Below are 72,089 nucleotides of genomic sequence, written 5' to 3'. Positions count from 1 at the left end.
TGATTCGCAGTTGATCCGTTCTCGTATATCCTTAATATCAATGGAACTTGGGTGTTGATAAGGTCTAAACCATAATCCACCAAAATGGATGATTCATATTAAGGATGACTTGATCCATCCCGTGACCTTTGTATGGTGTGATTTGCTTGATCCTTGAGTGTGATTGTTGCATCCATGCATTCATGCATTCATACACATCCATATCATCAACAATGAGAAATTTTTCAAGGAACTTAAGAGGTCTATTTGCAAATTTTCAGACATGGATAAGCAAAGAAGGAATACGAAGAAGTACAGTTTCAGACAACCCGACTTGAAAGAGTTAAGGAGTTTGACATCCTATATATTAGACCCCTTGGAGTTCAAAGCTCGCCATGGGAAGCTTCTGTCTATTCTTGCTACTCAGGTGGATGAAGGTCTGATGAGTGTGTTGGTGCAGTTTTATGATCCCTTGTACCGTTGCTTCACTTTTTCGGATTTCCAGCTTTTGCCTACACTTGAGGAGTATGCCTATCTTGTGGGTATACCTATCCTAGATCAGTTGTCGTTCAGTGGCTTGGAGAGAGTTCCTTCTTCCCAGGAGATTGTTGATCTGTTGCATATAGATGAAGCGGTTATTGATGCTAATATGACTACCAAAGGTGGAATTCAAGGTCTCCCATCTGATTTCCTCATTGCTCAAGCTACTATGTTTGGGAAGGCCATGAGTGAGGACGCCTTTGAAGCCATATTTGTACTTCTCATCTATGGGCTAGTGTTATTCCCCAACATCGACAATTTTGTGGATGTGAACGCTATTAGGATTTTCTCTACTCTTAATCCCGTTCCTACTCTGTTGGGTGACACTTATTTCTCTTTGCATATGAGGAATGCAAAGGGTGGTAGTACCATTGTGTGATGTTTGCCTCTGTTGTACAAGTGGCTTATTTCGCACTTGCCACAGACGCTCGCCTTCAAGGAAAACAAAGGATGCCTACGGTGGTCCACGAGACTTATGTCTCTCACTAATGATGATATCTTTTGGTACAACCGTGTGTATGATGGTGTGCAAATTATTGACTCTTGTGGTGAATTCTCCAATGTGCCTCTTCTTGGTACATGTGGTGGGATTAACTACAACCCTATTTTGGCACGTCATCAGCTTGGGTTCCCCTTAAAGGATAAACCTAATAACATTCTGTTAGAAGGTGTGTTCTTTCAAGAGGGTAAAGATCCCCAAAATTTGAAGGGCAGGATGGTTTGCGCTTGGCGCAAGATTCATAGGAAGGGAAGGAAAGAGCTTGGTCCGAAGAATTGTATTGCTTTGGAACCCTATACCTCGTGGGTTAGGAAGAGAGCTTCTGAGTACCGCATGCCCTATGACTATCTGAGACCTACACCTATTGTTATGGTTGGGCCTTCAACCCTCCCTAACCAAGGAGTAGAGGAGTTGAGAGATGAAGACCGTTCGCGTGCTTGGGTCTGTGAGCGAGAGGAGCTACTTCAGCAACTTAGAGATAAGGATGCATTAATAGAATTTCTGGAGCATCAGGTTATCGACGAGCCTGATGATGTGGTGACTTCTCTTCTTCCTCAGTCATCCAGGTTTTGGAAGAGGAATTATGATCGACTCGCCAAGGAGAAGGTAGATATGGAGGCAGCCTATGAGAGAGAGGTGAAGAGGCTTCGTGCAGCTTATCTTCCAGTCTCGAGAGCTTTGGACGATTGCTTTTAGGGTTCCATAGGATGTTCATTTTCCTTCTCTCTTGTATTGTATTTGGTTACCAAGACTGTACTTCTTTGGTGTAAATTTTTTTCCAAATATTATTGATATGATTATTCCATATATGTCTAAATGATTAATATTTTCAAATATTTGCAAATAGAACTCTAAAAGTTCCTCTGATAAAAAAATAAATCATATGCACAAGCATTGCATGCATCATGTGCATAAGCAGGTTTTGTTCCAGGCTTCTTGATTAGTGGTCTAACTCTGTGTTCTTAATTTATTTCAAAGACAGGCTGACGCACTGATACTACACCAGAGCCAACTCATCAAAGCTAATGGATCACCTTGAGCAAGAAAACAGAGAACTCAAGGAGGAAGTGGCAAGATTGACTGCCCTGATGGAGTCATTCTTGGCCACCCAAAGTCAGTCTTCTTCAACGCCTTCAACTCCTCCCCAGAGGACGGTCATTTCAGAGGTAGCTTCCTCTACCGTGCCTGCTGCCAGTGCTCACTTTGCTCCGTCTGCTATGCCAGCCGGGTTTCCCTGGGGGATGCCCGTTAATTTTGTTCTAGAGGGTCTCGCCCTTACATTTGCTTCTCTGCCGGCATCTAGCCCGGTCCTTGCTGTGCCACCTCCAGTTGTGCATACTTTGCCGAGAGTTGATAACACCATTTATCACTCTGAGCCGCCTGAGGGCCCAGATGTGTACGAGAAGATGGATGCTATGAATGATCAATTCCTTGAGCTGCGCAAGGAACTTAAAACTCTTTGAGGGAAGAATCTCTTTGGCAAATCTGCTGTTGAGCTATGCCTCGTGCCTAATGTCAAGATTCCTATCAAAGTCAAAGTACCTGACTTTGAATTGAAAAATACAAAGGAAACACTTGCCCGCTCAGCCATCTTATGATGTACGCACGCAAGATGTCGACTCAGACCGACAACGATCAACTCCTGATCCATTACTTCTAGGACAGCCTGTCCGGCGCCGCATTGAGATGGTATATGGGCTTGGATAGTGTGAACATTCGCTCCTTCAACGACCTTGGCGAAGCCTTCGTCAAGCAGTACAAGTACAACGTTGATATGGCTCCCGATAGGGACCAACTGAGGGCCATATCCCAGAAGGAGAAAGAAACATTCAAGGAGTACGCCCAGAGGTGGCGTGAATTGGCTACACAGGTTGTGCCCTCACTCGAAGAGAAAGAAATGACGAAGATCTTTCTCAAGACTTTAAGCTCTTTCTACTACGAGCAGATGATCGCTAGCGCTCCTTCTGATTTCACCGAAATGGTGAACATGGGGATGCGACTAGAGGAAGGAGTTAGAGAAGGACGCCTGACTAGAGAAGAAGGCTCTTCTGCCAAACGTTATGGGGCGTTTACCAAGAAGAAAGATGGAGAGGCACATGTTGTGTCCTCCCACGTCAAACCAAGAAGACCCTATGTGAAGAGGAAGACTGTGCGTCCGGCTAGTAACCAGCACCAAGTGGCTCATATAACACTTGTTTTTAGGGAAAATCAACATTATCAGCATCAGAACAAGCAACAGCAACATCAACAATATCAACAACAACAACATCGTCCGCAACAGCAGGCTTACCAGCCTTGAAACAACAATTAAACCAGCACTAGCTATGATAGGAAGAGGGTCAGTTTTGATCCTATTCCAATGACCTACGCTGAATTATATCCTTCGTTGATTGAAAGAAAGCTGTTATACCAACCAACCAACCCTCAGTGGTGGTATAAGCCAGAGCTTCACTGTGTTTATCATTCTGGTGCTCCCGGATATGATGTGGAGAACTGTTACCCCCTCAAGACCAAGGTTCAAGACCTTGTTAGAAGCGGTATTTTGTTTTTTGAGGACGTAGGTCCTAATGTGAAGAAGAACCCATTGCCTGAGCATGAGAAATCTGTTGTTAACATGGTTCAGGGTTGTCCTGGAAAGTACAAGGTCAGATATGTCAGCCATATCCGACAATCTTTGGTCGAGATGCATAGACTATTATGTGGATACAGTCATTACGAGCATGACCATGACAGTTGCCGTGTGTGCACTGTCAATGAGAGGGGATGTCGTCAAGTCAAGAAAGACATCCAAGAAATGCTGGATCAGGGTGTGATCGAGATACTTCAGAATCGTGATGAGGATGAAGTTAATGTTATATCCCCTGTCTTCAGAATACCTGAGCCTATTATTGTCAGATATGATGGCAGCAAGCAAAAGGCTTCTCCTACTCTCATCATTAAGCCAGCTGGCCCTGTTCCTTACTCTTCAGACAAGGTTGTTCCCTATCGATATAATGCAGTTGCATTAGAAGATGGGAAGGAGGTGCCTCTACCCTCCACTTTTGCGACACATATTTCTTATGTTAGTGGATTGACCCGCAGTGGTCGCGTTTTTTCGGCGCCGCCGAAACCCCAGGCTGACACCAGAAGAGCTAATGTTGTTGATAATGCCGCCCATCCTGTGGGGAATTCTTCTTCTTCTCCGAATCCGGCACTTGGTGTTGATAGACATGCCGCTATTGCTAGAGCTCATGTCCATGTTGGCCAGAATGGCATGATGAAAAGAGGACTGTGATGAGATGCTAAGGCTCATCAAGAGGAGCGAGTATAATGTTGTAAATCAGCTGGTACAAACGCCTTCAAAGATATTTGTGCTGTCTTTGTTGATGAACTCTGAGCCACACCGCGAAGCTTTGCAGAGGGTGTTGGACGTGGCATACGTGGATCACGATGTCACCATAGAACAGTTTGATAGCATTGTTGCAAACATTACTGCTTGTAACAACCTGAGCTTTTGCGATGCTGATCTTCCCGAGGAGGGAAAAGACCACAATTTGGCACTACACATCTCTATGAATTGCAAGGATGATGCCTTGTCTAATGTGCTGGTAGACACAGGATCGTCGCTAAATGTGTTGCCAAAATCCAATCTGGCAAAACTTTCTTACCAGGGGCCTCCCATGAGGCATAGTGGAGTGGTCGTCAAGGCTTTTGATAGATCCAGAAAAACTGTGATTGGCGAGGTTGAGCTCCCAATCAAGATAGGACCTAGTGATTTCCAGATCACTTTTCAAGTCATGGATATCCACCTATCAAATAGATGTTTGTTAGGCAGACCATGGATTCACGAGGCAGGCGCCGTGACATCCACCCTACACCAGAAGTTAAAGTTCGTCAAGAACAAGAAGTTGGTGGTGGTAGGGGGAGAGAAGGCTCTCTTGGTAAGCCATTTGTCTTCCTTTTCTTATATTGATGCCTAGGACGAGGTTGGAACACCGTTCCAAGCCTTGTCTATTGCTGAGCCTTTTAAGAAAGGAACTTCTTCATTTGCGTCCTACAATGATGCGAAGTTGGCCATTGAGCATGGCGCAACTACTGGTTTAGGACAAATGATTAAGCTAGAAGACAATAAATCCCGGACTGGCATAAGGTACTCTTCAGGCAATTTCAACAAGCACGGTCTGTTTCAGAGTGGTGGTTTCATCCACACGGTCGAAGACCAGGAAGCAGCTGCTATAGTGGAGGATGATGCAGAGGAAGATTCTGACAACTTTGTCATCCCTGGAGGAGTCTGCAATAATTGGGTCGCTATTGATGTTCCAACAGTTGCCCATAAGTCCACGTAATGTTCATTTTTGTTTAAAAACCCTTCTTCCATGCTAAAAGGAGAAGTGATGACATTGTTGGCACATAAATACAATGATATTCATTCAAAAATTACATGTTAAATGTTTGTTTTTCCAAATTATTTTCAGTTTTTGCTTTTTTGCATGAAATTGTTGATCACCATAAAACCCTAAAAAGAGAATAAAATCAATCTTTTCATCTGCATAATGATTTGCCTTGTTTGAATTCTAAAATCTCTTTTATATCCAAAATCATTATGCAGGTTAATCAAACCCATTGAACATAATGATCCAACACCATCTCCCAACTTTGAGTTCCCTGTATTTGAGGCCGAAAAAGATGATACTGAAGAGATTCCTGACGAGATTACCCGTCGGCTTGAGCACGAAGAGAAGATCATTCAGCCGCATCTTGAGAATCTGGAAACAGTCAACTTGGGGTCAGAAGATTGTGTTTGTGAGGTGAAGATTGGGGCACTCCTGGAAGAGTCAGTCAAGAAGGGGTTGATTGAGTTGCTACAAGAATATGTCGACGTTTTTGCCTGGTCGTATGAAGACATGCCTGGTCTGGATATTGATATCATGAAACATTTCCTGCCTTTGAAGCCTGAGCGTGTGCCTGTGAAGCAGAAGCTTAGAAGAACTCATCCTGATATGGCAGTGAAGATTAAAGAAGAAGTTCAGAAGAAAATTGATGTGGGGTTTCTGGTGACTTCTACATATCCTTAATGGGTAGCCAATATTGTGCCTGTGCCTAAGAAAGATGGAATAGTCCGAATGTGTGTGGACTATAGAGACTTGAATAAAGCTAGTCCGAAAGATGATTTTCCTCTACCACATATTGATATCTTGGTAGATAATACAGCTAAATTCAATGTCTTCTCATTTATGGACGGATTTTCCGGATATAACCAGATTAAAATGGCACCCGGGGATATGGAGAAGACAACATTCATCACACCTTGGGGAATATTTTGTTATCGAGTGATGCCCTTCGGTTTGAAGAACGCCGGAGCCACGTATCAACGAGCTATGACTACCTTGTTTCACGATATGATGCACAAGGAGATCGAGGTATATGTTGATGATATGATTGCGAAGTCGAAAACGGAAGTTGAACATGTAGAGCACTTGTTGAAGCTTTTTCAGTGTTTGAGGAAGTACAAACTCCGCCTGAATCCGAACAAGTGTACATTTGGAGTCTGTTCCGGAAAGTTATTGGGCTTTATTGTCAGTGAAAGAGGTATTGAAGTTGATCCTGCCAAGGTCAAAGCAATACAAGAGATGCCTGCGCCCAAAACTGAGAAGCAAGTCCGAGGTTTTCTTGGCCGCTTGAATTATATTTCCAGATTTATATCCCACATGACTGCCACATGTGCGCCAATACTCAAGCTCCTCCGGAAAGATCAGCGTCATGATTGGACCGAGGATTGCCAGAAGGCCTTTGACAGTATCAAAGAGTATCTGTCTGAGCCTCCAATTCTGTCTCCACCTGTGGAAGGGAGACCCTTGATTATGTACTTGGTTGTTCTTGAAGACTCTATGGGTTGTGTATTAGGTCAGCAAGATGAATCAGGGAAGAAAGAGTATGCTATATACTATCTGAGTAAGAAGTTCACTGATTGTGAGTCTCGATACTTAATGCTTGAGAAAACATGATGTGCTTTGGCTTGGGCTGCTAAGCGCTTACGCCAGTATATGTTGAATCATACAACTTGGTTGATATCCAAAACGGATCCAATCAAGTATATCTTCGAGAAGCTTGCTCTAACTGGGAGGATTGCTCGTTGGCAGATGCTGTTGTCTGAGTGTGATATTGAGTATCGAGCTTAGAAAGCTATTAAAGGTAGTATTTTGGCTGACCACTTGGCACATTAACCAATTGAGGATTATCAGTCTGTTCAGTACGACTTCCCAGATGAGGAGATTCTGTATTTGAAAATGAAAGATTGCGATGAGCCTACACTCGATGAAGGGCCAGAGCCTGGTTCCCGATGGAGCATGGTGTTTGATGGTGCTGTAAATCAATATGGAAATGGTATTGGGGCAGTGATTATTACTCCTCAGGGCACACATTTTCCTTTTACAGCAAGACTAACTTTCAAATGCACGAATAATATGGTGGAGTATGAGGCCTGTATTATGGGTTTGGAAGAGTGTATTGATCTTAGGATCAAACATCTTGATGTTTATGGTGATTCGGCCCTTGTGGTTAATCAGATTAAGGGTGAATAGAAAACGAATTAGTCTGGCCTCATCCCATACAAAGATTATGCGAGGAGAATTTCAATGTTCTTTACTGAGGTTGATTTCCATCATATTCCTTGAGATGAGAATCGGATGGCAGATGCTCTTGCTACGCTTGCTTCCATGATTATGGTGAAATTATGGAATGAAGTCCCCAATATCACTGTGATGCGCTTGGATAGACCAGCTCATGTATTTGCAGTTGAAGAAGTGAAGGATGATAAGCCATGGTATTATGACATCAAATGTTTTCTTCAGAGTCAGATTTACCCGCCTGGGGCATCTGTTAAAGATAAGAAGACTTTGAGGAGATTATCTGGCACTTTATACCTCAATGTGATGTGCTTTACAAGAGGAACTTTGACATGGTTTTGCTCAGATGCGTGGATAGACACGAAGCAGACCTGTTAATGACTGAAGTCCATGAGGGTTTGTCATACCCCAAAATTTGCCCGTTAATGTTACAAGGCGTTTTTTAAGGCACTCCAACGTATTTTCCAAGGCATTGACCTTAAAGGAACAAAGACCCAGCTCACAGATGGCCAAATCCAGAAAATGGCCCAGACTGGCATGCTCGCTAGGCGAGCAACTCCTTCGCCTAGCGAACCCTTCGCTACGCCACTCGCCTAGCGAAGCTTGCGAATACCAGAATTTTTGGGCTTCATCTGAGCCCATTAGGTGACAAAAACTATTATAAATACCAAGGACCTCATTAAAAAAAAACGAAAACGGGAGATAGAGAGAAGGCACAACAAACCCTGGAGGCTAACCCAGAGATTTCAGAGCAACCCTGAAGGAAACTCATTTGCACCAAGGTTATCTCCGCCCAACTCAATCCGGCGCCAACCCTAAGAGTGACTTGCCAATTCAAGGTTGCAATTCAATTGCAAACAGGTTTGCATTACCATTACCGCTTTATGTTCTTAATTTGCATGTGGCATTATGATTGAATTTATAAAAATATCTTAAGTCTTGCATGTGAATTTAAGTATGTATGAATGTCTTGAACGTTTAACCATGTAATTTCTATGATGGATGCCATAGGGTTTGGAGCTTTCTGGAATTGTACTGTTATTAAAACCAGAACCCGCAGCCGCTCGCTAGCACATCACTAAGCGAGCATGTAGCGAGCATTCGCCAAGCCGTCGCTAGGCGAGGCAGGAGCGAACGTGACAGTCGCTGATTTTTTCGTTCTAATTTTTGCTTATCTGACATGTTTTATTGTAATCATACATTATTCACCTAACACTATTTCTGTTGTGATGCCTTTTGTTGGGTGCAACTCTTGACCGCACCTTGATTTGGTATTCTGACCTGTTTGCTGAATTTTGTAAGGGTTCGCATACTCCCGAGTAGGTAGCTTGCTAGGTATTCCACTTTATTTGTGGGATACCCTTGTGGAGATTCACCCTAATTACCTAATTGATTATAACGTGGACCTAATTCCCTAATTGATTACAATTAACTAATTGATTATAAAATATTGCCTTTGAATATGTGATCTCGGACCTCTCTTTGTTGCCTTACGGTATTCCAGTATTATGGTCATGTCCCGCGAATGTGGGGATACATTTAGCAAAGATCCTTCAATTAACTCATCATGTCCCTATAAAATAAATCATTGTCCCTCGGATGTTGCCTGCGAATATATGATTTTGTCCCTCGATGACCCGTCGTTGTAGCCTACGGTTAAATGATGATTGTCCCTTCGAATGCTAAGGTATCCTTACAAATGTTACCTTCAATGACCAATCGATGACCCTACGATGACCCCTTTACATCCAAAGGGATAAGACTACTTACTTCTCAATAGTAAGGACAGTTTTACCCTCATAAGGATAGGAAATGCCCATAAAGACCTTGGGTAGGTATAACTCTTAATCGCTGGCTCACAACCTAAAACATTTTTCATACCTCACACTTTGCAGCTACTAGAAAATCACCACTTGGCATACATTCGTACTAGAATCATTGCCAAGTTATATTTTTCTAAACCACTTTCAAAATTAAACGAGATAAATACTTTGTATACATTCGTACAAGAATCATTACAAAGTTAAACTCTCTTTTCAAAACATTTTTTTAGCAATTCACAAACACTTTTTTCAGACAAACATAAGTGATCAAGCAATTAAGAGCCCATGGATAACCATGGATACAAAGGGTGCTAATACCTTCCCTTTGTATAATGTACCTCCCGAACCCAAAATCTAATTAAGGTCTTTCCTATTCTTTTCCACCTTTCCTATGGGATAAAAGAAAAGTCGGTGACGACTCTTGCTATCCGCGACGTTTGTTTTCCAAAGCAAAACACCAAAGTCAGTTCACCGTATGACAGAACTGGCGACTCTGCTGGGGACTTAAAAAGAGAGGTGGCCTTAAAAAAAACAAGATCACTTATTTGAATTGTCTGATTTACTTTTAAGGGATTGCTTGGGTATCCTATGCTTGAGTGAAAGATCCTACACCCGGATCTAGTGTACCTTAGGTAAGTAGCAAGAGATCATCGCGACTATCCAGCGTATACTAGAATGGTTAAGATGATGGCTACGGTTAATGTGACACTTTGGATGTCCTGATGTTCCTCATGTTTACTTAAGGAAAATTTTGGCGTCTGCGTGGTGTCATTAAAGCATTAACCAGACCTTTAGAACCCTAATTGACTCATCCTAGCCATTAGAAAGTAGTGAGATAACTGACTTCGGTTCCGACTGGGGTTGGTTGAGACTCGATACTACACTCCTCGAGATTGGACTTTAGGGAAGCTTTGGTCAACCACTTGGTGTTGCACTGAAGTGGACTTAAAAGAAGGTCAATGATTGGAGATCCTTCTAGAACCCGGTTACTATTCTAGGACAGGTTGAACCAACCAAACTTCAGTGGGAAGGGTACTTACCTTTGGAACTCATGCAAGCCTTAAAACTTAGGAATGATGATTGTGTGACTTGCTTGTGCTTGTTATTTACATAACATCATAACATCATAACATCATAACATCATGGCATTGTACTAACCATTTCAAGGACTCTAAACATTGAAAACATTTCATACATTGCATAGCATAACATACATTGCATAACAGGTACTCTAAAGGGATCAATGTTCTCACGATCTTCCTATTGCAAACAGAAAAATGGACCTCGAACAAACTGTCAAAGATCTCCAGGCTCAGAATGCTCAATTCCAGGAGATGATCTTGAACTTATCCAAGGGGCAGGAGGAACTGAAGGCTCTATTGCTCGAGAAGAAGAAAGACAAGAAAGTTGTGAGTTACATTAACCCGGGAAGAAGGCTTAAAGGACAGGCTGCAGGAGTCAAGATTAGAATTCCGAAGGATCAAGGAGAGGAGACAGAAAATGATTCGGAAGATGAGAATGCTGATCCTTTCGACCATGAGGACGACGATGAAGATTATGAAAATGAACAGTACTCTCCAAAAGATGATAAGTATAAGTTGCTGGAAGAACGTATGCTAGCTATGGAGGGTCAGAAGGCGCCCAGTCTGGATTTCGAAAGCTTGGGTCTGGTCTCTGATGTGATCATTCCCCGCAAATTCAAGGTCCCCGTTTTCACTAAGTATGATGGGGCATCTTGTCCTCAGATGCATCTGAGAACTTATGTGAGAAAGATTCAGCCGTATACCACTGATAGGAAACTATGGATCCATTTCTTCCAAGAGAGTCTGTCTGGCACACAGTTAGAATGGTACTATCAGCTCGAGAGCTCTGACATCCGCACCTGGACTGATTTAGCAATAGCTTTTTACAAGCAGTACCAGTATAATTCTGAATTAGCGCCTACTCGGCTACAGTTGCAGAATATGACTATGGGATCTAAAGAAAGCTTCAAAGAATATGCTAAAAAATGGAGAGATTTGGCTGGCAGAGTCAAACCCCCCATGACTGATCGAGAATTAGTGGACATGTTCATGAGCACACTGACTGGCCCATTCTACAGCCATCTATTGAGAAGTTCCTCATCGGGTTTCACTGAACTTATATTAATAGGTGAGCATGTTGAACGCGGCATTCGAAGTGGAAAGATACAGGCGGCTACCTCTGATCCTCCGGAGACTCCTAATGACATCACTCCCCCTCTGCCTAACCATGACGAGACTGTCAATGCTGTGGAAGATGCTGATAACGATTGTGATTTGGATAGTTGGATTTTCCTAACAATTGGTGACGGACTCAATAATTGGAAGGCTGAAGACACTATCCTGATTTCCTTTAGTCAGGAGTAATTGTTATTGCTTATTTTAATGTATTAAATTTTGTTAAAGGTTTTGTCATTTTTATAAGCATATTCACATTCAATAAATCAATGGACCTTTTTGCATTCAAATATTGCGCTCTTTATCTTTCCTGTCATCTTCCAAATAAGCTATGTTTTCTTGCACACACTCACGTAACAATTTGCCAATCCATATCCACTCTGGATCCTGTTGGTAATAACTCTGCTACTGTTCATTATGACTTTGAAAATCCGATCTACCAAGCCGAGGATGGAAGTGAGGAAGATTGTGAAGTACCTGAGAACTTGCCAGACTGTTACTGCAAGAAGAAAAGACCATACAGCCGCAGGAATAATCAATTGAAACTGTGAATCTGGGTACTGAAGTAGACAAGAAAGAAGTCAAAATAGGAGCAGGCTTAGAAAACAGTGTCAAAGAAAGATTGAGTCGGATGTTACGTGACTATGTAGAGGTTTTCGCTGGAAAAATCAAGAAGTATCTCCAAGAACCTATAAATCTGATGCCACCAGTTGAAGGAAGACCTCTAATCATGTATTTGACCGTGTTAGAAAATTCAATAGGGTGTGTGTTGGGGCAACATGACGAGTCTGGTCGAAAAGAGCATGCAATATACTACCTTAGCAAAAGGTACCGACTGTGAAACAAGATACTCACAGCTCGAGAAAGCTTGATGTGCTTTGGCTTGGGCTGCTCGCCGACTAAGACAGTATATGTTGAATCATACCACTTTATTGATTTCTAAGATGGATCTTATCAAATATACATTTGGAAAACCTGCTCTCTCCAATTTGAACAACAAGATGATTGCTGAACTCTGCACGCAGTTCAAAATAAAACACCATAACTCTTCTCCGTACCGGCCGAAGATGAGCGGCGTCGTGGAGGCTTCTAATAAGAATATCAAGAAGATCATACAAAAGATGACAGTAACATACAAAGACTGGCATGAGATGTTACCCTTTTCTCTTCATGGTTATCGCACTTCAGTGCGCACTTCGACAGGGGCAATGCCTTTCTCTTTAGTCTACGGAATGGAAGCCGTTTTACCGGTGGAAGTTCAGATTCCCTCTCTAAGAATTACGAAAGATGCAGGCTTAGAGGAAGACGAATGGATTCAGACTCAACTCGATCAGATAAATTTGATTGATGAAAAGAGACTTGCGGCTGTTTGTCATGGGCAGATATATCAGAAGCGCATGACCCAGGCATTTAACAAAAAGGACAAGAGACAGGTGTATCGAATTGGCGACTTGGTGATAAAGCGTATCATTCTACCACAAGGTGATCCCAGAGGCAAATGGACTCCCACATACGAAGGGCCATTTGTAGTTAAGAAGGTATTCTCTGGTGGAGCCATGATGCTTGCTACAATGGATGACGAAGATTTCCCGCATCCTGTGAACGCGGACATAGTTAAAAAATACTACGCATAAAAGAGACCCGCTAGGTCGACGTATCTAGGCAAAAGTAAGGGCATCCCGGCGAACCAAAAGGGTTCAGGCAAAAATTAGGGATAAACATATAAAAATGTACACCCGGCAAGTCGAAAACCTGAAAAGGTGGCTTGGGCAAAAAAGGGTATCCTGGTGGACTGAAAACCTGAAAAGGCGGTCCAGGCAAAAATTAGGGATTAAAGCGTATGACTATGTCCCGTTCTCGGTCAGCTTCTCCCAAGTCAAAGGGACAGAACAAGCCAATCACTTCTATCCGACAGCAGGAGATGAAAGGCTTGAAGACATAATGACAGTAGTGGAATTAAAATCAATAGGACTTTTTCTGCATAGCTTTCTCTTTATTTTCTTGACAATGTCCTCTTACTAGGATTTCTGTCTCCTTGTTCACAAATTGCCTGTTTATAGGCCTGCTGTCAAAATCAATACAATTTTATTTCCAAAAAAAATGCTTTTGTTTTACTTTCTCTGTTTTGTTTGCGTAAACGTCCATTGATTTAGATTGAATTGGTATATGCATTTGAATATGATTGATGTTTATCAAAAATACATGCATAAAACGGAAATAGCAATTACAAAAGACTTCAGGATCGAGGAGAAGGTCTAACCATGCGTTCCAATGAATCCGGTTGCTAATTCTATTCCCCAACAAAAACCAACTATTTCCCAGAAGAGGTTGGCATCACCAGACAGAATGGTCATCTCTTCCGTCCCCAGCCAGGCTCTGTTGAGTGTTTCCACCATCAGACAGAAATCAAGTATCCCCAGCTAAGAAAGGGTCATCAATACAAGTATCTCCAACCAGAAGATGGGGATTTATTTTCCCCAGGGAGTCTCCAGGAAAAACTTTTCAGACGCATAATTCATTCATTACATCATTTCACAGCATACGCATGCATACATTGTTCACATTTATAAAATATCTCATGCATCATGACATGGCATAAAGCTAACTTTATTGTTCAGGTTAATTATCCTCCGGATACAGTCAAAATAAAGATCCATTCAGACGGACATCTTTATCGATTACATTTACACCTTTCAGATATAATCCACATGAACATCCGTTTGGACAAGCACTCTGATATTCTCCTAATGGTGGCATCTTTAAGCCCATCCCAGACATTTATTGCAAATCCAACATGTACAAATATTGTCAGATATAGCCTAACGTACGGTTCATTCTGATTCAGCCTAACGTATGGTTCCTCCAACTGCTCCAATACGGTCTAGCGTACGACCCATTTGGATGTTCACCCCTCAGATACGATCTAGCGTATGGTCCATTCTGATCTTTATTCCTCCGATGCTACCCAGCGTACGGTACATTCTGAAACGTGGTCTAGCGTACGACTACCCTTTCATCCTTAGATACAGCCTGATGGACAACTCATTCTGCAACTCGGATACGATCTAGCGTACGATCCATTCTGATCTTTCATCCTCAGTGAAGTCACCGCCTAAGGGACAACTCACTCTGCTATTCAGATACGGTCTAGCGTATGATCCATTCTGATCCCTTATCCCCAGCAGCGTATAACACACTCTGACTCCCCAGCGAAGTCGACAGCCTAATGGATGACTCACTATACGGTCTAGCGCATGACCCGGTATGACACCCATGTCTTCAGATATCGTCTAATGTACGACGCACTCTGAAGCTCTCATCATCAAACTTCCTGGATGGCATCTTTAAGCCCATCTTCATCAAGACTAACTGTTGATTAACAAGTGAAAATTTTGGGGCATTCTAAGTGTTCAATAATCTTCCACCTCCAGACCACGAATGGCGTGCACACCATTCTAACTCTCTCGGTTCAAGAATATTGAACAGGGGCAACTGTCATACCCCAAAATTTGCCCGTTAATGTTACAAGGCGTTTTTTAAGGCACTCCAACGTATTTTCCAAGGCATTGACCTTAAAGGAACAAAGACCCAACTCACAGATGGCCAAATCCAGAAAATGGCCCAGACTGGCATGCTCGCTAGGCGAGCAACTCCTTCGCCTAGCGAACCCTTCGCTACGCCACTCGCCTAGCGAAGCTTGCGAATACCAGAATTTTTGGGCTTCATTCTGAGCCCATTAGGTCACAAAAACTATTATAAATACCAAGGACCTCATTCAAAAAAAAAACGAAAACGGGAGATAGAGAGAAGGCACAGCAAACCCTGGAGGCTAACCCAGAGATTTCAGAGCAACCCTGAAGGAAACTCATCTGCACCAAGGTTATCTCCGCCCAACTCAATCCGGCGCCAACCCTAAGAGTGACTTGCCAATTCAAGGTTGCAATTCAATTGCAAACAGGTTTGCATTACCATTACCGCTTTATGTTCTTAATTTGCATGTGGCATTATGATTGAATTTATAAAAATATCTTAAGTCTTGCATGTGAATTTAAGTATGTATGAATGTCTTAAACGTTTAACCATGTAATTTCTATGATGGATGCCATAGGGTTTGGAGCTTTCTGGAATTGTACTGTTATTAAAACCAGAACCCGCAGCCGCTCGCTAGCACATCGCTAAGCGAGCATGTAGCGAGCATTCGCCAAGCCGTCGCTAGGCGAGGCAGGAGCGAACGTGACAGTCGCTGATTTTTTCGTTCTGATTTTTGCTTATCTGACATGTTTTATTGTAATCATACATTATTCACCTAACACTATTTCTGTTGTGATGCCTTTTGTTGGGTGCAACTCTTGACCGCACCTTGATTTGGTATTCTGACCTGTTTGCTGAATTTTGTAAGGGTTCGCATACTCCCGAGAAGGTAGCTTGCTAGGTATTCCACTTTATTTGTGGGATACCCTTGTGGAGATTCACCCTAATTACCTAATTGATTATAACGTGGACCTAATTCCCTAATTGATTACAATTAACTAATTGATTATAAAATATTGCCTTTGAATATGTGATCTCGGACCTCTCTTTGTTGCCTTACGGTATTCCAGTATTATGGTCATGTCCCACGAATGTGGGGATACATTTAGCAAAGATCCTTCGATTAACTCATCATGTCCCTATAAAATAAATCATTGTCCCTCGGATGTTGCCTGCGAATATATGATTTTGTCCCTCGATGACCCGTCGTTGTAGCCTACGGTTAAATGATGATTGTCCCTTCGAATGCTAAGGTATCCTTACAAATGTTGCCTTCAATGACCAATCGATGACCCTACGATGACCCCTTTACATCCAAAGGGATAAGACTACTTACTTCTCAATAGTAAGGACAGTTTTACCCTCATAAGGATAGGAAATGCCCATAAAGACCTTGGGTAGGTATAACTCTTAATCGCTGGCTCACAACCTAAAACATTTTTCATACCTCACACTTTGCAGCTACTAGAAAATCACCACTTGGCATACATTCGTACTAGAATCATTGCCAAGTTATATTTTTCTAAACCGCTTTCAAAATTAAACGAGATAAATACTTTGTATACATTCGTACAAGAATCATTACAAAGTTAAACTCTCTTTTCAAAACATTTTTTTAGCAATTCACAAACACTTTTTTCAGACAAACATAAGTGATCAAGCAATTAAGAGCCCATGGATAACCATGGATACAAAGGGTGCTAATACCTTCCCTTTGTATAATGTACCTCCCGAACCCAAAATCTAATTAAGGTCTTTCCTGTTCTTTTCCACCTTTCCTATGGGATAAAAGAAAAGTCGGTGGCGACTCTTGCTATCCGCGACATTTGCTTTCCAAAGCAAAACACCAAAGTCACTTCACCGTATGACAGGGTTCATTTGGTACTCATTCCGATGGACATGCCATGGCTAAGAAGATGTTGAGAGCAGGCTACTATTTGCTGACAATGGAGTCTGACTGCTGCAAATATGTGAAGAAATGCCATAAGTGTCAGATTTATGCGGATAAGATTCATATTCCCCCGACACTTCTGAATGTTATTTCCTCACCATGGCCTTTCTCCATGTGGGGAATTGACATGATTGACATGATAAAGCCAAAGGCGTCCAACGGTCACAGGTTTATTCTCGTAGCAATTGATTACTTCACCAAGTGGGTTGAAGCGGCATCGTATGAAAATGTGACCAGGCAGGTGGTTGTGAAGTTTATCAAGAATCAACTCATATGTCGTTATGGTGTGTCAGACAAGATCATTACTGATAATGGATCTAACTTGAACAACAAGATAATAAAAGAGCTGTGTAGCAAGTTCAAGATTGCACATCATAATTCTTCTCCTTATAGACCCAAGATGAATGGGGATGTTGAAGCTGCTAATAAGAATATCAAGAAGATTATCTAGAAGATGGTTGTTACGTACAAAGATTGGCATGAGATGTTGCCTTTTTCCTTGCATGGCTATCGTACAGCTGTCCGCACTTCAACAGGGGCAACCCCTTTCTCTCTTGTATATGGCATGGAGGTTGTGCTGCTCGTGGAGGTTGAGATCCCATCAATGAGAGTCTTGATGGAAGCCAAGTTGACTGAGGCTGAATGGGTTCAGAGTCGTTATGACCAGCTAAACTTAATTGAAGAGAAGAGATTGACTGCCATGTGTCATGGTCAGTTATATCAACAAAGGATGAAGTAAGCCTTTGATAAGAAGGTCAAGCCTCATGTGTTCCGAGAAGGGGACCTTGTGCTTAAGAAAGTCTTATCTTTCACGCCCGATTCCAGGGGCAAGTGGACTCCAAACTATGAAGGTCCATATGTGGTTAAAAGAGCCTTTTCAGGCGGTGCTTTGATGATTACAACTATGGATGGGGAGGATTTCACTCGTCCTGTGAATTCAGATGCAGTCAAGAAATACTTCGCCTAAAATAAAAACAGAATAGCTCGCTAAGTTAAAAACCCGAAAGGGCGGCTTAGGCAAAAAATGAGCGTCTCGGTGGATTGAAAACCCGAAAGGGCGATCCAGGCAAAAGTTAGAGACATAAAAAATGAATATATATCCCGCTAGATTGAGTACCTCACCTTGGGGCAATCTAGGCAAAATTTAGGGATTTGGCAAGTAACTGCATCCTGACAAGACTTTGTTTTTCAGCTGTTGTCTGTCAAAGATTCTCGCTCAGTCGTTGTCAACTGAAGCTTCAAATACATTGGATTCAGAGTTGGTGGAGAAATGGTCATTATGTTCAATGTAGACTTTTCCAATATATATCACCAATTTCAAATTTTGTAAAGATCCATGGAGTCTTGCCATTTGCAGACTACCATTCCATCAAATAAATTTGAGCCTTTATCCAGTTCTTTGCACTCTTATTTATTTCTATTTAGCAAATATTTGCATGTTTTAATTGATAAATATCATTGTTTTAAACAAATAAAGTTTTTATAAACTGTTTTTAAACAAAGTGAACATTCACAAAAGACTGAGAGGATAATTGGGACATCTTCGGTGCTCTCCCAAGGATAATATGATCTCCAAAAGGGTAAGACATTTGTTCATATTCCTAGCATATTCGTTATCATCTTTCAAGTTTGTCTCCTCCGTGAGTGCTGAAGAAGGTAATACACCACCAAAGTCCCCAGAGAGTCTGGAGTTTGGTCTCAGTCTTCTAGCTCCCTAGTGAGCCTAGATCCAGCATCTGTGTTTTATCAATTATATGGTTGTCATCCCTTGTGCGAATTGACCTAAAATCCCTTATAGATTAATAAATTGACATGCTATCTTCGAGGAAGTTGGTCTTCCCTCATTCAGATTGGAAATCTCCCGCAGAGTGAGCAGGAAATCCCAACATGAGGGGATTATTTTTAACAAGTTGGTTTGTAGCTTATCCCCAGTGGATTCATATACAGTGATCTCCAGCAGGTTTGCTTCCCATTCATCCTCAGCAGGGTTGCTCATATTAGACTCCCTCAGTTTGGTCACCAGTAGGATACCTCCAACTGATCGCCTACAGGTTATCCCTGTTTCAGTCATCAACAATTGTTCCCCAGTAGAGTTGCCTAATCGGGGCCTGATGGTTGTTACTTCCTCCTTCTCGGATAGTTTTCTCCTAGCAGAGCGGGTGATGAAAATGTTTATCTTCTATCCCCAGCGGAGCGGTGTTTCTCTTCTCCTCGGTAAGAGATTGTTTCTCCACCAGTATGAGGAAATTTGTGTTGATTTTTGGAATTTCTGTTTGGTGGTTGTTCCCCACAGAGTTTCATATCTTGCCTTGGTTTTCCCCAGTAGAGTTACTTCTACGGTGGATCTTATCCGTGTTTAGCTTCCCCAGCTAAGGTTCCGCTTGATCCTAGTTCAGGTTTGGAACTTCGAGGAAGATGTGTTGATTCCTTCCCCAGTGGAGTGACTGGTTCTCCTTCTCCGCATCAGAGATACTCCTTCAGTGGATAGAAATGATTGTTGTTTGATGTGCCTCTATTTGGTGGTTGTTCCCCACAGAATTCCACATCACTCCCTGATAAGATCTCCAGTAGATTTCTTCTCTGAATGATCTTATCTGTACCTCTGCGTACTGTTGGAAGATCCCCAACTTTGGTATTTGTGACCCTTTGCTTATTCCCAACAGCGGTCTCTGATCCCCGGTGATCCTGCTTGTTCCCCCTAACAGTGGTCTTTGTCCCTGGCAGCCCTCTGCTCAATCCTTAGCGGTGATTGGTGTTTCCTTGTATTTGTTGCCCCCACCAGATTGGATTTTCCCCTGTGGGCTTGGCTTTCTCTTTTGAGATGTTGTACCGGATGTATGTCCATTGATTCCTGGACCTGTTTGTGTTAGATATGTCTGTTTGTCAGCATTTATCATACATAAACCACGCATATACATGCATAATTATAACATTTAGATATTCATGTTGCATTCTTTGCCATATATCTTTGCTTGTTATATCCTGCTAGTTGGTGAAATATTCTTCCCCAAGCAGATGTTTGTGTCTGATCTCTCAATATAGAGTCAGCCATGTAGGCAGAAAGTGTCTATCCTTTCTTCCATATTCCCCACTGAGTTATGTCCTCGTGGATGATTTTTGTTTCAGTTTCCTCCCCAAAACATGTATTGGGATGGAATTACTCCCCTGAGTTATATCCTCATTGGGTTGAGTTTTGTTTCATTGCGTCTCTCTAGTTTGTTCCTAGACTGACTTCTTTCTTGTTATTTCCCCTGCACTTCCCTGTGGTTCGGGTGATCAATTATTCAGTAAACAGTAATTGTTCATTCTCTCCCCAGCAGATGTTGTGGCCTTCTACCCAGTAACCGGTAGTTGTAAGTCCTATTTCTATGGTTTTCTACCCAGTAACCGGTAGTTGTAAACCCCATTTTGTTCTCCTTGCAGAGTTAATCCCTGATTTTGCTCATCCTAACCGACGACGGGTATTCTCTTCTGTGGTTGTAATCCCCTCCTTGTTGGTTATCTTTATCCAATATTCGGTATTGATATTCCTTCATTTTTTTAGTATACCACCCAGTAACCGGTGATATATCTCTTGGACAATTGCTCTAATTAAACAATTTATTCCCCAATGAGTCATCTTTCATTTACCCTTATTTGGTAATGTTTGGTTCTCCCTTTGATTGGTCATCATTTTATACCCAGTAGTCAGCATCCCGATGTCCTTTCTTTTCGGTCGATTTATCCTTTATTAATCCAGTAACCGGTTGTGGATAATCTTCCATGCGAGCATTTATCTATGTTCTGACGGTAATAGATAATATATCTCATGCGCTCTTCAGTCGAAGTCTTTTTCTTTCCCAATTGAGTAAGATTCGTATTTCCTTGTGGAATCAAATGTCCATCCTGTAATCGAGTTCGCTTTTTCATCCCTCCTTTCGGATGATGAGTGTCTTGGAAATTTTCCTCAATTAACGTTTGGTTGGTCACCTATTATATGCCCAGTAACCGGTATCCCTGGTATTCCTTCCTTCTGCTCCCTATTATGACTTTTTGTCCCCTGTGGAGTCAGATTTCCCTGAGTTGAAATATACCTTTTAGGTTTTCCTCAGATGTTTGGTTGATTGATATCTCTCACCCTTATACCGATCTTAGATATTCTTTCTCCCTGAGCGTGTTGTTTCTTCCACCCTTATACCGGTGTTTTGAGCCCACGTCTCTTTGAGCTTATTACCCAGTAATCGGTAATACCTCATTTGTTGTTTCCTCAACTGAGTCCTTTGTGGACATTCCCAGCCTGAGTCCGGATTTTTATCCGAAGTATCCTTTGTGGATAATTTGTTGTATTGGCATATTCCCCAATACATGCATCTTTGTGTCAGCTCGAGTCTTTCCATTGATTTATCCCTTCGTGTCTCCCAGCAAGTTTCAAGTCGTGACCTGCTCACGCATTTTTACCCTTTACTCCCCCAGAGTCTCTGTCTCCCTAGTGAGTGTGTGTCATACCCCGATTTTAGATCCATCTGCATTCATCCACTATGAATCATGCATTCATTTTAATATAAACCCTAATTCACGTCTGAGGTCAATCATTGACTTTCTGGTCAATTAGTTGACCAAAGTCAACCGTCCATTCCCAAATCCATATTGTCTCGATTTTGATAAACATTGATCATTATCCAGGCCTTTTCGATCATGGTGCTTTTAATTACAAAATGGATTTTAATTTAAGTTATTTGACTTTTTAATTTTCAATTTGATTTTAATTTTAAATTAAGTCTAATTTCAAATTTCAATTTAATCTTAATTGTTTTTTTTACTAATGATTCAAACTCTAATTGATTTTAATTTTTAAATAAATGTTAGAATTGATATCAAATTAATTTTAACAAATTATAGATTAATTTGATTTTAATTGGTTTTATTGGTTTTTGATTTTAAATTGACATTTAGATTAGTCTTGGATTATTTCTAAAATCCATATCCATTTTTATAACCAAATATCCATTTATCCATTAACCCTTTTAACAACCATGTCCATCAAAACCCACTACACCATTTCTAGACTTTAAGTCAATGTATGACACTCAAAATCTTAACTTTTCATCAATCCACATTCATGTTTAAATTCATATTTAACAATAATGTCCAATAATTTTTCAATCACAGTTAGTTCCCAATTTTGGTTCAAACCAGTAATTCCAATCATAATGCAAATCTCAATAGAAATTTTCCATAACTATTCAATTTCAATTTCATTCAAATTCCAAATCTTAATATTCAAACATTCATAAATAAACTTTCCATAATAATTTCAAATTATATCATTCATCACATTCAACCATTCAATACAATTCACTGACTTTATAATACGATTCCATCCAAATCACAAAAATTAAAAGTTAGAAACCAATTCCAACCATAGGTTACATGCTCAAAACATTGTCATAATTTCTAATTCCTCTTTCCAAGCATGCCAATACCAAGCTTCAACCTACCATGGACCTGCAAAGACCATTTCAAATAAACATTTCAAAACCGATTTCCAACTAACAATTCAAATTCCAATTAATCCTCATGCTAATTTTCATACTAATTAACTCTCCAGTACTGACAAATTCCAATTAATCCTCATACTAATTTTCAACATGTGACTTTTTTCTTTCAATTCAAACCAGCATACTAACAAAATTCAGCACTAACATAGCTAACTCCTTAACTAAACTCCCTTGTATCATAACAGAACCAAATAGGTTCCATTTGTATATTCCCTGAAGCAATTCAAATCCTATAATTCACCTACGTTTTTTCCAACCCGTCAATTTACATAACAAGTAACAAAATCATTTTAACATAAATTCACTTCACTATAAAAGAAAAAAACAAAAAAAGCAACTCCATAACATATATAAATCTCATCCGTCGCATACAAGCTACAAACCTAATAGCAAATTTATAACAGCCACACTCAAGGCAATTCATTGAACCCCACTTATACTCTCCATTTTTTCATTAAGACTAGTTGATTAACTAATTGACATTCTAATTTAAATCGTGCACAACTTACTGTTAACAAACCTAACCTACATCATGAGCAACCAACCATCCTGCATTGGACCATCATCAATGCCACAACAGACCTTGCAACATGCAACATCAATAATCTTGCTGCAATAAACCAGTACAACCTACAATCAACATGCTTGCAACCTTGTCAACAACCTGCATCAAACGACCATGGACATATCAAATGCAACACACACGTGAAGAGATTACCATGATCATGCCCCTACTATAAGACCAACAACATAACAAGTCATATCGACAACAAATTCCCAAACATTACAAAATCGTAGTAGACACAACCAATTCAATGAAGAGACCTGCATCAAAACCTACCATCAACCATGTCATGGACTTGAATCTGCAACAAACAATAAAAGGCAAGGCACAACTTGCAACAAACAAGCCTAAACAATGGCATGCTCAATCCTGTAGCACCAATGCACAATTCAGCCAATCATTAGTATCAACAATAATCAATTCCAGCCAAAATGAACATGCACACAACACAAACCAATGCGTCATCATCATCAATATCATACCTGGTGCAAATTAATTTCAGCAGGAAATGAAAAATGAAGAGTTAATTCTAATTATTACAAATATCGCCCTTGGTTTCGCAAACGCAATATTGGAAAGGAATATGGGTACCAAAATATCCTCTAAGACTCATGTAGCAGAGGCTGGGAAACCTGAACCCGGAGATACCTGAGATAGCCATGTATTCAGTATAAATCCTGAAAATAATAAAGAAAACGTATCAATTATACAAGTGGATAACAATCAACAGAATCTTCAAAGGGGCAAAGATAAATGTTTCAATCAATAATGAGAAAGGAAAAAACTTTTAAGTTATCACCTTCTTCCACAGAACTACACAGTCCAATCAAGTCTGGTGGTGTCATTGGGTTATCCCTTTCATCTGCCGACGATGCATTAGAAGGCAACAAGCTCCCAAACCTATACATCACCCTAACACCGCCAATTGAATCACCATTTTCTGTACGTAAGTTCAGTTAACCGCCAACTCAACCTGCACTTTATTGCCCAATATGCATTCTGCTTTCTAGATATAGCTAACCGGTTTCACTAACTAGCTTCCATTGATTTAACCATTAACCTGAGCAAAATCATCAGCAACTGCAGTTGGAATGCTTCTAGAAAGCCGTTGGAGGCTCTTTCCAATATCCACCTAACCTCCAACAGCATGATTCAAAGCCACAACCTGAATCCGCCCTTACTAATTGGTTGGGCAAGCTTCTACTGACAGAATGACACCAGTTATCACAACAACACTCACACAGGGGCCACGACAGGAAAAGAGGAAATTGAAGAAGAAAAGAAAAGAATCAAAAACAGGAAGAAGAGGAAATCGAAAGCGTATTGAAAAAGGGATAAGAACGGAGACTCACGGCATTTCAGAGTAGAGGGCTTCACTCTTCGTCATTCATCATCACGAATCCTTCAACGAGTAGTTTATGTCGAAATTGATTCACCGCTTCAACCGCGAATCTCATCATGCTTCCAGTGCTTTACTCTTCATCTTCAACAAAATCCTACAAAGCGTCAAACCGCTCATGAATTTTCACCAAGTTTTTTCACTGCAGTAAAACACAAGTAATTAGCAAGGCTGTAAAAATTCAAAAAATATCCCAAAAGAGAATTAAGACAAAATAGAGCGAGAAAGTGTAGATTTGCATTACCGTTCCAGACCAGACATCAAATAGGGCAATCAAAATCTGAGCACCCTAAAGAGATTTCGGAGAGACACTCTTCTGAATCTCCATAAGCCACCTGAAACCCTAGCAAGCTGGGTATAAAAGGAGCAAGGCGGAAAGGTGAGGGAGGAGGAAAAACCCTAATTCGAAAACGACGAAAAAAAACCTAGAGCTTGAAAGATTGAGCGGCGAAAGAGAAGAACCTCAAAAAGAAAACTTTGAGGTAAAGAAGGCAGATCCAAGCCTCACCGTCGCCACCGAACCACCGCCGAAGGTGAGCTTTATTTGTTTGAATATCTTTAAAGCCATGGATTTTTGCATGTATAGTGAGAGTAGAGAGTGTGAGCGTTGGAGAGATGACGGTTGAGAGATGATGAGAGATTGGGAGTTTGAGAGGCGCGAGTTTGAGAGAGATCGAATGATTATGGGTGAGGTTGAGGGAGCGAGAGTGAGTCTTTCGTGAAGAAGACGAACGATTTGTGTTGTTTTCACGTGTCTCTGTCTCAGTTTTCTTTTATTTATTTTTAAGAAACAACATTTAAAACTTAATTAAAGACCACTTACCCTTTGGTTTCCCTTGGCATTTCCTTTAATTTTTGGTATGCTGGTATTAGTGTTCATTAATGCATGGTTATCCCCACCCATTAATCTCTCTTTTGCAAATCCAACAGTCAGGCGGCTAGGGTTACTTTTTGGATTCCTCCATCGTTAATTAGTTGTCCATTAACAGACCACCTCATTTTAGTTTTTTATTTTAATTTTCTATTTTAATCTATTCTGGTTTATATATTCAAATTATTATTAAGGTAACAAATGACCATAAGTGGCCTAGTGGGAAGAGAGCAGTTTCACTTTCTATAGTAGGGATGGGTTCAATACTTGGGAGTAGTATATATCTCTATATTTTTATTTTTATGCTTACTATTTCATGTAAATTTTTTATAACTTCTACTATTTATTTTACTTTTATATTAATTTAATCGTTATTTAGTTGTTTATATTTTTAAATGTTTACCTTTTAGATTTAATTAATGGTTGAATTTTCGATATTGTTTTTTATTCGATTAGTCGATTTTTGTGTGTTAGTTAATATAATTAAGTTATTGGTATCCATGTTCATACCTTTACACATGTAGATAATCACATTCAAATTCGCTAAATCTTCGATTTAAATTTCACTAACTTTCCATAGTTTCGACATTTAATTCCATTTCCTCCCATTAGAATCTAGCATTCTGGTGGGAACTCGATTATATATATATAATTAATTCGATATACATATAAAATTGTAAAATTAATTTTATCCCTATAACAATTTTATTTTTTTTAAACTATCTTTACAACTCGATTAAATTCTTTTTTTAAAACACGAAAGAAGAGGACCATTCGAATCTTGCATTCCGGTGGGAACCCTCGAATAATCCGTCCTGAGCCTCACGTTTCGGATTAACCGTCCATTCTTTTCCTTCATTCTTAAAACACTTAATGATCAACTTGGACAAGATAAAGGCCGTTGGGATCAAGCATTCTGGCGTAACCCTTTTGAACATTTGATTCTCATCAAGTGTCCGTTGTCCATTAAATAATTGTCTTAATCAATTCGAATGAAAAAGGACCATTGGAATCTAGCATTCCGGTGGAACCCTGAATTTTTGATCTTAGGGCTTATGCCTCATTCTCAAATATCCGTCTTTCAAACTCAAAAAAAATACTTGATTCCTACCTTAACACTTTTTTCCAATAAAGATGGAAATGGAACATGGTGTATATCGTGCACTCCTGAGATTAAGATTCAAGGTGGATACCTTGCCTATCTTAGCTCTCGCCATCGTCTAAAATTGTCAATGCGGTTTCTTCAAACCCTTTCTCAATCAAATTCAAAACACCTAATTCTTAAAAAAATACTTTTGCAAATAAGATAGAAATGGAACATGGTGTATACCGTGCGCTCCTGAGACTAGGATTCGAGATGATTATCTCGCTCATCCAAGTTCTCGCCATCACTCAAAATACATCCAACCAATCAAACTCTTTCTCGCCGCCGTGCGATTAATCAAAAAACATTTTTCATAAATGAAAGATATATTGTCTTAAGGTGATGTAAAACAATGTTTCGGCCACGATTGTTGAGTCGAGATAAGTGACGCTTTTCCGAATGTAGATTTATAAATCCGTTCGATGTGTGGTATGCGTCCACTCCTCATCTGTTTTGGGTAAAACAATGTTTTTCATCGATTAATACAGTATAGCTTTCGCTAAAATCGATCAACAAACAAACATTTTTCTACCCAAAACTACGTAAGCCTTGATTTCTCTGTTGAGATACGTAGGAGCAGGATTTGTAAATCTTGTCAGGCTCACTAATAAAAAAACTTAGGTTTAGTCCTTCGTTAAAATCCAAAAACATTCTTCTCTCTTCTATTCTTTCTCTCCCTCATTATAACTTGAGAAGACTAACATAAACTAACATTCAAAACAAAACTAACTAAACGGTTCCCGTTGAATACAACGGACGTGAGGGGTGCTAATACCTTCCCCTTGTGTAACCGACTCCCGAACCCTGATATTGGTTGCGACGACCATAATCATTGTCGTTTTGTCTTGGGTTTTATCGATATTTCCCCTTTCCTTTTTAGGAATAAATAAAGTTCGGTGGCGATTTTGTTCAGTCCATCAATGCGAGCGTGCGATCGCGCTTCGCTTAAAGTCGTATCCCCATTTTTCGAGGTGCGACAGTGTGCTACTCCTATGGATTTTCAGTTTCTCCTGATTTCTTTTTTTCTTTGTGGACACATATCCCCACAGAGTATTAACTTTTGCATACATACATTTGCATCATGAGGTCTCTTAGGGACCAAAATTCGTCTCTTTGTTATTATTTAAGCCCATTCTACCTCGTCGAGACGAAGATTTTAACCTTCATATCTCCGGCTAGAATGACCTTAAATAGGGGGCATCTGTAAGACCCTAATTTTGACCCTAAGATCCCTCATGATATCATAACATTGCTCTTTTGCATTTACCTCAAGGATCATAGCATCTTAGCTCCTTTACCCTAGGGTTGGGACTTGTGTGAGTTGGTTTGAGACCACCAAGCATGTTTGAATTGTATATTATTTCTTTTCTTATTTTTTTTACTAACCAAAATCACAAAAATATGTCACTAAATTTATTTGTTTGGAAGCTCAAGCAGTCATGTGATCCAAGGCTCCTAGGAGGCCCTTATGCCCATTGAAGTGGCCAAATGAAAGTGAAAGCAAGCATGACAATGGTTCTCAAAGCTCTCAATCATAATATATGCCTCCCAAGTATCTCAATTTTTCAATTTGATCAAGATAAACCAAAGGGCTTGGGGATTGTTTCCCAAGGAAACCCTAATTCAACTATGCATTGATTGAGCCTTGCTCATGAAGCAACCTCAACCCATGATCAAATAAAATCAAGGGAAGTTCTTTCATTCATCATTTTATGCATATATGAGCCCATTTGGGTGTCCTAAATCATTAATTCATCAAGATTTTAAGTTTGGCTTTGAGAAGTTGAGCAGTCAATTCATCTAACTATTTTGAAATCCACTGAGACCTAACTTTTGATGTGTTTGTCAAATGAAGATGACCCCAAGAGGAAAAATGTTCTTAAGAACCATATGAACCACTTTCATGTTCATCAAAAATTCATTTGAAACTTGGAAGGTCATCATTCATTTCAAAACATTATATGTCATTTTGACTGAAACCCTAATTATGGGTCAACTTCCCAAGGACCTAACTCACTCATGTTTCATGATTTTGAGGTGGGAACAAATTCATTGTAAATTTTAAGATGTCTACTTCAATTGTTATGTTGGACAAAATTTCATAATCATAAAAGAAATACATGTGATAATACAAAACATTATAGGTCACTTTGGACCAAAGTCATTGAAATATGAAAAAGTCCAACTTCAAGTGCCCATAACTTTCTCATCAAAAATCCAAATTATGCAAAATTTAAGTCCAAATTGATTGTCTTGAAAATATATACAACTTTGATGTTGGAGATTTTTTCATTTGAGGCTTACATCACTGAAACAGAAGGGCTTGAAGTTGGTCCATTTTGGCAAATTTTTCATATACATGTTTTATACATTGAACTTCATGACCAATTTTCAATATTTTCCCAACTCCAAATGGATTTTTGTTCAACATAGCATTTGTTCCTTATGTCAAGACCTTTCCAACCATTACCCACATGCCTATGTTTCAATTTTGCAAATGGCATTTTCGAAAAGGTGAAGTTTTAGGTTCAATTATGCATAACATGTGAAATCTTCTTGCACACTCCATTGCATGGCTATCTGCACGTCCAAACTTGATTCATGTGACTTCAGCATGCAAAACCAATTGCTTTTGGGCCTCCCATGCGTCTGTACAGGCCCATGCATGGAGGACCCAACTTCACATGCACACGAGTTTCCCACCATTTTGCATCACCCTTGGCTATAAATAGAATGCCTTGCACACTTCAAACTTCAACCTAAAGACGCCTGAAGCTCTGCACATTTGAATCCCTAACCCTCACTCAAAGGAATTCTAATTTTTCTCTCAATTTTTCAAGTTCAATTTTCAACTTCATTGGTTGATCTTTGACTTACAATTCCTTAGCCTAGCTTCCTTGTTACCTCAAGAGCAAGCTGCATTGAAGAATTGGATCAGATTGTGCCATTGAAAGCTGCACTTCAAAGGTTTATATTCAAACTGTTTTCATTCGAATCTCTTTGGATATTGAGCATTTCTTGTATTGGTTGGTACCTCTGAAGTCCTCATGTGAGAGACAATTGGTTTGTGCTTTTAATTTTGTGAATTGAGTAAGTTCAGATTGAACACCTCATTTTTCCATCTTAGATTTCTCTGTCTATATGGATCTTGAGTGGAAACTAAGGTTACAGGGGTGATGTACATCACCCCAGCTTTCTAATGATGTATGGATTGTGAGTTTTAGTAGAGGTTGAGAAACCTGCAACTCTGGCCGGAAACAGTGAGGTTCACCGGAGAAGACGGTGGTTTCCACCACCGTCCCCACGTGGATGAGTTCCTGGCCCTTGGATCCATTGCTTCAGATCTAATCTTGGCTCTTGGTTTGATTGACCATTTTAAATGCAATATGCTTCGCTGTTGACTCAAGTGTTCCATGAGCGCGCGCTTCTCAGCCACCAGATGCGCCACGTCAATTAATGAACCAAGATCCAAGCGCTGTGAAGTTTTGCTATTTTCTGAATTTCCATTTTATTTTAAAAATTCATAACTTCTTTATTTGGAATCACAAAAATATGGGACCAATTGCAAAAAATTTCTCTTAAATTCTAGTTTCTAAAAATGATTTTTAATTATTTTTGTGATTCCATTTAATATTTTTTGTGAATTATTTCATTTCTGATTGTATTTAATTCATTTAAAATGCTTTTCAATATTCAAAAATGTCAAAAATATTTTCTTAACATCTTTGGATGATGATAAATTTATGAAAAATATTCTCATCAATTTCTTAATTGATTTGAGATTTATTTGAGATTTTAGTTCAATTATGTTATTTTTCTTCATTTTTAATTGTTTAAAATTGGTTTCTGTTTTCCAAAAATGATGAAAAATTTTGTCAAACCTTGTTTGACCATGTTAGAGTTATGATAATCCAATTGGCCTTTTCCAAGTTGATTTGAATTGGATTTGAAGTTTGACCTTTATTTGTTTATTTTAATTCAAGTATTATTTTAATTTCAAAATTACCAAAAATATTTTTATTGTTTCTTGACTTCTAAGCTTCATCTCACTTCTGTTTACCATTAATTGATGTTGATTCCATTCATGTTTGATCAATGTATTTTGCTTATGTCATTTGAATTTCAATTATGTACTTTCCATTTCCATCTTCTTCTTCTTTTTCTTTTTGACCAATGAGTTAATGATTGGTGGTTAGCCTTGACATATGAGGGGCTTAACCTTCTTTGATTCAAATCAAATTTATCTTGATCAAAGATCAAGTGAATTGCTTTGCATTAGAGATAGGTTGCTTCTTGGTCAAGCAAAAAACCTAAATCCATACAAGGTCATTCTTCTTTTCTTTTGGCATGGCAAGTTGTAGGAGCTTGGCTTACCAGTCATGGTCTCTAACTTGTGTTTATTTGTCTATAGTTTTATTGACCGGCCTCAAATAGGTGTGACTACTATATTAGTCAAGTTACAATTGCTTAACATAGCGCTAAATTGCCTTATGGCACACTAACACTAACTACTAATGACTAACTTTTAATTCAAGCATTTAATTTTTGCAATTTACTTTAACGCAATTTAATTTCTTGCTCATTAATTCATTTGTCTTTGCCCTTTGCTCACTTGAGCTCATGTTTATGCTTATGCAATTTGCCTTTTGCTCACTTGAGCACATTATTGTGTATATACTATTGCCTTGTGCTTGTTTTATTTTTGTTTGTGTGAACCCAATGCAAATGGATAAAGGACTTAGATTTAGGACCTTACCTATGCTAAATGGAGTTTCAAGAGCAACTATGCCCCATGCCTTTAGAATTCTAAATATGTTGAAGAGCAACTAGGCGTCATGCCTTTAGAATGCTTAATCTTGAAGATGAATTGAAAGGACCCTAATTCTAAACTCACTCTTGCCCATTCTTTTTATTGCATTGTAGAACTTTTTGATTTGTGTGTTCTTGTGTGATAGGAACCCTAAACTTGAGCCAATTAGAAGAACCATTGTCATGGACATTCAAGATAAGAGAGACAAAAGCCAATTGGAAGATTCCTAGGAGCTTGATTGAATATTTGCTTGATTGCTTGAGTTATTTGCTTATTGCTTGCTAATTCCAAAGGAAAGGAGCAAATTGGATCATCTTTATGATCTCAAGAAGGGAACTCCAAGTGGTTTTATTTCTCTTCCCTCATCTTTGCATGTTTAGGATCTAGCCCTTCTCTTCTTCTCTCCACTCTAACTCAAGTCAAACTTTTTGTGCAAACATTAACATTGTTTTTAAAATTAGAAACCTAGGCACTATGCCTTTGATTTTTCACCTCTTTTCATAATACTTATTTTGAATTGAATCTTAAATCAACTTTGACTTTATTTTGTGAATACTTTTCATTTGTAAATACAACTCACTCAATTGTTTTTGTGGTTCCAATGACTATTTGTGTTAAAGCTTTTCATAAACATTAGCTATTAGGTTTGAGTTATCATAGAGGTTGTATAATATTCAGCTGTATCCTTAGTGATTAGACTATAAGTCTTCCATGCTTATTATAGTTTTAACCCCTCACTAGCATGTTGAAGCTCTCCTCACATGGTGGATTTGTGGTTTTTTAGGTTGAGTTTTCTCCCTTTGATAACAGAAGACCTTAAGGCTTTTGACCAATCAATTCACCAACTCCTTTTGAGATTTTTACCCCGAACTACGAGGTTTTGATCCTACCTTTTTAAGATGGTACATAGGCAATGGGTTTATCCATTCAAACACAAAATTATAAATAATTTGTATATTCTTTTCTCATCTCCCCAATCATGTTTGTACAAATATTTTTTTTTCACAAATACCAACCTACCATACAACATTGGTAAAAAGGGCTCCCTTAGAGTACTAAGGATGTTTTGGGTGCTTAAACTCTCCTCATTGCATAACCAACCCCAATACCCAGATCTCTGACATTTTTATTAGTTTTTGATTTGATAAAACTTCTCGGTTATTGTTCGCTTTCCTTTGGATAAATAGAAGTGCGGTGGCGACTCGAATTGTATGATTTACTTTTGATTTAGTCAATAAATCTAAAGGTAACGAATACCCCGCTACAACCACTACTAACCATATCCGGGTACGGTTCATGGACAACATCAATAAAACTGCACACAAAAAAAGGGAGCGGATCGTTAGCCTAATCGCAACCAAAAGAGCGTCACATAATTACTACCATTAATCATTTAAGTCACATCCATATGCTTTAAACAATAACCAAAGTTGGACACGCTAACACTAGTCTAACACTCCCTCTAACCGCCCAAACGATTTAACAACTAACCAACTTTCTAACAAAAGTAACATACTAACCAAATATTTCCCATAACAGAATTCAGCATAAGGTGAGTTTAACAACTAACAGATAGTCATTTCAGTTAACAACTAACTCACTAACAGATTTTCACACATTTAACAACCCCTAACTGTCTAACAGAAAAACATAATTTTCCAACTGTAAAAACATTCCTAACAGAATCCTAACTAACTTTTAGTGTGCAATTGGTATAAATACCTGTCTGCTTCCTCAATTCAAGGACCTTCAATCACTTCTTCAAATTCTTCAACCTTCATTCTTCAATCTTCTTCTTCATCCTCCATCTTTCTCTTCAAAATCATCAATTTTCATTCTTCAAACAAAACCTTCAAGCTCCAGCCTCCATTTTCTTCAAGCTTCAACCATCATCTTGGAGTTGAATTCACCATAACTTGCTTCCGGCATAGAACCTGGGAATCACTCTTTTCTTTGGGTTTAACCGTAAAACATCAATTCTGCAGTTTTTGGTTTACCCTGCAACAAATTGGATGAGACTTCAAGAACTACTCTGTGCAAACGGCAGCAAGGTTCCTCAAGAACCTGCAACCTCCTTAAATACCCCACAGAACCTGCATAACAACCCGAAAACAAACTTCAATCAATTCAATCGAAACCCAACAATGAATAAGAGGAAATACGCAAGATAACAAGGAATGCAGAAGTAGTTCATGACATACACGTGTTCATCACGGTTGCTCACCATCATCAGGATGAACGCAAATTTTTGGTCGGTTGCGCGACTCTGATAATTTCCATTCATTAAAGAACAATCAACCATCTTCATGTTGCTTTCGTCATCACCAACAGAAGGCACGCTTTGACAGTTTGCCGTTTGTTGCGAGACAGGTCGAAACCGAACTCCAAACCATTGGGTCGAGAGGGCCATGAAGAACGCTTTGCGCCTGAAATTTGGTTCGGGCGCTATGATCTACACGCGGATCCGATCAAGATAAGTGGTTCTTTGTTTAGAATTCCAGGTTTGAATTCCACACGGGTCGCAACGCTTACATGTTGGTTACACGAGATCGATTGGAGTTATGGAATTCTAATTCTTGAGCGAACTTCCTGTACGAATCTCAACGTTAGGATGAAGAGGTGAAGAATTCCGTAAGCTTGATTCACCTTCATCGTTCATCTTTGTCTGTCGATGCATCGAAATTAGTCGCCATTGACGAACTCAGTTTGGAACTCCCGATATGAGCTCACGTTGCTCCTTGTTCACCGTTGGACCGGTGGAAATCAGTGGAGGAAGAGGAGCTCGCGGGGGATCGAAGATTTGCACTGTGAAAGGAAGGGGCTCGCGTGTTCCTGCTGCTTTGGCTTGGGTTTTTCCAGTTACGGTTCAGACCCGACTTCTACTTGGAACCACAAAGCTTGGGCCTTTGTCCAAGGGGTTCCGGGCCCAAGTCGTGCTCTTTATCCACATACTAAAGAAGATTATGGGCCTAAGGCCCATTGGCTGAACCATTGAATTTCTTTGGTTGTGCACACCCCAAATCCAGGCATGCACCCCTCTTTCTTTGCTATTTTTAATTCGTGACCTTTATTTGGTTAATCGTGTTTAGAGGTTAATTAGGATAATCCAATGAGATTAATTAGGCCTTAATTCTTGGTTAGTGTTTGGTGGATTAGAACGTTAGCTTAATTAGATGTAATTAGGATTAATTCACATTGTTAGAATTTTAGGATTAATCTAGATTTTAGAATTTTAGTTAGAATTTTAATTAGGATTAATTCATATTTTAGAACTTTAATTAGGATTTGATTAGCATACTAGAATTTCCCTTAGAATTCAATTAGGACTTTTAATTAGGATTTTAGTTAGGAATTGGATTAAACTCTAATTAGACTCTTGGTTGAATTTAGAACTACATCCTTTTTCAACATTAGGTTAGGACCAACTTTAGACCATCAACTTTGATATATTTTACAATTGACTATTTTGCTCTTATGGACTTATTTTTGGTATAACATGCTCCCTTAGCATTTTGACATAGACTTTTAATTCGTACTTTGACATGCTCCCTTAGGATATTCAACCAATTTCTAATGCATGATCCCGTAGGTTAGTTCTAACAATTACTAACTTCAATTAGATCCAAAAATTAGTTCCCCTCAAAACTAAACAAAACCCCCGATTAAATTGATCAAAAGCAATTTTGATTAATTAAATCCTTTGAACTTATATAATCCCACACTCTAATTGAGTGACCACCTTGGTCACTTAGTAGGACTTTTCTTTCACGCTGTGGAGCTCAAGGCCTCAACTCAAGATCTTCAATCAAGGCATCCTCAGTCATCCCAAGCAACGGATTATACAAGATAAATCAAAGGTCAACACTTGGTAAATACGATTCCAATTGTACGAAACAAACCTTAAGTAATAAGGAATGATGAGAGGGAGTCTCTCCTACCCTTATCTAGAGTGACTTTGCGTATGGGGCGTATGCTCCAAATATTCAAAGCGTTCTCCCTTATTCATAGACTTTAGTACAATACGAACCGATTAAACTACCAAGTCTTCTTCATGCAAGTTCAATATCAACACAAGGGTCAACGATAAAGGTTTTTCACCAGTAACTTGTCAGTCAAGAGAAGTATCATGTGTTTCAAGTCTTAAGTAATAAGGAATGATGAGAGGGAGTCTCTCCTACCCTTGTCTAGAGCGACTTTGCGTATGGGGCGTATGCCCCAAATATTCAAAGCGTTCGCCCTTATTCATAGACTTTAGTATGATTCCTATAAATCGACTGTCAAGTCTCTTATCACTTCACTCTCTTACTTCATTCCATTCAAATCACTTCAATCTAAATCATTCATTTCTTTTGCCTCCATCACTTTCTTTTCAGCCCAGTGGGCTGAACTACGAAAGCTTTGATTTCCTCATTTCGCAATGAGGGTATGTAGGCAGGAGAACCCAGTTTCTTCACAAGCTACCTTATTTATTAACCAATCATTCTTCATTCATTCAATCAATTCCATCTTTTTGAGATCAATCATACTTCTCCTTGGATTCCATTCACATCCTTTTAGGACGCCTAATGAACAGTCCGTCTTGTGAATCAAGAGTTGTTTGTACTATGTAACAAACACTTAATTCCTTTGTTTTTGGTTATTCCACTACAGTGATACCATGCCTTGGGCCCCTCACTTGTAGGTTTACCTTTACTCTTCGGTTCAGAGTTTATTCCTTCATGGATTCGAGATAATTCTTCTCTTTGATCTCAAATTGTTTGTACCCCAGCAAGTGATACATTCTCCTTTGCACCCAACAATACTTTCTTGTGGGTCTTATTCTCATCCTTTTAGGACGCTTAATGAAAAGTCCGTCTTGTGAACCAAGAGTTGTTCGCGCTATGCATTCGAACACTTAATTCATTCTTTTTTCGGTTATTCCAACACGATGTTGTAAGCCCTCACGTGTTGGTTCATACCAGTTTTGCTCTTGAGTTTGAAGCCAGTTATATTTGTGAGCTCCCTCGATACCATTCTGTTGGTGCAAGTCATAATCTTCATCACTGTATATATCCCTTTCTTTCTTTTCGTAGTTCTGAACTACGATTGCCCTGATTTTCTCATTACAGAATGAGAATACGTAGGTACGAGGATGCGAATCCTTGGCGAGCATACTTCTAATTATTTCTCCTTCGCCTTAAGGAATCATTCATATCTTTCATAATCCATTATCTACCTTCGATCATAAACCGTCCACCTAGTGACATATTATACCTTTGACATTGAGATAACTTTCTTTGGGAATTCCATATATACCCTTTTAGGACGCCTAATGAATAGTCCGCTTTTGCACCTAGAGTTGTTCGCGCTATGCAGTCGAACACTTAATTCCTTCTTTTTTGGCCAACCATATAGTGATATGATGTCTTATACCCCTCACTTGTGGTTCATGCCACCTTTCCCTCTATGGTACAAATTCTATGTCTCCTATGGATTCCAATACACTTTCATCTTTCGATTTCAAACAATACCTCTTCAATCACTTGTCACCAATTATTCAAATTCTGTGACTTTGGTCACTTCACTTTATCCATCTCCATGATACATTCATATTCTACCTTCATTCACTCCATGTGATATACCTATTCTTTGAGCCAAATACACTATACCTTTGTGCTCCATCTTGTACCTTTTTGTGAACCAAGAGACGATTTGTTTGTCTTGTCAGACCTTGTAGCTTAGACAAACATCTCCTTACTTATTTTGCAGCCGCATTTAGGCAACCCTTTCTTTTCGGTTATTCCAACACGGTGTTGTAAGCCCTCACGTGTTGGTTCATACCAATTTTACTCTTGGGTTCATATTTTCATCCCTTGATTGGAGTTCAAACAACATTATTCTTTGGTTCAGACCATACCTTTGCTCACACTCCTTTCCACCTCCTACCATTAGTTCTCTAAACTACGGAGCTCTGAATTCCTCATTGCACTATGAGGATACGTAGGCATGAGGGCCCTAATCCTCACCGAGCACTTTATCAATTTCTCTTCCTTTTCCCATTCTTTGCGAGTAATTTTAGATATAACACCTATTCGAGCGAGAACAATCCCAACGGTTCCCATGGAGTACCATGGATGTTTGGGGTGATAATAACTTCCCCTTGCATAACTGACTTCCTTACCCAGTATATCTCTTTCCCCCGGGTTTTATCGATGTTTTCCCTTCCCTCTAGGGATAAATAAAGTTCGATGGTGACTTTGTTGTATGTTCGAGCGTGCGATACATTCGGGTGTATTTCCGCTAGCTTCAATATCATCATACCATGATAGGAAATGAGATTTGGAGCATTGTAGGATGATTTTAGGTCAAATTCATGAGCGGATCAAGTGCCTTGAAAGTTGAAAAATCATGACCAAACCAAGTACTTGTAACATTGATTGAATGGATGTTTAAATGATGGATTTTGATTGTGATGGACTTGACATGATGTTGATTGAGTGGTGGGGTGATCGGATGATCAAAATGAAGCAAGGTCAATGATCAATGGATTCCTAAATTAGGGTTTCTTGAGCCATAAGTTTCCTCAATAACCAAGGTTAGATGAATTAGGGTTTGATGATGCAAGGGTCATATCGAGATGTTTAAAATGTATGGGGAATGAACAAACTTTGGATTTGAGGGGTCCTCAATGGCATGGTCAAGATCCATGATGAATCATGACTTGTACAAGCCAAATGAGGTCAAGAGGTGGGGTTTAGGTCCTTGGGTGACCAGATGAATCTTGAAGCTTCTTCAAAGGGGAATCACCACCCAAATTGGGTTTAGGGAGTAAGTGAGATGCCTTGAGTGATCCTCCAAGCTTTGTTGGATGCTTGAGGATGAGATTAAGGTTAAAGTGTCTTGGGCACACCTCAACATGGCCAAAGGATCTTAAAGCTTCACAGGTGAATCACATGCCTTGGGTTTGTGGATTCTTGTGAATTATTAAGTATAGATACATATGAGATGGCATGTATGGGATGTATGCTCATGGGTTAGGGTTTAAGAAGGTGATATTGGGTAGGGTAAATTTGAGGGTATGACAGTTGCCCCTATTTAATCATCTCGTACCTGAAGGTATGGATAACAACGACTTCCAATACGTTTATGGTAGAAGGGGATTAAATACTAATAGGAGTAATTGGAAATTTTCCCTACTGGGGATGATATTGATATGAGTTGATTTGCTGGGGATTATGTATGATGATTATGCATGCAATACAATGTATGCAACACAATGTATGTAAGATAAGTATCTTTTCAAGGAGGAAAGTTCGATGTCAAAACTCCAAGAAAACGGAGGGAAGAAAACTCCGTTGGGGAATGAGAATCTTGGTGAAAGAAAAAGGACTGCCCCTAGCAAAGGCTGGGGGGAAAACAAAGGTAATTTCTAACATCGACTGGAACACCTAACTCTGATGGGGAAATATAGATTCAAAGACAATTCTTAGCAACAGATGGGATACCTGACATCTACTGAGGATCAACCACGTGAATTCAGCGACGATTCTTAGCAACGACTAGAATACCTGACTCAGTGGGAAATATCAAATGAGTTAAAATGATGACTCCTAGCAACAACTGGAACATCTGACTCAGCTGGAGAGAAATGACAAGGTGCGGTGACGATTTGGAGCAACGACTATAATACTCGACTTTGTGGGGAAAAAAGTCGTTCAGTGACGATTCTCAGTGAAGGATGGAATACTTGACTTGACTGGGGATGAACTTCCCAAGAAGGTACAGTGACGATTCTTAGCAACAACTAGAATACCTGACTCTGCTGAGGAAAATACAAAAGTTCAGTGATGATTCCTAGAAACAACTAGAATAGCTGACATCTACTGGGGGTAATTAAATAGTTCGAAGACAATTCCTAGCACCGGATAGAAATACATGACTCGGTCTGAGGAGGACTTGAGAATCCAGTGATGATTCTCAGCAACAGCTGAAATACCTGACTTTAGCTGGGGAAGAGAGCATATCAGTGACGGTTCCTTGTAAAGATTAGAATACCTGACTTATGCTGGGGAAAGAATTTCAAATATGATTCTCAGCAAAGGCTATGAATATATGACTCGGCTTGGGGAATGTGCCCAAAATTCCTCTTGTCTGAAAAAGGAAAGTTCAATGACAAATCTCAACAACGGCTAAGAATAACTGACTTTGGTCGGGGACAGATGAAAATATGGTGATGACTCTCAAGGGATAAAAGAAGTACAATGATAATTTTTAGAGACAACTAGAATACATGACTCTTTTGGGGAAACTTGAAAGGAAACAAAATAGTTCAGTGACGATTCATAATGACTGGAATGCCTGATTCTGCTTTGGGAAATATCTTGAGAATGAGTGTTGACTCTACTGGGGAAAATCCCCAACAACAGTTGGGAAATTATGGGTTTCGATAAATCAATTTGAGTATAAGTTGAGGAGTGAATTTCAAAAATACTTATGATACAATGTTATGTATGCAAGATGTCGATGCATCTTCGGGTTTATGTATGGGATTGTGCGAATGCAAGTTTTGCAAGTTGTGCCAAGTATGGTTGGGCTTTGCGGGGGAACATGTTTTGAGGAATGCCAACGGTGATTAGGCTTAAAATTTGTTTGGGGAAAGTGTACTAAATTCTCGTCATCGGAAAACTGGAATTTCTGACATCCAAGAAGGCACTAGGTGAAATGACTGAGGATTTTTACCGGGGAATTTTTGATTGGGCCAAGTCCAAGGGACTGCACGGTGTTTATGTGTTGAGGATACCAAGTGCATTTTTGGTTACCTTCAGATACTTTTGAAACAGAAGTAATTCGATGTTTTCCCTTAAAAGTTTTTTTAGTAAAAGTTGTTTTTACGGAAAAAATTCCAATGTGATATCAATTTAAGAAAAAGCCACATTTCTCAAACAAAGCAGAAAAAGTAAAATATTGAGCAATATGAGTGAACTGATTTTATTGATAAATGGTTCCAAAAATGAGTGATTTGTACAAGGAAAGCAATTCCTATAAGAGATGATTGCAAAAAGAAATTGAAAAACTATAATGGCAATGAAATATCTCAGATTTCCACCAAATTCTAGCTCTGTTATAGCCCTTATATCTTCGACTGTCCTTTGATTTAACTTCAGAAGGAGAGTGGCTGGATTGACCTGTTGGGGAGCAACTAGATTGACTCGCTGAGGAGGGAAGAAAGATTCTTTGTGGGATGCATGCTCTCGCTTTTATGAATTCCTAGTTTTTGCCTAGACCACCCTTTCGATTTTTCAATCTATCGGGATACCCATTTTTGCATAAGTCGCCCTTTCGGGTTTTCAACTTATCGGGATTCTTCTCCTTTTTTTAAGCATGGTATTTTGTGATTGCATCTGTGTTCACTTGGGATGGAAGATCTTCACCATTCATAGTTGAAAGGATTAAGGGTCCTCCAAAGAAGACCTTTCTTGCAATATATGGGCATTCATAGTTTGGCGTCCGTTTTCCCCTTGGATCAGTGCGAATTGGCATAATCTTCTTCAACACGAGGTCTTTGGCCTTGAGGATGCGAGGAAAAATCTTCTTGTATGGGCCTTTTTGATGCATTTTTGGTAAAGCTGGTTGTGGCAAATGGCTGTCAAGCACTCCTCATCAATGAGGTTCACTTGGTCAAACCGGGCTTGCACCCACTCAACTTCGTCAAGCTTGACGTCGGTCAAAATCCTTTAAGAAGGAATCTCTACTTCAATAAGAAGGACTGCATCCATTCCATACACTATAGACAAAGGAGTTTCCCCAATGGAGGTTCATATTGAGGTGAGATAGCCATGTAATGCAAATGGGAGCATTTTGTGCCAATCTTTGTAGGTTTCCACCATTTTCTGCATGACCTTCTTGATGTTTTTGTTAGCCGCCTCAACATCGTCATTCATCCTAGGCCTATAAGGGGATGAGTTATGGTGTTAGATTTTGAAGCTTTGGCAAAGCTCTTTCATCATTTTGTTATTGAGGTTAGATCCATTATCAGTAATGATCTTGTTGGGAACCCCATAACGACAGATGATTTCTTTTCTTAAGAATCGAGCCACTAATTGTCTTGTGACGTCGGCATAGGAGACAACTTCCACCCATTTTGTGAAATAGTCAATGGCTACAAGGATGAAGTGGTGTCCATTCGAGGCAATTGACTCTGTACGTCCGTTCACATCAATGCCCCACATGGAAAAAGGCCAAGGTGATGTTAGTACATTGAGTGGCATTGGTGGCACATGGATCTTGTCGGCGTAGATTTGGCACTTATGGCATGTTTGGATGTGGCGATAACAGTTGACCTCCATAGTCATCCAATGATAACCGACTCTCAAGATTTTCTTTACCATGGTGTGTGCACTGGTGTGTGTCCCAAAGATCCCTCATGGATTTCCATTATGATTTGGTTTTTTTCTTGCTTGTTCACACATCTTGGTAAAACTGAATCATAATTTCTCTTATATAATAAGGTACATGATTAGAGGTCTTCCCGGTACAAGAGGAATCAAAATGGGAGGTTCTTGCAAATACTCCTTTATCTTCTCAAAAGCGTTTTGGCAATCGTCGTTCCAAATGACAGCTTGATCCTTTAGAAGTAGTTTGAATATCGGCTCATAAGTGGCCGTGAGGTGAGATATGAATCTATCTATGTATTTCAATCTACCTAGGAATCCTCATACTTCCTTCTCGGTTTTGGGTGCAGACATATCTTGTATGGCCTTCACTTTCTCGGGATCTACCTTAAAGCCATGTTGGCTAACGATAAAACCTAGCAGTTTGTCAGATCTTACCCCAAACATGCACTTGTTGGGATTAAGCCTCAATTTTAATTTCCTTAGGCATTCGAATCGCTTTTCAAGATTGATAAGATGCTCCTTTTTGGTTTGGTATTTAGCAATCATGTCATCAACATAGATCTCGATCTCTCTATGAATCATATCATGAAAGAGTGTGACCATGGCTCGTTGGTAAGTTGTGCCAACACTCTTTAGTCCGAAGGGCATAACCTTATAACAGAAGCTGACCCATGGGGTTATGAAAATGGTTTTCTCCATATCTTCTTGAAGCATTATGATCTGGTTGTTACCGGAGAAACCATTCATAAAGGAGAAAACATAGAATTGAGCGGTGTTGTCCACTAGCACATCAATGTGAGGTAGTGGGAAATCGTCTTTGGGACTTGCTCTATTCAGGTCTCTGTAATCTAGAGACATTCTTGCTTTGTCGTCCTTCTTTGGCATGGACATAATATTGGAAATCCATTGGGGGTAGTTGGAGACTTCTACAAAGCATGCGATGGACCACGATATCAGTATCGAGGCCTGACATGTCTTGGTACGACCATGCAAACACATCCCTGTAATCTTTTAAGAGATTGACCAACTTCGCCTTGACTTCTTCTTGTAGAGTCGAGCCTACTTTGACTTTTTTAGCTTCCTCGTTTGTTCCAAGGAAATTACTTCTCGAACATGGTTACTTCAGGTATTTCCAAAACGGTCCATTTGGTGGCTCCTCTTCCTTCAGCCTTTGGGCAGATCAAACCTTCTTCTTCTTCAACATCCTCTTCTAGGGCACATATATGGCCATCTACAAGGTGTCTGATGCTTGATAAGTAATTTGATAGAGGGAGCACTTGTCCCTTCACAACTATTGCATTGGCTTCTTCAAGTCTTGGGAGTTAAATCCCAATCTAGACCAATCCTTGTTGTTCGGAAGCTCAAGCATTCTTCCCCATTCTACAGGGTGTCCACTCCTTATGACAGTCAAAGCATCTTTGAGGGGGGCCATTAGAAATTCAGCATTCTTCAATTCATCCCTTATAAGGCAAAAAAATTCAATATTGACAATTTCAAATGACTGAAATGGGATTTTCTTCATTTCTCCCTCTCATTCGATGTATCAGAATGACGCTAGGTGACTTACCTTGATATCTTCTTCACCTTCGAAGATTACTAGTTTGTTTCTAACAAAAAATTTCAGCCTTTGGTGGAGCGTTGAAGTAACGGCTCCGACCGAATGAATCCATGGTTGCCTAAGTAAGCAACTATAAGCTGGGTGTATGTCCATCACAAAGAAGGTAATGGAGAAAGTTTGGGGGCCAAATTTGATAGGAAGATCTACTTCACCAATCACTGTCCTTCTCGACCCATCAAATGCCCTTACTATAAGCTCACTCAATTTGATCATGAGTCCTTCAATGTTCAATTTTGCAAGAGAGCTCTTGGGCATCATGTTGAGAGAGAACTAGTATCCACCAAAACTCTTGATAGCACTGTGTCCACACACTCAATGGAGATGTGAAAATCTTTGTTATGATTTTTTCCCTTGGCGGGGAGCTCCTCATCACTGAATCCCAAGCTCAAACTGGTAGTTATGCTATTAACCACACCCTCGAATTAGCACACAGAGATCTCTTGCGGCACATAGGCAGCTTTTAGAAATTTGACCAAGGAATCACGGTGTGCTCCGGAACACATAAGTAGAGACAACATAAAGATCTTTGATGGAGTTTGTTTGAGTTGTTCAACCACTCGATAATCACTTCTCTTTGTGATGCGCAAGAACTCGTCTACCTCATTGGTTGGTAGAGATTCTTGCCTCTGCTGGGCATTATCAATTTGCTTGCCTTTGTCTTGGGCCGAAGGACCGCTATTACCAACTGGAGGAGATGTGGGTGCAAAGATTATGTCGCTTCTGGTGACCCCACCGATACCTGTTATGCTCACTATTGGGTCATCGAACTTTATAGGCTTTTCTTGCATCTTTTGGCCATGAATATAGACTGAGGAGTCGTACACCTGTGTAACTTCCTTTGTGTGATTATAGGGGAATGATGTCGGGACCGTTATCAACATTAGAGCAAAATGAGTTACTGAGAGAGTGATCTGGGAGAGGTTGTATGGAACTTATAAAGGTGGAACTTCATCGTATGGTATTTCGAGAGTCGATACTTCTCCAATTGTAGAGGGACGGTCTATCAAAAGAATCCATTGGTCTATCATATTCTGAATGGTGGTCTTCAAACTTTCACACTGTTGTGGGTTAATTAAACAATATTCACAAGTTGTTGTACAAACTGGAACTGTGTCACTTCTTATTAACACATTCTTGATTTCGATAATGGAGTTTTCAGTTCATCGAAAGAGGTTATCAGTCTTCTAACGCTGTCCATTTTTACCATATTCACACTTGTCTTGTTGTGCGGAGACATGGGATTTTTGTTTACATTTGGGCCGTTGGGTGTGAAGGGAATTACCTTATAGTCGATTAAGTCTTGCACCTTGTATTTCAAAGCTTTACAGTTTTCTATGTAATGTTCGGGAGCACCAGAGTGGAACTCGCAATGGGCATTCACATCATAGCCGGGGGGAAGAACCGTTGGGGATGGGCCCAACTCCCTCAGTTGTACAAGTGATCCCCTCAATAGGTATGGTAGAATGTGACTATATCGCATCGGAACTAGATCAAACCTTCTCTCAGGTTTCCTTTGTCCTTTTTGTTGTTGTTGTTGCTGATATTTATGGTAATTGATGTTATTGTTGAGGTTGATAACATTATTGTTGTTGGTGAGGTTGTTGATAGTGTTGTTGTTGTTACAATTGTTGCTGTTGAATTGGTATTGTAAAAGGTTGTTGTTGAGATTGTTAGACTGGGGCCACGAAGTCCACTTGTTGATATGGAACTCGGTATGTCACAGGTCTTGCTCGAATTACTACAGTATCATTAGTCTCCCCTTCCCTCTTCTTGCCATATGCGACGAAAGGTTTCTTTGCCACGCTAGAAGTACTTGCCGAATTCTGAATTTTACCCATTCTTATCATGTTCTCAATTCTCTTTTAAGCCAAGACCAAGTCAGAAAAGCATGAGGATGTTCTCCCTACCATCCTATCAATATATAAGCCTTGCAAGTTGCCCGTGAACATATCTATCAACTCTAGTTTAAGCAATAAAGATTGTACTCTGGCTGCGAGCTCTCTCCACCTCTGAGCATACTCCTTGAACGTTTCTTCAAACTTTTGTGTCAAATTCTACAATTGTGTGTGATTTGGCACCATATAAGTGTTGTACTGATAATGTTTAAGAAATGCTTCGATCATTTCTCTCCAGGTGTGGATATGGGTACCCTTAAGCTGCATGTACCACTCCAATGATGATCCACTTAGTGAATCTTGGAAACGTGCATCAAAAGTCGGTCGTCATCAGAGTAGGCGGCCATTTTCCGTCAATAGGCCCGAATGTGTGTTCTTGGATCGCTGGCACCTTTATATTTTTTAAAGTCGGGGGACCTTGAATTTTGCTGGAGTGACTACGCCAGGCACCAAACACATTTCGTCCACATCAAGACCTAATACGTTAGTACTTTCCGTCGCTCTTAGCTTCTCCTTGATGGCCTTTACTTTCTTCTCCACTTCGTTGGTCGTGGGACCAAAAACTTCGTACAGGGATGCAACCCTATGGCTGAAGAAAGCATCTTGGTGGTCGTCCACTTCGATGACAGGGGGATTAAGAGTAGCAGAAGGGACACTGTCGAATGTGCCTATATTAACTGGAGGGATTCCTTGGGGAGGAAGCACTGGATTCTCTACGATTGGAGGAATAGGAGGAGGATTGAAATCTAGAACGGGATTGGCAGCGTGAGCACGCTGATTTATCTCCTCTTGTATTTTGGCCATGATTTCCTAACCTCTAGCAACTGCTTGTATTGTCTCCATCATCTGCCCCATTTAGGAACTCACTTGAGACACCTCTTTTCGGAGCGCTACTTGGTTTTGTTCTAGTTGATCCATACGACTTGCTGATGTCGACACGTGTTATATCGGAAAGTCAATTTGGAGGTTCCGTTTCTGATCAAGGAAAATGGTGGACGAATGAGTTTTTTTTTATGTTTTTTGAAAGATGCAAATGATGCATGGATGTTTTTTTCGTTAATGCAAAGCTATTTAGTTATTCATGTTGTTTTATTACAAGAAATACTAATCAATTTACATTTGCAATCAAGAATAAAGGAAAGCACACAAAATGAATCACAAAAGCTTCATTCATCCTTTAAAGGGAAATCATATGAATTGCAAATACATGGGAATTGCAAAATAGAAGTGATTGAGACAAATAAGAAAACTAGATGTCGACCCTAAAAGTGACCCATTGAGACTTGCGGAGAGCCTCAATATCGGTGACGAGTTCGGCCATCGTCTTCTTGCAGACTTTGACGAAATGGTAGACCTCTTCAAGGGTGTTATTTGGGCACATGATTAAATCATCTTCCTTCAACTTATCAGGAAAGTCTTGGAGATCATAATTAGTTAGCACCATTATGTTGGCATATTTGTCCCTCCATTCGTTGTAGAGGGTTTAGAGGTTATGGATGGTTCCATCCCTTTGAGCAATAAAAGCTTCGGCTCCATGGCATCACTCTTCCCAATATCTGCACTGGTTTTGAAACTCCATGTATGCTTGATCGTAGATTCCCATCTTCAGATTTTTGATTTGATCGCAAACTCATCCTAAGTTGAACTGCTCGCGCAAGAGCCTTCAGTAAACCTTCTCCCTCTCTAGTTGTTCCTTAGCCAAGAGATCCTTACACTCCTTTAGAGTGGTCCTAAGCTCGAGGAGTTGGGCTTCGTAATCCTCCCTGGCTTCCCTCTTCATAACATTAGACCTCTGAACGGTCTTCTCAAGGTCCCTAATGGCTTGATACGCTTGATCAAACTTAGCATTATGAAAGTCTAGCTCAAAATTAGCTCCTTATAGAGCTCTACCAAGCCAAACTCTCTAGCCTTCGACTTCTCGGAGTCTCTTCTTTCTATCCGCGAACTTCTTACAGACTTGCTTACCCTTGTCTTCCAAGACATGGTTACGTTCCTTGGCACTGTTGAGTTGGACTCATAATTGAGTGTTTTCCAACACAAGCTCTTGTATCTTATCGATAAGCTAGTCCATGTCCTCTTGTAGTATAGGCTCGGGCTTGAGCATCAATGTGAATGAAGAATGGTAAAAAAGTAAAGGAATCTTGACAATCCTATCCCTCTTTTTTACCCACACAAAGTAGGGTTCCTTGGCTAGGATATTCTTCTTATCCCATTCTTGGTCAATCCGGACTATATTTGTCCAAGCTCTTCGCATTCTCTTCACGTCTGAATCGAGCAGATCTACGATATTGACGATGAAAGGTATAAAGTCTCCCTCCTCGGGAGGACTCAACATGGCGTATCCCAATTGTCTCTTGAGTAAAGCGGGGTTATAGTTTATACAAACTTACGTTCCTATTAAGGGTACGTTTGGGAACCCTCCACATCTTGAAATGACATCCTTTATTTCCCACTCTCTCTTTTACCAAAGGAATGAACTGGCAAAGAGAGATGCAAATTTTTTAGGCCACAACAGGTTGCTTTGAGAAAAGGCTCCACATTGAGGCATACGAGCCCTCATCCACAGGTGTAACAGTGGAGAACAACAAAGGAAAGTCCCTCATTTCTTCTCATGCCTTGTATGGAAGGTATGGTAGAAGTCAGCAAGAAGAAATGGCACCAGGTTCTTAGTTAGAAAGACTTTGACCGCCAAATGATCCACGAATTTGTCTACGTTTGGGAATATAACAACTCCATGAATCAAAAGTGCTAATGTTGCACTACAGAAGTCCGACATTTCTTCCTTAATCATCTCCCAAGCATGGGATTCAAGGAATCATTGAGTCAAACCCTTGGCGAAACCTTTAGAACCCCAATTATCCACTAGTTTGTTGGTGTTGATACCTAAGACGGTTGAGAGTTCGGTCAAGCAGAAAACTTCTTCCAATTTGGGGAAGGGATTGTATTCCTTTATAGATCAGTTGAGAAGTATCTCAATGTCTTCCAAGGTTGGAGAAATTTGGAAATTTGGGAAGGTGTAGCATCTCAGAGGGATGTCATAATATTGGGCCATTGTAGTGATTGCACGATAGTCAACTTTCTCGGTTAGAAGATCTACAATGTTACCAAAGTTGGCTCTGAATTTGTTGTCCTTGAGGGATAATATTCTTGAGCAAAGGACCTTCAAAGTGTTGATGTCTAGGCTCTTGAATTTGAAAGTGGAAGTTTTTTCCTTGTTGAGAGATCCATGACTGTGTTGGTAAAAAGTCTTATAATTCTATGTTGGAACAAACAAAATCCTTAAGAGCTTTGCTTGTTAGTTTAATGATGTGCGAATGAATGTATGAATAGATGATTGGCTTTTATTAATTTCTACGGAACTTAGGCACGGGTTTAAAGTCTGGGACCATCGTGACAAAGTGTGAGGTTTAATAATGACTGATTTTCAAACCAGGGTTCTCGCTTTACATGATCTAGGGCATTTGAGAAATTGGGTGTAAGACACTTCCCCTAGAGTCATGGACTCCCTTGACTGTCATCCACTTATGTCAATTTACTTACCAAGAAACTACTCCATCAAGGTAATCCACTCTAAGTGAGATATTTGTATTGACTGTTACGAGGAAGACACCTCGGGGACCTATACTATGCGACCACCGGTCTAGGCTGGCCATGGTTAAATGTTCTAAAAAGGGGTCTTAGGGTCACAGACTTTAATAAAGGAAAGAATGCTTACGCCGAAAGCACAATAATCATCAATCCCCTTAAAAGAGTCTACCACTAAGTGAGGTTCTCGTACGACCCTACAAGGGGAAGGCTCCCCGAGGACCCATACTACTCAACCTCTCATATCTCAAGAAAGCTCTCAGACTCGGGTGGAGAGTCTTTCATACAAGTTTTTTCAATGCAATCATTATTGTTACCAATCTTTCTTCGTCATAGAGCCATGGTTTCAGACCAACAGGCAAATAAAATATGTACATAAGTTAGTAATAAAACCAATATATACATAGAAAAAATAAATAAAGGATAAATCCCCACATACGCAAAAGAAAAACAACCCAAACTAGGCTAGAATTTCTTAGGGAAACCGGGTCCCCAATAGGGTCGCTAGTTGTCGCTACCGGGATTTCACGCAATAACGAAACCGGGACTGAACTAAAGGATGCCTCCTCAATCGAAGGAGAAGAGATAAAGCAAAACATAAGAGTCGCCACCAAAATTTATTTGGATTCCTTCTATGGGAGAGGAGACGGGAAATAGTCTATAAAACCCTGGAAAAAAAGAGATGCACACGGGTAGCGCAAAAAAGAGAACAAGGAATCGGTCTCACAATCAAGACTTGGGTTTGGACGTTGGTTACACAAGGGGAAGGTATTATCACTCCTCACGTCCATGGTACTCCATAGGAACCATTTGGGTTGTTTACATATGCGGGTATTTATCATGATTATTGTTTTATTTTCAAAAGAATGTGTAAAAGGTGTGTATAAAGAGTGATGGGACTCTGAGATTTTTATTATTTTGCTCGCCAAGGATTGTGGCCCTTGTGCCTACGTATCACTCATTGGGGATGAGGAATTAGAGCTCTGTAGTTCCAAGTAGAAAATGTTTGTGTGTTGGTTGATTTTACCTTCGAGAAAAGGGTTTTTGGGGTGGTTCCCTAACGCACAAAAATAAGGTTTATGGGTTGTGTCGTTTTTACCTTGAATAAGGGTTTATGAAAATAATTTGTGATTAGATTGCACTAAAGTCTATGGGCGGAGGTGAAAATTCTAGACAACAAGCCAAGCGTCTTGCGTCAGAAATAATCATAGTAAGGGTAGGAATGCTCCATTCTTACTCATTCTCCGCCACTTAAGGCTCATCACGCACAATACTAATCGTAGTTTTATTATGAAAATCCCGCTTGACGTTGAATCAAGGGTTTGTTTATTTGATTATGAAATTGGGTAATGCAACATGAATGCAAAGTAACCAACAAGAAAATAAAGGGTCTCATTGTAAGGTAGCCCAAGACAAAGCTTTGTGTGTGCATAAGTGACCTAAGCTAAACAAAGGATAACGGTCTTACAAACATGCCCCTCTAAGGTGGCGCCATGATGCCATTCTTACAACCGGTATGTAAGTACATATGAAATTCAAAATTCACAGAGTATCACAAAGATAATGGAAAAGGCCTCCAAGAAAAGGTCCTAGGATGAGATCCTCTAAGTCCAAATTGATTAAGTGGAAATAAATGTTTTTGGTCTTATTATTTTATCATGTTTTTGTTTTTTTAAATGTAATGATAACAATAAAGTAAAGACAAATAATAAACATGCATGATGAAGTTTATACAATGATGATGATGAGTACTTGAATGTAACTAACATTCAAGTAAAGGACAAAGTAACAATGATAATAACAATAACAAAAGGTTAGTGATAATCAAAGTTATTAAAGTTAAGTTAAGTGTGGTATTATGAACAATGGACTAACACTTGAGGATTATCTATCCTTAGGTAAATAGATTCAAAATATGGTGCATCGGGGGATAACTTATCACTGATACAAACTATGGAAGATGATCAATAGATCAACTTGCCATATATTTGTACCAATTAAAGTTATACAACCCCAAGCCCATATATGAATAGATTGATAGAAGGAAGACCATGCAAAACTCAATGTTGGAATATTAATGATTGATTAAGTTATTAAGTTAGCAAGTTATAAGATCAAGGTATAATATTAACAAAGAAATAATAGTTAGTGTATGATATAAACAAGTAAGTATAAGAGGTTAGTGGGTTAGTACAATCAAAAGAAATGACAATGTATCAGATGAAATCATAAGTTAGCAAATGTAAGCAAGGCTTCACCTACAACTCAAATGACCCAAGTTGGTTAAAATAGGGGCAACCTATCCATGCTTCAATCAACCCTAAACCAACCAACATCGTGACCAAAGTAGATACCATTAGCCAATGGATTCAAGACTTCACAAGTCCATAAAAAATATTCAAATGAGTTGAAACAAGAAAAAATTAAATACTAGAGACCGAAATAATAGGGGTTTATGTTGAACATTTTTTCAGAATAATAAAAATAATAAGGGTAAAAAATAAAATGGAAATGGAAATAAATGGTAAAATAGATAAATAAAATAAGTGAAGTGAAAAATAAAACTAATGGGATGCACACGCTGGGGGTTGAACCCCTGACCTTGGGGTCATGGGGGGATTAACCCCCTCTCCCACTGGGCCAAGCGCTCGGTAGTGTTAGCAAACACACCGAAACAAATAAATATTGAAATCAAAATCAAAATTGGATTCTCATGCAGAAGGGCCAATAAGAACATGATAACAATCAAAATTGAATGTGTGTGCCAACGGTCGTCTTCTTCCTCGAGATAACTCAAATTCAAACTCCAAAAAAATGTGTTTTCAATCAGATTCAAGCATGGAGATAACTTGTATGATAAAAAAAATCATCCTCCACATTCATGATCCATTGATTGGCTCTTAGTGTGGAGTATTTCACCATGATTCAGATGAACACAATTGACCTAGTTTAAAAATTAAACTCTGAATATTGACTAATCAAAGCTACAAGTTTAGGGTTAATGATCAGAAGGAAGTTTCGAAGTGAATGGAAACTTGTTTCAGAGTTGGGGGTGAAGGGAACTACCTAATCTGAATTGATCTCAGAGTGAAGTTCTGATAGTATAGCTCAACTCAGGTGAGGATTAGGGAGGATGAGTTAGGGCTTTGGAAAGTTTGAATGGAGGTTAGTGAAAGTTTCTGGATGGTTATTTGGGATTGCAATGGTTTGAAACTCAGAAATGCAAACTCTATTTTTGAAGTTTCAGCTCGAATGTTCAGCAAGGGTTTTGTGGATTTTCAAGCTTGGAGAATGAAGGGGACACATTCTTGTATTTATAGGGAAGGTGTCTGGATGGATTGGAGGAAAAGAAATAAGGTTTTGCTTCAGAATAGGGAGTGGATCGAAGCATGCTTTGGGTGGACTTGGGGAAACATGAAATGGTTGTGTTCTAACCTTGCTTACACCTCAGACCACTTTGTCTTGGTCCCTTGCATTGATTTGGAATAGACAAAGGACTTGGTTTGGCCTGCTATGGATTTCACTTTTTGCCAATTTCGGAAAATTGTGCTTTTGCACATGGGGTTGGGTTTTGCTTTGTGAGGAGTTTTTGCTACCAAGTTGACTTCCTACTACACCATAATACCATATGCAACATGTTTGGGGACCATTAGAATCGGATTGGATTGAATTGAGGACTTGGTGAATGGAAATGCAAAATCTACTTTGGCCTGGTCTGGTTTGTCCATCAGGATGAAACTCCACGTTTGTACCATGGCCAAATGGAATTGGCTCGTGCATTTTGTCTCAAACTTGTGCCATTTGTTCCATGCCATGTCCTTGATTGAATTCAAAAAGAACCGAATCAAAAGGGGTTGTGGTTACTAAATGGCAATGTGCTAAAGTAGTGGTCTTGGTTAGGTTTTAGGGCATGGTAGGCATTTTGGACCAGCTTGGCCAATAGCAAAATTGAAGTATTTCATCAATGAATTAGGTCTTGGACCTTGAAACAAAGTTGGATAGGGACTTAATTAGGATATTTTTCTCAAAGTGGAATTCAAAAATCTTTTGAAATGATAAAGTTATGGTCTTTGGAACTCTTCATAGGTCATTCTTGCAAAAATGCAACCAACCAACATGACCTAAAAATGTGATTTTGTGATTTCTTGATTTCCAAGGCACAATTGTAAGACCCCATCTTTGACCCTAAGATCCCTCATGCTATCTCATCATATGCATTGGCTTTGGGATCACACCTTGGCATCCTCCTTACCCCTCATTCATTGGGTTTGCATTGGGAGAGATCACCAAGCACATTTGAATGTATCATACTTTGTTTTCCTTGTTTACTATTATATGCATCATGAGGTCTCTTAGGGACCAAAATTTGTTTCTAGATGTTGTTATTTAAGTCCATTCTACTGAGTTGATACGAAGATTTTAACCTTCACATCCCCAGCTAGAATATCCTTAAATAGGGGCAGCTGTAAGACCCCAAATTTGACCCTAAGATCCCTCATGTTATCTCATCATATGCATTGGCTTTGGGATCACACCTTGGCATCCTCCTTACCCCTTATTCATTGGGTTTGAATTGGGAGAGATCACCAAGCACATTTGATTGTATCATACTTTGTTTTCCTTGTTTACTAACCAGAATACCAAAAATATGTCAATGTATAGCTTTGTTCCTTTTGTAGGTAGTGTGTGTGTCCATCTATGCCTCATCAAGCTCACAACTAGAGTTTGAGACCCTCAGTACAAGGAGATCAATCAGAAGATGGTTCACAATAGTTATAGACATCGTATATGGATCCCCGTGATCTTCATTTATCATTTTGATTAAGAATTCATCAAGAGTTTAAAGCTTGTTTGCCTTAGAAGCCCTAATTCATCTGGGTATCTTGTGTGACTTCCTCATCAAGTTTCTTCAACATTTGATTAAATATACCAAGGGATGCTTCATCATACATCATCTTATACATATATGATACTCCATGAGTCCCAAAGATCTAGAGAACTTCAAGTTTGCAAGTTGGTTCATAAAGGTTGACCAAAGAAAGTCAACTAGTCAAAACTGGGGTTCCCTAGACCTTATCTCCTACAATATTTGTCATATGAAAATGATTCCAAGAGAAACGTTACTCCTTATGACATCACAAACAACTTTCATGTTTACATAAAGAGCTAGGTTTGCTTGGAAAGTCATTTTTTATGGTGAAATATTATAGGTCATTTTGTTTGTGCCCTAGTTAAGAGGTCAACTTCCAAGGACTATAACTTTCTCAATTTTTATGAAATGAAGGCCATCCAAGTTTCATGATCAATTTCAATACGTCCTATCCAACTTTTATTATTTGAGAAATTTCAAATTCAACTTGCAAGGGCATGTGCCAAGAGGAAACATTATAGGTCATTTTGGTCCATTACCATTGAACAAGCAATTTTCCTCAACTTATAAAATGTATAACTCCCTCATGCCAAATCCAAATTAGGTCCAATTTGTGACCAAATTGAATATGTATGAAATAGATACAACTTTGATGAAGGAACCATTTTCATTTGAAGCTAATAACAAAAGTTATTTAAGGTGGAAAAAGTGGTCATTTGAGTTGGTACTTCGAAAATTTTCAAATATGTTTGATTTCTCAAACTTCCACCTCAAAATTCATCATGATCCAAGCTCCAAATAGAAAAGTGTTCAACATGAAAGTTGTTCCCCTTGATGACACCTTTCCAAAACGTCCAAGGTCACTTCATTTGGACAAGATTTATGGGACTTGCGCATGAGTTCTTTACAAGGCTTCATTTGGTAAGATCTATGTTCAAAATTCATTTCCATAATGCATGACCATGTGATATCATTTCAGGTTGATTAGCACATTGGATAATTTGGCATCATGGATTAGGCCTTGTACACACCCATGCATCCATTCAAGCAAACTTGCTAATTTTGGAAAAAATTGAAAGTGTGTGAAAAGAAACTTGATACCCTATATATACATGACCTTGGTGATCAGAATGAGGATCCCTACTTGCCCAAGCTTTGAACCATTGCCTCCCTAACCTCCATTAAAGGATAAACTTGAATATTTCACTTGAAATTGAGTTTCAAATCTCCTTCTGTTTTGAGATTGAAAGTCCAAGAATCTAAGCCTCTCTTTGATCCATTTCACTTCCTGTAAGCTTCTAGAGTCAAGCCAAGCCAAATAGGAAGCAAGATCAAGCTGAATTGAAGCTACTTGAAGGTTCTCTTCTTCAATTCTCCCTCATTTCTCAACTATTTTGATTCATTTTTGGTTTGTTGAAGTCCTACCAATGTAGGCAACAAGATTGAGTTGGTTTGAGGTTAAATCGAAGCAACTCATATCATGAACCTCAAATTTCAAATCCATGTATCTTTCAATATACTTGGAATTGAAAGAAGTGGAGGTCGGATTCGAGATCATGAGCATTTTTACTTTAAAACCATGTCCTTACTTTTCATTTTTGTGGTGGTTTATGGTGGACCAGTCCGGTGAGGTCCACCGGAGAAGATGACCAGAGTTAGGGATTCGGTGGTGCGTTGGCATCTTCCAAACCATCAGATCCCTTTGAAATGTTTTAATCTTGGCATTTCATTTTGATTACCACACGTGTGGTGCTTTGACTGAGGTGTATCATAGATAGCGTGCGCCTGGCCATCAGATTTGCCACCTCAATTAATGAGGGAGATCTGATGGCCCTTGATTTTTGGTATTTTCTGATTTTTCATTTAATTGCCTTATTTTGTTTAATTCATAATAAATCCATTTTTATTCCAAAAAATATGGGACTTTCACAAAAAATCTTTAAATATTTTTCTCTTCCATAATCTGAATTAAAATTATTTTTTGGATTAATGTTGGTATTTTTCATGAATTAAATGTTTTTGTGCATATTTTTAATTGTTTAAAGTTACTTCTGACTTTCTAAAAATTATGATTTTTTTTGTCTAAGGTCCTTTGACCTAGGATATATCCCTTGACCATTTATTTGGTGTTTTGAAGGGATTTGAGGTTTTTTCCAAATTAAAATGTATTTTAATTTATTTTTAATTGATTAAATATTTAAAAATTAATTTGAGCCACTTTTATGGTCTTGTGATGTTTGACTTTCTGTTTGGGCCTTGATCATGGTTGATTTGAATTTTGTTGGATCAAAACCATTGGATTTAGGGGATTGATGAAATGTACATTTCATCTTCCAAAATGATTGGATGATTTTGATCAGATGAAATTCCTCTCATGATCAATTTGTGTTTCTATTTCCCATTCCCTCTTCATCTTCATACCCATTCTTTCCCATTCCCTCATTTGACCAATGAAATCTCTAATGTCTAAAAATGCTAATTGATTCATAAATGACCTTGTGTCAGATGAATCAATACAAGTATGACTCAGATATGTCCCTTCCATTTTCTTTTAGTGTGGGAAATGTTTTAAGAGTTTGGTTCTTTGTACCAAATCTCTAACATACATTAACACCTATATTTTTATTTCCCGGTCTCAGATAGTTGTGACTTCTACATAAGTCCAATTATGATTGCTTAACATAGAGCTAAATTTGACCTTCAAGGCATAACATTCTAGTAAGTGAGATTGTAAGGCTCCAATTCTTCATGGAATTGTGTGGAGAATTGACCTTTTTTCCTTTCATGGGAGCTAGTGGCATACTTGTTGAATTATCCAAGTTGGAGCCCTTCTCATGGAAGATGTCTTGGTTCAAGGATTCATACTTGTGAATGCATGGTTGAGTCTTCTCCAAAGAATGACTTAATCAATTAAAACTCAATACTAACATTTGACTAACCTTTGACTAACTCTTATTAATATTGTTTTACTTTCAACTCATTTACTTTATGCAATTTAAATTTCAGTATTTTATCATTCATTGTCATTTACATTTCATATAACTTGTTTATGTTTCAAGCCATTTTCACTTTGCTCATTTGAGCCATATCTTGTGACTGTATATATTGTTTGCTTGCTTTTGCTTTGTTTATGGTCTTAGGACCTTAAAACATTTAATAACAAGAAAAAACCCTAAAAAACATTTGGTGGACTGTTGGAACTTGATATGAGCTTTGGACTTAGAATTAGGAAACATTCCTTATGCTAAAGGACTTGGACAATGCCAACATTTGAGACTAAGCTATCTTTGACTATGCCTCCATCTGATGCAAGACTTGAAAACTTCTTAGATTCATTTGCTACTTTGTCTTTGTGTGTAATTGTTATTTTGTTAAGATTTATGTCTGATGTTTTGTTCTGAGTTGATCCTGGAATATTTCATCTGATACATTGGAAGACAATGAAGATTGCTAGCTATTGGAGTGCTTGCTTGGATGTGGCTATCTTTATTTGGTGCCTTGATCTTCATAATGTCTGGATATTGCTCATTGCTTGTTTCTTGTTGTTTGATTAAAGTCCAAAGGAAAATGGGTTTCTATATGACATTCTTGCCTGTTGGATTGCATCCCATTGGTCAGATCTTTTCAACTCTTAACTTTTAATTTTGGCCTAGGGTAGTCTCTTCATCTCCTCCCATTTCTTTAAATTCAAAATCTCTCCATCTTTTCAAAAACTTTCTTTTCTTGTGATTTCAAACTTAGACATGTTTTAATAATTAGAAACTTTGGTCTTATGTCGTTGAATTTGAACTTCCGTTCTTTAATCAAACTTGTAAATAAACTTAACCATATTGACTTAAATTTCAAAATACAAAAAGAACTAACAACACTAATTAGATTAAAATCAATCCTCTAACTTCTTTGAAATTTTTACCACGAACTATGGGGTTTTGATCCCTCATTTTTATGTTGGTACGTAGGCACAAGACCAAAGGTCTTGTCAAACACAAAAATATAATCAATGAATTCTTTTCTCCTCCTCACACTATATTTTATCAAACATCTTTTATACCAAAAACACATGTACACACCTAGGAGTACCTATGACACTTTGGGTGCTAACACCTTCCCTCTGTGTAACCAATCCCCTTACCTATAATCTCTGACATTTTATTAGTTTTGATTCGAAAACTTCTTATCTTTGGGTTTCGTTCGTACCTTTCCTTTTTCCTTTGGAAATAACAAAAGCGTAGTGGCGACTATGGCTTTATTGACGTCAAGTTTATCCATAGCTTGATGGTCATGAATTTACCACTACAGAAATTAAGTGGCGACTCTGTTGGGGAGTAGTCCTCAGTGGATTTAACCTACTTTCTTATGTGTATATATTTGTATATTTGATGTTTGTATATTGTTTGTGTGATATAATTTGTCTGTTGTGCTTGGTGATCTCTGTGTCGTGAGATAAGTTCTAACCCGAACTTAAGTGCAATTAAGATAGGAGGATGGTATAGTCATGTTCAACTTGTGTGGAGTAGTCCTTAACAAGTTGGCTTGAGACCCATCTACTCAGTGGAGACCTCTTTGGAGTTACTGATTTCACACAAGTTATTTGTGGATATGCATTACTTTCTCTGATTTGGGGTCCAAGAAGCTGAGGATTGTAGAATACTTAACCTAACTTGGCCTATTTAGGACGTAGTGCGGAGATTGTTCAAGTGTAGACTTGATAACACTTCTTACACGATACTACACTAAGACGAGTTTCTCTTGAGAATATTATGGGTTGATGAGTCAGTCATCCTAACCTATAATATATGATAAATGGGATTAAGACCCCGGTGTAAGACCCTAATTTTGACCCTAAGATCCCTCATGGCACCATGTTATTGCACAAGTGCATTGCCTCAAGGGTCATAGCATGTTTGGCTCCTTAACCCTAAGGTTGGGACTTGTTTGAGTGTTTTGAGACTACCAAGCATGCTTGTATTGTATATTATTGCTTTTCTTATTTTTATTACTAACCAAAAGCACAAAAATATGTCACTAACTCTTTTTGTTTTGAAGCTCAAGTGATCATGTGCTCCAATGCTCCTAGGAGGCTCCTAAGTTCATTGAAATGGCTAGATGAAGATGAGAAAAAAGCATGACAATGGTCCACAAAGTTCCTAATCATCATATATGTCTCCCAAGTATCTCAATTTTCCAATTTGATCAAGATAACCCAAAGGGATTGAGGATTGTTTCCCAAGGAAACCCTAATTCAACTGTGCTTTGGCTGTGCCTTGCCCATTAAGCAACCTCAACCTATGATCAAATTTAATCAAGGGAAGTTCTTTCATTCATAATTTTATGCATATATGAGCCTATTTGATAATCCTAAATCATTTATTCATCAAGATTGGAAGTTTGGCCTTGAAAAGTTGACCAGTCAAGTCATCTGACTAAGCTGAGCACCATTGAGATATAACTTTTGATGTGTTTGTCAAATGAAGATGACCCCAAGAGAAACAATGTTCTTAATAACCATATGAGCAACTTTTCATGTTCATAAAAAATCCATTTTAAACTTGGAAGGTCATCATTCATTTCAAAACATTATAGGTCATTTTAACTGAAACCCTAATTTTGGGTCAATTTACCAAGGGCACAACTTCCTTAATTTTTATGATTTTGAGGTTAGACCAAATTCATTGGAAATATTAAGATGCCTACTTCAAATGTTATTTTGGAGAAAATTTCATAATCTTAAAAGAAATACATGTGATAATACAAAACATTATAGGTCACATTTGACCTAAGTCATTGAATTTTAAAAAGTACCCAACTTCAAATGCCCATAAATTTGTCATATAAAATCCAAATGATGCACAATTTGATTCTAAATTGATCATCTTGAAAAAGATATATAACTTTGATGTTCCATTTGAAGCTTGCATAATGAAATAAAAAGGGTTTGAATAGGCTTGCTTTTGGTGAAATTTTTCAAAGGTGACTTAAACATGTTTTGTACCTAAATTTTCACAACCAGTTTTCATTAATTTGCACATGCAAAATGAATTTTTGCCCAACATGACTTTTGTTCCTTATTTCAAGGGCTTTCCAGCCATTACTCACAATGCTATTTTGGATTTACCATGTGTGAGTTTCGAAGACCTCTTCATTTATGTACAATTTGGCATTTTTATGATGAAACTTAATATGCAAACTAGTTCCCTCCAAAATGCACGTCCAATTACTCTTCAAATGAACTCAGCATGATTTTGCAACCATCATTGGGCCTTACATGCGCCTGTACAGGCCCATGCATATCCAATCTCAAATGCCATGCACATGAAAGAAACGTGGGATTCAGCTACCTTGAGCTATAAATAAAGGTTCCCTCTCATTCATTTGGAAACCTTTTGAAGATCTGAAACGCTGCAGCATTGAAACTATAGCCATACCAAAGGAATTTTTCAGAATTTTTTCTCACTTTCGAGCTTGAAATTCAACATCATTAGTTGATCTTCAAAGCTTAATTCCTTAACCTTTCATCTCAACTGCATCCCTAGAGTAAAGAGGAGTCAAGATCCTGAAGAAATTGTGGCCTGAAGTGACCCAATTCAGAGGTATACCTTCAAACTTTTTGGATCTAGAACTTGCAATTCAATGTAGTATTCTCTTGTTTGTGTGGTTTTCTGAAGTCCTCACACTTGAGGCAAGCCAATGGTGGTTTCAATTTTCCATTTCGTGCATTTATAGTTGGTACACCATGATCTTCCACTTCACATTTCTCTCAATATAGGAAGAGTGAGGAAGATCCATGGATATAGTGTTGATCTCCATCACACGAGCTACAATTTCATGTCCTTACTTTCCATTTTTGTTATGTTTTTTTCTCTGGAATTGGTGGCCGGATTCTGTTAGATCGCCGGAGAAGACGGTGGTTTCCACAACCACTACAACATGTCATGCTTCCTGCCCCTTGGATCTGGCTTCCACGTTTTAATCTCATTCATCCATTGTGTTTACTTATTTTAATTCAAGATGTTGCACGTTTGACTTGGATGCACGCTGCGCCCTCACATCTGAGCCATTAAACCATGCCACATCAATTAATTTATTGTATCACGCGGCTGTGGTTTTTTCTATTATTTCTATTTTCTTTTATTTTCAGTTAATTCAATTGATTTTCAAAAATTCATAAAAAATTTATTTGAAATCATAAAAATATGAGACCAACTCCAAAAAATTTCTTGAAAAATCTAGTTTCATATTTTGATTTTTAATCATTTTTGTGACTTCATTTAATATTTTTTGTGAATTATTTGATTTTTAATAGTTTTAATTCATTATAAAATACTTTCTGATATTTGAAAAATCCAAAAATATTTTCCTAGCATTTATGGATCATGATAAATCAATGAAAAATAGTCTCATCAATTTCTTATTTGATTTGAGATTTATTTAAGATTTTAATCCATTTTGTGCTATTTTTAGTTGTTTTTAATTGTTTTTAAATACTTTCTGATTTCAAAAATTGGTGAGAAAATTAGTCAAAGCTTGTTTGACCATGTTGAACCTATGAGAATTTAATTGGACTTGTTGAAGTTGATTTGAATTGAATTTGAGGTTTGACCTTATTTGTTTATTTTTTTATTTGTATTTTATTTTAATTCAAATAATACCAAAAAAATATTGTTGACTTGTTGACTTGTTATCTTCATTTCTTTTCTATTTGGTGTTGATTGATGATGATTTAATTCACATTTGATCAATTGGATTTGATACTTGTCTTCTTTTCCATTCCCTTTCATCTTCATCCCATTTCTTTCCATCAATGGCCAATGAGTTAAGTTCTTATGGTTGGTCTTGACAATGAGAGGTTTAACCTTCTTTGATCCAAACCAAACTCAACTTGATCCATGATCAAGTGAGTTGTTTTGTGTCCAACATAGGTTGCTTCTTGGTCAAGCAAATAACCTAAAGACAATACAAGGCCCTTCCCCTTTTGTTTTAGCATGGCAAGTTTATGGAGTTTGACTTACTAGTCATGATCTCTAACTTGTGGTATTTGCCTATAGTTTTATTGACCGGCCTCAGATAGGTGTGACTACTACATTAGTCCACTTACGATTGCTTAACATAGCGCTACATTGTCTTATGACAAGCTAACATAACCTCCACTAATTACTAACTTTAATTTGGGCATTTAATTTTCTTGTCATTTACTTTTAATGTCATTTATTTCTTGCTCATTATTCATATTGATTTTCCCTTTGCTCACTTGAGCACATATTTTATGTTTATGTCATTTTTCTTTTGCTCATTTGAGCCCATTATTGTATATAAATATATTGTTATCTTGTGTTTGCTTTGTGTTTGTTTTGTGTGAACCAAATGCAAAAGGAGAAAGAACTTAGAATTAGGACTTACCTATGCTTAAAGGAGTTCAAGAGCAACTAGGCTTCATGCCTTTAGAATGCTAAATTTGTTGAAGAGAAACTAGGCCTCATGCCTTTAGAATGCTAAAATTCCAAGTTGATCTTAAAGGACTTCTCATCCCAAACTTATTCTTTGTCCATTCCCCTTATTGTGTTGTGAACTTTTTGATGTTTGCTCTTATGTTATAGGGATTCCATCTTGAGATTGTGAAAAGAGGACCATTGTCATGAGTAGCCAAGTTAAGAGACAAGCCAAATGGAGATCCTAGGAGCTTGAATTCAAATTGTGTGATTGCTTGTTTGTGCGTGCTAAGTCCAAAGGAAAGGAGCATCTTGAGTCATCTTTATGACTTCAAGAAAAGGAACTCCAAGGGTTTTATTTTTTCTTCTCTTATCTTTGTATGCTTTAGGACTAACCCTTCTCTTCTTCTTCCCACTCTAACCAAGCCCAAAATCTTTTCTAAACTTTGACTTTGTTTCAAATTAGAAACCTAGGCCTTAAGCCTTTGACTTTTTCAAACTCTTTTCATAAATACTCATTGTGAATAAATGTTAATCCAAACTTTGACTTCATTTTGTAAATAAGTCTAACTTGTAAATATAACTCACTTCAAGTTGTTTTTGTGGTTCCAATGGCCACTTGTTAAAACTTTTCATAAACATTAGTCATAGGTTTGAGTTATCATAGTGGTTGATGTAAATCTCACATCATCCTTAGTGATTGGATTATAAGACTTCCATGCTTATTATAGGGTTAACCCCTCACTAGCATGTTGAAGCCTTCCTCACATGGTGGATTGTTGGTTTAGGTTGAGTTTTCTCCCTTTGATAACAAAATACCTTAAGGCTTTTGATCAAATCAATTCACCAATCTTTTTAGACTTTTACCCCGAACTACGAGGTTTTGATCCTCCTTTGTGATGGTACGTAGGCAATGGGTTCATCCATTCAAACAACAAAATTGTAAATATAATCTATTCTCTTCTCATCCCTCCAATCCCTTGTAAAAAATCTTTTCACAAATACCAACCTACAACACATATTTGCAAAAAGGGTTCCCTTAGAGTACTAAGGATGTTTTTGGTGCGTAAAACCTTCCCATTTCATAACCAACCCCCTTACCTAGATCTCTGACATTTTTATTAGTTTTTTATTTGAAAAACTTCTTACTTGGCTTTTGTTCTCTTTTTAGCCTTTCCTTTGGACAAATAAAAGTGCGGTGGCGACTCGAATTATATGTTGACTTTTGGTTTAGTCAATAAACCTAAAGGTAACGAAAACCCCGCTACAGAAAAGTGGCGACTCTGCTGGGGATATCATCTCTCTAGTGGGCTTAGCCTACTTTTTGCTTATGTGTGTTGTATGCTTATGACATATTTTTGTGCAAATTTGGGATGAATGTATTGTTTATAATGTATGAATTTCTTGATATATTAATTGCTTGTATGCTTGGTGGTTTCTTGTGAAATGAGTTCTATACCTGAACTCGAGTGCACTTATGATAGGAGAATGGCATGGTCTTGTTGACTTGTGTGGAGTTATTCCTTAACAAGTTAATTTGCAAGCCCATTCACTTGGTGGAGGTCTTGTTGGGATCAATAATGTCACACGAGTAGTCGTGGTTAGGCATTACTCTTTCCATTATAAACCTTAGAAGCCAAGGAACTTAGATACCTAGCTCATATTGGCCTATTTTAGGACGTAGTGCGAAGGTCGTTCAAGTGTAAGACTTGAGGCAATTGTTACGCGATACTACACTCATAAGAGTCTCTCTTGAGAATATTTTTGGAAGACGAGTAGTCGTTTTATCCGATAATATCCTAAAGATGGGATGATGACTATGGGAACCTTTTTAGAACATGATTGTCAAGTTTAACCATAGTACACTCGCGTTGGGTGGTTCTTAACCCAGACCCCATGCTCGTTGACTCTCAGCAAACCCTTGATTCGCGGTTGATCCGTTCTCGTATATCCTCAATATCAATGGAACTTGGGTGTTGATAAGGTGTAAACTATAATCCACCAAAATGGATGATTGATATTGATGATGACTTGAGCCATCCCGTGACCTTTGTATGGTGTGACTTGCTTGATCCTTGAGTGTGATTGTTGCATCCATGCATTCATTCGCATTCATATAATCCACAATAAAGATTTTACAAGGAACTTAAGAGGTCTATTTGCAAATTTTCAGACATGGATAAGCAAAGAATGAATACAAAGAAGTACAGTTTCAGACAACCCGACTTGAAAGAGTTAAGGAGTTTGACATCTTATGTATTAAAGCCTTTGGAGTTCAAAGCTCGTCATGGGAAGCTTCTGTCTGTTCTCTCTACCAAGGTGGATGAAGGTCTGATGAGTGTGTTGGTTCAGTTCTACGATCCTTTGTATCGGTGCTTCATTTTTTCGGATTTCCATCTTTTGCCTACCTTGGAGGAGTATGCCTATAATGTGGGTATACCTATTCTTGATCAGTTGCCATTCATTGGTTTGGAGAAGATTCCGTCTTCTCAAGAGATTGCTGACATGTTTCATGTAGATGTATCTGACATTGTTGCCAATATGACTACCAAAGGTGGAATTCAAGGTCTTCCGTCTGATTCTCTAGTTGCCAAAGCTACTTTGTTTGGGAAGACCATGAGCAAGGAAGCTTTTGAAGCCATATTTGTACTCCTCATCTATGGGCTAGTGTTATTTCCCAACCTCGACAACTTTGTGGATGAGAACTCTATTAGGATTTTCTCTTCTCTTAATCCCGTTCCGACTCTGTTGGGTGACACTTATTTCTCTTTGCATATGAGGAATGCAAAGGGTGGTGGTTCCATTGTGTGCTGTCTGCCTCTATTGTACAAGTGGTTTATTTCGCACTTGCCTCAGACGCTCGCCTTCAAGGAGAACAAGGGATGTCTACGGTGGTCCGCGAGACTTATGTCTCTCACTAATGATGATATCTCTTGGTATAACCGTGTTTATGATGGCGTTCAGATTATTGATTCTTGTGGTGAGTTCTCCAATGTACCTCTTCTTGGTACATATGGTGGAATTAACTACAACCCTGTTTTGGCTCGCCGTCAACTTGGGTTCCCCTTAAAGGATAAACCTAACAACATTTCGTTGGAAGGATTGTTCTTTCAAGAGGGTAAAGATCCCCAGAACTTGAAGGATAGGATGGTCCGCGCCTGGCGCAAGGTTCATAGGAAAGGGAGGAATGAGCTTGGTCCGAAGAATTGTGTTTCTTTGGAACCTTACACCACTTGGGTGAGGAAGAAAGCTCTTGAGTATCGCATGCCGTACGAGTATCTGAGACCTACCCCTTTGATTATGGTTGGGCCTTCAACCCTCCCTAATCAAGGAGTAGAGGAGTTGAGAGACGAAGGATAAGGATGCAATGATAGAGTTTCTAGAGCATCAGGTTATCGATGAGCCTGATGACGTGGTTACCTCTCTCCTTCCTCACTCATCTAGGTTTTGGAAGAGGAAGTATGATCAGCTCGCCAAGGAGAAGGCCGACATGGAAGCAGCTTATGAGAGAGAGGTGAAGAGGCTTAGTGCAACTTATCTTCCGATCTCGAAGGCTTTGGATGATTGCTTCTAGGGCTCCATAGGATGTTTATTCTCCTTTGCTCTTGTATTGTATTTGGTTACCAAAACTGTACTACTTATTTGGTGTAAAAAAGTTTCCAAATATTATATTGCTAAGAGTATTCCATATATGCCTTAAAAGATCAATATTTCAAATATTTGCCAAATAGATCTCTATAAAGTTCCTCTGATAAAAAAACAAATCACGTGCACAAGCATTGCATGCATCATATGCATAAGCAGGTTTTGTTCCAAGCTCTTGATAAGTGGTCTAACTCTTTGCTCTTCATTTATTTTGAAGACAAGCTGACGCACCGGTATAACACCGGAGTAAATTATCCGAAGATAATGGAACACCTCGAGCAAGAGAATAGAGACCTGAAGGAAGAGATTGCTAGACTGACTGCGATGATGGAGTCAGTTCTGACCGTGCAAAGTCAAGCTTCACCAACTCCTGCAACTCCTCTTGCGAGGACGGTTATTTCTGAAGTGGTTACACCAATAGTGCCTGCTGCAACAACCCACTTCGCTCCTACTATGCCAGCTGGATTCCCTTGGGGAATGCCATCTAATTTCATGCCAGAGGGTTTTGCCCCTACTCTTGCTTCTATGCCGACATCTAGCTCGGTCCTGTCTGTGTCACCTCCCGTTGTGCACACCTCACCTCGAGTAGAAGAAACCATTTATCATTCTGAGCCATCTGAGGGCCCGAACGTATATGAGAAAATGGACGAAATGAAAGATCAATTCCTTGAGTTGCGCAAGGAACTAAAGACTTTGAAGGGTAAGGACCTCTTTGGGAAAAGTGTTGCTGAGTTGTGCTTGGTGCCCAACGTTAAAGTCCCTATTAAATTCAAAGTGCCTGACTTCGAGAAGTACAAGGGAAATATATGTTCACTCAGTCATCTTGTGATGTATGCTTGCAAGATGTCAACACAAACCGACAAAGATCAACTGATGATTCACTACTTTCAAGATAACCTGGCAGGTGCTGCGCTCCAGTGGTATATGGGGCTGGAGAGTGCAAGCATCCGCACTTTCAACGATCTTGGAGAGGCGTTCGTAAAGCAATATAAATATAATGTGGATATGGCTCTAGACAGGGACCAGTTGAGGGCAATGTCCCAGAGGGATAAGGAGACCTTCAAGGAATACGCCCAGAGGTGGCGAGAATTGGCAGCTCAGATAGTGCCACCCTTGGAGGAGAAGGAGATGACAAAGATCTTCTTGAAGACTTTGAGCTCTTTCTATTACGAGCGCATGATTGCTAGTGCTCCCTCGGGCTTCACCAAAATGGTGAATATGGGAATGAGGCTAGAGGAAGGGGTCCGTGAAGGAAGTTTATCTCGTGACGATGGTTCCTCAGTAAAGAAGTATGGAGGATTTTCTAGGAGAAAGAGGGGGAGACTCATGCAGTTTATTCCCATATCAAAAGAAGGCCCTCTATGAGGAAGAAGGATGTGCGACCAACCGTCAACCAACACCAGGTGGCTCATATAACACCTATTTTCAGAGAAGTTCAACAACAACCACAACAACAACATCGTCAACAACAACAGGCTTACCAGCCTCACAATAATAACAATACCAGCACCAGGAACTATGAGAGGAAGAGGGTGACTTTTGACCCAATTCCAATGACTTATGCTAAACTTTATCCTTCCTTAATCGATAGGAAGCTGATAACTCCTCGTGATCCTCCTGCTGTACCAGCCAATCCTCAATGGTGGTACAAGCTCGAACTTCACTGTGTGTATCATTCCGGTGCGCCCGGACATGATGTGGAGAATTGTTTTCCTTTGAAGACCAAGGCGCAAGACCTTGTGAGGAGTGGGATTTTGTTCTTTGAGGACGTAGGCCCAAATGTGAAGAAGAACCTGTTGCCCGAGCATGGGAAGGCAGTTGTTAATATGGTTCAGGGGTGCCCTGGCAAGTACAAAGTCCTTTATGTGAATGACATAAGGCAGTCCTTAGTGGAGATGCATAAACTGTTGTGTGAACACATCCATTATGAGCATGATCATGATAGGTGCCAGGTGTGCACTATCAATGAAAGAGGATGTCGTCAAGTGAGAAAGGACATCCAAGAGATGATAGACCAAGGGATGATTGAGATACTTCAGAATCGTAATTACTCCCGTATTCAAAATTCCTGATCCTATTGTTATCAAGTACAATGGCAGCAAGAAGAAGGTATTGCCAACTCTTGTGATCAAGCCAGCGGGTCCAGTCCCGTATGTATCAGACAAAGCGGTCCCATACCGATATAATGCAGTCATGCTAGGAGATGGGAAGGAGGTGTCGTTGCCCTCAACCTCTGTTGTGAGCATTTCTGAAGTTATTAGAGTGACCCGTAGTGGTCGTGTTTTCTTGGCTCAACCGAAATCCCACGAACATGTTGTGGAGAGAGCTGCTGTTAATCCTGCCAGTCCCGTGGGGACTTCTTTTTCAAATAATTCTATTCCTGTTGTGAAGGGTGTTGTACCTGTTGTTGTGAAAATCGATAATGCTCCCATCCTGGTTGGCCAGTCTGGCATTTTGAAAGAGGATAGTAATAAGATACTGAGGCTCATCAAGAGGAGTGAATATAATGTTGTGGATCAGTTGCTACAAACTCCGTCAAAGATATTTGTCTTATCTTTGCTGATGAATTCAAAGACACACCGTGAAGCGTTGCAGAGGGTGTTGGACGTGGCATACATGGATCACGATGTCACAATTGAGCAGTTTGATAGCATTATTACAAATATAACGGCCTGCAACAATTTGAGCTTCTGTGATGTTGATCTTCCCGAAGAGGGAAAAGACCACAATTTGGCTTTACATATCTCCATGAACTGTAAATACGATTCGCTATCCAATATGTTGGTGGATACAAGGTCATCACTCAATGTATTGTCAAAATCCACTCTTGCCAAACTTTCATATCAGGGGCCTCCCATGAGGTAGAGTGGAGTGGTAGTGAAGGTGTTTGATGGATCGCGCAAAACTGTGATTGGCGAATTAGAACTCCCAATCAAGATTGTACCTAGTGATTTCCAGATCACTTTCCAGGTCGTGGATATTCATCCGTCATACAGTTGTTTGCTCGGTAGACCATGGATTCACGAGGCAGGCGCCGTAACATCCACCCTGCACCAAAAGTTGAAGTTCGCGAAGAACAAGTAGTTGGTGGTGGTAGGGGGAGAGAAGGCTCTCTTGGTCATCCATTTATCTTCCTTCTCCTATATTGATGCTGAGGATGAGGTTGGAATGCCATTCTAAGCCTTGTCTATTGCTGAGCCATCCAGGAAAGGACTTTCTTCATTTGTCTCCTATAATGATGCGAAGTTGGCCATTGAGCATGATGCAACTACTGGTTTGGGGAAAATGATCAATTTGGAAGATAACAAGTCCTGGGCTGGCATATGGTACTCTTCTGGTGTTTCCAATGATCTTGGGTTGTTCCAGAGTGGAGGTTTCATCCACACTGTTGAAGACCAGGAAGCTACTGCCATCGTTGAAGATGATGAAGAGGAAGACCTCGACAACTTTGTCATACCCGGAGGAATATGCAATATTGGGTCACTGTTGATGTTCCAACAGTTATCCATAAGTCAACGTAATGTGTTCATTTTGTTAAAAAAACCCTTCTCCCATGCCAAAAGGAGAAGTGAAGACATTGTTGACATAATTTGATTAATACAATGATATTCATTCAATAATCGCATGTTAAATGTTTATTTTCTCAAATTGTTTTTCCTTTTTGCTTTTTGCATGAAATTGGTGATCACTATAAAACCCTAAAAAAGAGAATAAAATCAATCTTTTCATCTGCATAATGATTTGCCTTGTTTGAATTCTGAAATCTCTTTTATGCTTAAAATCATTATGCAGGTTAATCAAACCCATTGAACATAATGAACCAACACCATCTCCCAACTTTGAGTTCCCTGTATTTGAGGAAGAAGAAGATGATGTTGAAGAGATTCCTGATGAGATTACCCGTCTGCTTGAGCACGAGGAGAAGATCATTCAGCCGCATCTGGAGAATCTGGAAACAGTCAACTTGGGGTCTGAAGACTGCATTCGTGAAGTGAAGATTGGGGCACTCCTTGAAGAGTCTGTTAAGAAGGGGTTGATTGAATTGCTACGAGAATATGTCGATGTCTTTGCCTGGTTGTATGAAGACATGCCTGGTCTAGATACTGATATCGTGCAACATTTCTTGCCGTTGAAACCTGAGTGTGTGCCTGTGAAGCAGAAGCTCCAAGAACTCATCCTATATGGTAGTGAAGATTAAAGAGGAAGTTCAGAAGCAAATTGATGCGTGGTTTTTGGTGACTTCTACATATCCTCAATGGGTGGCCAATATTGCGCATGTGCCTAAGAAAGATGGAAAAGTCTAAATGTGTGTGGATTACCGCGACTTGAATAAAGCTAGTCCGAAAGATGATTTTCCTCTACCACACATTGATATGTTGGTAGATAATACGGCTAAATTCAATGTCTTCTCATTTATGGACGGATTTTCCGGTTATAATCAGATTAAAATGGCACCCGAGGATATGGAGAAGACAACATTCATCACACCTTGGGGAACATTCTGTTATCGAGTGATGCCCTTCGGTTTGAAGAACGCCGAAGCCACGTATCAACACACTATGACTACCTTATTTCACGATACGATGCACAAGGAGATCGAGGTGTATGTTGATGATACGATTGCGAAGTCGAAAATGGAAGTTGAACATGTAGAACACTTGTTGAGGCTTTTCCAGCGTTTGAGGAAGTACAAACTCCTCCTGAATCCGAGCAAGTGTACATTTGGAGTCCGTTCCGGCAAGTTATTGGGTTTTATTGTCAGCGAGAGAGGTATTGAAGTTGATCCTGCCAAGGTCAAAGCAATACAAGAGATGCCTGCGCCCAAAATTGAGAAGCAAGTTCGAGGTTTTCTTGGCCGCTTGAATTACATTTCGAGATTTATATCCCACATGACTGCCACATATGCGCCTATATTCAAGCTCCTCCAGAAAGATCAGCGTCATGATTGGACTGAGGAATGCCAAAAGGCCTTTGACAGTATCAAAGAGTATCTGTCCGAGCCTCCGATTATGTCTCTGCCTGTTGAAGGGAGACCATTGATTATGTACTTAACTGTGCTTGATGATTCCATGGGTTGTGTCCTCGGTCAGCAAGATGAATCAAGAAAGAAAGAATATGCAATATACTGCTTGAGTAAGAAGTTCACTGACTGCGAGTCTCGGTACTCAATGCTTGAGAAGACATGATGTGCTTTGGCTTGGGCTGCTAAGCGCTTACGACAATATATGTTGAATCATACAACTTGGTTGATATCCAAAATGGATCCAATCAAGTATATCTTTGAAAATCCTGCTTTAACTGGGAGGATTGCCCGTTGGCAGATGTTGTTGTCTGAGTATGATATTGAGTATCGAGCTCAAAAAGCTATCAAAGGTAGTATCTTGGATGACCATTTGGCGCATCAACCACTTGAAGATTATCAGTCTATACAGTATGACTTCCCTGATGAGGAGATTCTGTATTTGAAGATGAAAGATTGCGATGAGCCTACGCTCGATGAAAGGCCAGAACCTGGTTCCCGATGGGGTATAGTGTTCGATGGTGCTGTCAATCAGTATGGAAATGGTATTGGGGCAATGATTATTACTCCTCAAGGCACACATTTTCCTTTTATAGCAAGGCTAACTTTCAAATGCACGAATAATATGGCGGAGTATGAGGCTTGTATTAGGGGTTTGGAAGAATGTATTGATCTTAGGATCAAACATCTTGATGTTTATGGTGATTCGGCCCTTGGTATTAATCAGATTAAGGGTGAATGAGAGACGAATCAGCCTGGCCTCATCCCGTATAGAGATTATGCAAGGAGGATTTCAACTTTCTTCATTAAAGTTGACTTTCATCATATTCCTCGAGATGAGAATCGGATGGCAGATGCTCTTGCTACGCTTGCTTCAATGAACCCTGTCAATTATTGGAATGAAGTCCCAAATATTACTGTGATGCGCTTGGATAGACCAGCTCATGTGTTTGCAGTTGAAGAAGTGAAAGATGATAAGCCGTGGTATTATGATATCAAATGTTTTCTCCAAAGTCAGACTTACCCGCCTGGCGCATCTTTGAAAGATAAGAAGACTTTGAGGAGATTATCTGGCAGTTTCTAGCTTAATAGTGATGTGCTTTATAAGAGGAATTTTGACATGGTTTTGCTCAGATGCGTGGATAGACACGAAGAAGACTTATTGATGACTGAAGTCCATGAGGGTTCATTTGGTACTCATTCCA

General features: G+C 39.2%; 1 long non-coding RNA gene across 5 annotated transcripts; it reads right to left on the bottom strand.

The window, feature by feature from the left end:
* Positions 1-22,449: 22,449 nt before the first annotated feature.
* On the bottom strand, positions 22,450-34,352 carry LOC127128196 (uncharacterized). Of its 5 annotated transcripts, none has more exons than XR_007805760.1 (9): positions 33,654-34,352; positions 33,175-33,545; positions 32,731-32,767; positions 24,872-24,978; positions 24,028-24,769; positions 23,711-23,905; positions 23,505-23,597; positions 23,173-23,327; positions 22,450-22,610 (listed from the first exon to the last, which is right to left on the bottom strand). It is a non-coding gene; the product is annotated as an uncharacterized LOC127128196 (long non-coding RNA). The 5 variants fall into 5 exon arrangements; XR_007805761.1 differs by having other exon boundaries at positions 23,193-23,327; XR_007805759.1 differs by having other exon boundaries at positions 23,505-23,905.
* Between the last annotated feature and the right edge of the window lie 37,737 nt (positions 34,353-72,089).

This window comes from Lathyrus oleraceus, chromosome 3, assembly GCF_024323335.1.
Source record: "Lathyrus oleraceus cultivar Zhongwan6 chromosome 3, CAAS_Psat_ZW6_1.0, whole genome shotgun sequence".
In the NCBI taxonomy this organism is placed as follows: Eukaryota; Viridiplantae; Streptophyta; class Magnoliopsida; order Fabales; family Fabaceae; genus Lathyrus; species Lathyrus oleraceus.
This window is presented reverse-complemented; position numbering and strand designations above follow the sequence as displayed.